This window comes from Mya arenaria, chromosome 11 (genome assembly GCF_026914265.1).
Source record: "Mya arenaria isolate MELC-2E11 chromosome 11, ASM2691426v1".
NCBI classification, from domain to species: Eukaryota; Metazoa; Mollusca; class Bivalvia; order Myida; family Myidae; genus Mya; species Mya arenaria.
In genome coordinates this window covers 60,093,741-60,165,829 of record NC_069132.1, presented here as the reverse complement: position 1 = coordinate 60,165,829, position 72,089 = coordinate 60,093,741, and the positions used below count along the sequence as shown (strand labels likewise).

Below are 72,089 nucleotides of genomic sequence, written 5' to 3'. Positions count from 1 at the left end.
AATATGAAACAATTCCTTTGATTACATTCTCAGCACGAATATTCGAATATTTAAATGAAATGATTTGAAATGAATATTTTTGTCTTTACGAACATGATTGAATCATGCAATTGTTTGAATATGACAATTTGTGAGTTTCTTCATTGGTTCAAAAAGTTCATTTTATTGTGTCTGACTTGTTCTAGCAAACATATGTTGTCTCCGTTTCCATTATCACAATTGCACTCATTGTCTTGCATAGTTCGTTGTCTGGTCCATTATCTCAGATAAGTCCTAGTCTATCGCGGTGCTGCTGTAATTAAGCCCTAGTTTATTTTCAATTGAGACCTCGGGTCAGGAAATAAGCAATAATATGTCGCAATAAAAGAACGATTCCAGACAATAACAACCTAATTGCGAAGAAAGAGTTGATGTATAGCCATTCTGTAATGTAAACGAGAGTGGGAGATGAGAGGCTTGTATGTATAGCGTTCATGTTTGTGTTATTACAATGTCAAAACCTTTTGAAATATTAATGCTAGTCTTATAGTGGTGTTTGTGTACTCCCCGTGGCCTTGTTGGGAAAATGCAAAAGTCCACCGTTATCTGTGCGTATCAGTGATGGCAAACAATTTTTGATTCAGTGAGTGTCTATATGAGGCACTCCAGGCTATATTTTAGTGCAAATAGCTCTTTTTAAGGTTGTTTCTGCTTTATACGGAAACACAACTTATATAGTTCAATGAATTACATTGAAAAAAATGAAAACATTACTTTCACAACACAACAAATGATTAATAACAAAATATTAAAAATTACTGTAGTCAGTTTTGTTCAAAATATACAATCCGTCGCTCGTAGATTCTTGATTTAAATCTGAAACTAATTCGATTCGTGTAAACGCCCTCTCTAACTAGTGACTCGAGTTCAACTCGGTGACTTGCAGCAATGAACGTCCGAAATGTATGATCAACATATTTCCATGGCCTTATCTCCGAGCTTTCCTTCTCTTTCCTTGTCAAGTGAATTGGATGTATGAAATGTTTTATTCCCTTTCAAACATATGGAATTTGCTCATGCCGGGGTATAATATCTTTAAAACATATTGCAAGTACAAAATTAAGACATTAAACTGAATATCAAAAGTTAACGTTTAACACATATGTTCGGTGAAAAATGGGGTATTTTAACTCTATGTTGACAAAAGACGACACTGGTACAAACAATAATCACGTAAACTGTGTATCACATATGAATTAGGAACAATCGGAATATATGAATTTGTTTCGTTGAAAAATACGGACTAATTTGGAAAGGTTAGTCTAAAGAAGAGTAATATCTTTTTATTTTAACATTAGACGTAGATACAAAGTCTTTCTTCTATCAATTGTATGCAAAAATCTTTCTTGTATACCTTTTGTCACCATTGTCAATCTCAAAGTGTCTTTAACAGTACGCTGTTTCATGTTTGTATATTCTACTGATGAATACAGCGACGGTAAAATACGTGAGTTCAGTATTTTCCGTCAACAAAACATATTGCAATTTTTGTATGATGTTATGATTGCCACTTAAGAAAGCTTTATAAACAATATACAAACTGTCCAATAACATTTAGTTTGCGATCTGTTCCATTTCTGTTCAATATCACTGCCTACTTGGGGACATTTCTGATAAATGACTTGCACAGAAAAACAATGTTTCTTTATCACACACATTGTAGGCATTTAACATCTCGTTCCAGGAAAGCCAGCAGACCAATTAATAGATACTGACACATTTCGGAAATGATATATTTCAGTCGGAAAGTTCTTGAATGGTAGCCTATCACAGTTTTTCAATAATCAACGTAAATAACAGCGCAATGACAAAAGAAGCAGAAAAGGCGTTCGATGCCTAGCAAGGAAATTGTAAGTCAATATTTATGCGAAAAGCTACAGAAACAAGCTCAGTAGCAAACAGTTTAAACATAAACCCGGTTTAATGACAACGGGTAAACGCCATGGAACATACAATCACAAACAAGAAACATGGAAGAACAGCACAAAACTCCACAAACAGCACAGTGCATACATTCTTTATATAAAAAACTAGGTATATTTATCAAGAATAGTTAGGTACCGCCTTGGAACGGTCAGTAAAATGTAAATTTACTGGGGGTTTAAACCAGTTTATGTGCTCAAACCTCACTCTTATCTCACCAAACCTTTATAAAGATAAAACGCAAAAGGTAAATCTTATCAAAGTATGCATTACCTTGAGGAAGCTTAAGATTAAAATAATCATAAACTTATAGGTAAGCCCCAAGAACTTCTATAATTAGAGATCCCAACTCTATCTGCAAAAGGAGGAATACAACTCAGAGCACCTAATGCAAAACCTTTCAAAGATACGATACAGTCATTGAAACTTTTGCAAGTTGTCTCTGCATTTACTATGCAATCGTAAAGTAAGACTGAAAGACTGCGGTATAATTTAATTAAAATTCTTGCAAGCGCAGCTTTCTCATTATTTGCATGAAAACATGTATCTGGTATATACACCTCATCGTTTATTTTGACAAACAGTCAAATGTGTTAAACCTATCTTAGTCGTCACATATCTATGAGCTGATTATTTAATAAACGTGGCATAGCAGACTCCGACGAACTTTCACGTCATAAGACATTGCCATCAACGACGGTAAACTAATGCACACATATTATAAATATCTGAATGATACGGACTAGTCACGTGTTATGGCAGTAAACATTCGTTTACACGTGCTTGTGAAATTCGTAACACTCCCATTATGCCACACCAAATTGAGCGAATAGCGAACAAATACATATAGTCATTTAACTCGCTTTTGCTCACATTTTGTTCACTAATTAACTAAACAATAATATTGTAAACAATACAAGGATAACATTCATTGAAAGAATGATAACACTAAAAGATAATTCTATACAAATATTAGTTTTAAGACCAAAGAAATGCTATTTGAGATCAAGCAAATGTATTTCTTTAAAATATTCAATAAATGCGATAACCCAAAACCATAGTTTTCCAGTTTTTTTAAACCTTTTTGATTTTTTTCAAAATACCCTAAGCATGGCTAAGTTAAAGCGCCAATGGTCACAGCCACCTGCCTGCCCAATTGCATATCCAAATCAATTAACTAGGTTTTCCACTTTTCCTTAGGTTAAAAATAATTCTCTATTAAAATACATTGTCATATCTCATGCCATGGAAAAGACTAGACAAGGTGACTTGAAAAATAACTCACAAAATAAATATAGGCATTTGCAATCAAATATAAACTACAGTTATCACTCTTGCAATGACTACACGATTGGCCTTGGTAGCCATCTAAGTTCTGAAAGAGAATTTACAAAAATCCCACACCGTATTGTAAACCATTTCAGCACCAAATATGTCACAGAAAATTCCAGCCAGCGCCAGCTTGATTTTAGGCTTTCTCAGAATTTAACGCCTATATTTTTTAAACTTGCAGATTTTCCTTATTTTTTTTAAAATATCTTGTTCAAATTTAGACAAGTGATAGAAATACAAAAGACACTTTTAGTTCTTTTGAACTGCAAATACTGATTTACTGTCAATGTTCTTATATAGCAAAAAAATATTTCAAGAAAATACAAGAATATGCATTATTTTTTCATAGACAAAAACCAATCAGCATAAATATTTAACACTTGAAAGATTTCCATATATAGTTTAAATATACACATGAACATTTAAAAAATTTACTAACATTTATTCGCAACACAACGTGTGATTAATACCTTTTTCCAATCACACAGTCTGACACCATTTTATAATCCTTTTTGACTAACATATACAAAATATACACAATCCGGCTTGTTTGATGTTGTTTTTTTTGGTGAATGGTAAAATTATTGGGATTGCATGAAGCATATAGGAATGTCTGTCAGGTTTAATTTTTAGAGTCATCCTACTGTCCACTAACATCGGCGACCAAGGCCTCCACCACGAGCATGCCCTCGTTGCCTAATGGGGACAGGAATTTCATGATCCGCTGCATCGGAGAAATCTGATATTTTGATAAGCAATATTATAAATGTGCATTGTAGTATAATGTAGTATTCATTTCGGACACAGTTTGATGAAAACACAATAAAGGTGGTGCTCGTTTCTTGGCAAAACTTCATTTTTCAATTACTGTACATGCATTGCATATGAATTGAATAAAAACTATACTCTGATCTGTAGCAAAATAAAAACAAACATGCATAAATCATTAAATGTATAATTTTGAAGGCAACAAATAATACAAAAAAATACATCATATTTGCTAACAACAAAGAATTTAAAATACACACCTGAAGTTTTTCCCTGGACAGGTGTAGTAGGTAACGATGACCAATTGGAAACTGTCTTTTCAGGGAAACGGTCAAACATGTCCGAACCAAATTCAAACTTTTGATAATCACTGTCATTCACGATGAAATTCAGCACTTGCTGCCCAGTATATATACGTTTACTTTAAGCGGAAGCCAAATTAAAACAAACACATTTGTCCAAAATATAATCAAACTTTAATGGTGGTAGAATTGTCATTTGTTCACGTAAATTTCAAGAATCAGGAAGTGAAATAAATGTTTTCATGTTGCCAATTTAGTCTCGATCATCTAGACGCTTGTATCCGGGTCTATATCGTACATTGACTCTAATAAGAGCGGCTGCATGATTGAGAGTAGCCGGTGCTTTGATAACTGTTACGATCAAAAACACGGTTATAAGGGAAAAAGCTACATTATACTTAAAAAATAGCGCTTGTTAAAAATTAACTATATTTAGATGGTGCGGGCGTAAGTGATAAAAAAAATAAAAATATTTTTATTACTTTTCTGAAGAAATAGGTTCGAGATATCCGATGAACACGTTATTAATTTGGTGTGGCCTTAAGGAAATTATGTGGAGTAAGAGAAAGGAAAGGTCCAGCCAAATTCATACAATTGTACTTGTTGGACAATGTCACTCAGGTTTCATCGAATTGCATCCCATATATAGAATAGAATGATACTGATATTTTATTAAAAAAATATTTTTTTATTTTGCCAAATTAAACACAAATACTTAAATACATTAATATATAACTTGATCAGATTGTTTTCGTTGTGTATGTATTCAAGTTGCCTTTGGTGGAGTGGTATCTGTTTCACAATTTCTAAATTTGAAATTGAATGCTTAGCTCAGACACTCAACGTGTTTGTTTGTTGTCGGACACGCATTTGTTTATTCATACACATACATCGTTCGAATATACTTGCAATGAAATAAACCGATGCAACAAATGTTATTTTGTGTGTATGTGGTTCATTATCTTAAAAAATACAGCATTTGACCTCATAATACTTTCCTTCTTTATCTTTTCTAGACAGTTCAAATTGTTTTGTTTGTTTACCAAAAACATCCTGATTTAAAGTTTCGTGTAATTTATTTCAGATATAATGTTTTTTGTATTACCTCATGTGTTTCTGGTGTCACATATGTCTCCTTAATAAACTACAAGGAAATATATTTAATACTGGATTAAAACGGTAAGAATACTATTTGGTGATGTATATGTAATCGTTATAACAAAGCATCGCATGTTATTTAATATAATATGGAACCATATGAGAAAACAGAAGAACAAAACCGTTATGAAATATTGCTCAGGTATTTCAATTCTCAGGTGTTGTAAAGAATGCAAATCATGTTTCTTTTGAATCCGATTATCTAAACGGCAATGCTATGTTTAAGAATGTTAAGATAGGAACGTGAGTAGTGCGTCGGGCTTATAATCTTGGAGGAGGGCCTAACTCTACACTCCGCACATCTTGTATGTACTGGTAATTTAAAATATTTTTACATTAAACTCATTTGTACTTCTACGAGCTGTAAAAATAATCGATCCATTTTGTAGACACTGGAAAGTCTGCGCGAGTCTTTCTAGATGATCTCTTTTCAATTCTGTATTTTGTATGTCAGTTATACTCCCTTTGAATAGATTTTACCAATGGTAGAATTACAATATGGCAGCAAACAAATATATTTTTAAAATACCATTTACTTAATAAACTGATCTTTATAACCGTATCTTGATTTGTCAATTGAAAGTATCAAGGAAGATAATTATGTTAATTTATATAAACAACTACATAAACAAGCTCAATCGAACTTTATCTCTCCGCGTTAATTCCCCGTTAATATTTAGATACTGTCATAGCCTTTGATGTATAGTTTTTGATTACTAATTATTTAATACAATTTACCAAATCATGATAAGGTACAGTTAAGCTTCCAGATTTGTTTTATCGCCCCTCAAAAGCGACAGTCTTGAAGAAAAAGATATCATTGTTTGTTATAATTCTTTCAAAATATTGCTTTAAAACTGTCTACTTGAGAAACAATGTCTCAACAACAGTATTTGAGAATCGAATAACGTTCCTTCATGTACCAAAGGTAAGAGCAGAACTTCGAAATAGCGTAGCCGTTTAAAAGCTAAAAGGTCTAAACCACCCTGTCATGTCTTTTCCCAGCCCTATAAACAGTCATACCACTATTCCTCGTAATTCGTATGTCCCTGTTCAACACCTCTGAGTTGAGTTGGGCATCCGCCATAAGTCACTATGTATATAAGTGTTGTACCAAGTATTGAACGGATGATTCACTACACCATGGGTACGTGCGCCATTTACTGCTTAATGGTTTTGTGTTATATAGAGACATCGCAAACATCGTCATAGACAAACTGTTGGCAGCCGCGAGATTTCACGAATGCCCGTGCGGGTTCCTTGGCCTTCAAACTGAGCATCCTCATTTGCTCGAAGCGATTGATTGCTGAACACGACTCTTGAACAAGATTAGCTCCCTTTATATTTTGAACATGTTTGAGAAATTAGGGAAAACTTTTATAAAAAAAACAAAAAACATTTGCATTATCTTTGGGTTTGTAAAAACATACGATGTATAAATGATCGAACATGTTCGCATAGTTTTTGTATTGAAACTCATTATCAACCGATGAAATGATTTTGCAACCATCCCCTTGATTTGACATTTAAAGCCACACAGCAGTATTAAAATTGTAATTCGTTCTTTGGAATGCACATTTAGAGTCTTCGATTCCATTGCATTAGACATCAAACGCGTTAATTACAAAACACGATATTTAGCAACAACACAATCACATTTATTGGCATGAAACGTGACTCCTATTGTTTATTTTTTCACCTTAGGTCATACTTCCACGTCAACTTTTTAAAACATTAACGGGTAAACACGCATTTCTGTTAATGGAGTGCGCAAACCTGATATACTTCTAACATTACCAATAGAAAATCGGCCAATCAAACAAAATCTTGAAATATTACGATGGAAACTTCCGGGACAAAGGTAATAACATTTTAACAGTTTAATTCAACAAGCCTAAGCCATATAACTTGCCGAACGAGAGACACACAAGGTACATGCAACTCAGACAACCAACACCTACATCTATATAACTTTATCATCAATGGTAAGGCTCATCGCCTTGGTACGGTTAATGGAACAGTTATTCACTAGGAGACTAAATAGGTTGCCAAATAATCAACCTCCCACTTATCCGAACATTTACCAACAAAGTATTTGCATCACGATTTCAATTTAAAGGCAAAAATACACAAAGCGATCTCACGTGCATCAAACTATATTTATTAATAAATATTCGGACAATCTTCGTGGAACAGTCAGCAGACACAGAAATTCACTTGGGATCAAATCTGGTTTATGGATATTCAATCACACACTTGTACCTACATTTATTCAAGGATAACCCTCTCATCCCGATTTTCCGGCACTGGTGTCATATTTTAACGTATTTGAGGCCATGCAATGTTGTTCAAAGCCATTATTCCGATGTAACTCATGGTAATACCAAAGTTAACACACCCGAATTGGCATATCGGTTCACTTTGCCAATGTTTGGCCGATGTTGGGCCGATTTTGTATAAAATGAAGATTATTTAGTATGCAACCATAAAGTTAGCTATGTTTGAACTGTCAGCAATGGAAACTAGATGAAATTTATTGCATATCTTTAAAAGAATGAAAAAGAACAGTTGTAACTACAACTTAATGACTTTCCAGCCATTACACCTCATTAGCAATGAAAGTTATACTCTTATGATGAAAATAATTCCGACAAAACAAGACCGTTGCAGTAAGTAAGTTGTAAAGTTGAGTATTTATTATCATTTCCTCACAGTCCTACCTAAGCTAAGAAAGAATTGATTGCCAAACATTATACATTGTAAACTACAGTGAGAAGCGCAGAAGCTAGCATGTCCAGCTTTATTGTTTGGATCAACTTTCCTGTCAAAACTTCTTTGGAGAATGTATTTATTCAATAAAATAATTTGAAATCTATCTTTTGCTGAAGTTGTTATTCGTTCTTTCTCCTTAATAAGGGAGTTCCGTGGGATTGGGTTTCCTTCTATATATAATGGAAACTGTGCATGCATCGTTTTCAACGGTAATTACACACGGTCCAGGTTCATGATTGCGGGACGCTGCATAGGAATCTTAAGAATGTAGATTAGCTTGTTTGGAAAAAAAGGATAAGCTACGACCATTGACAAATAAAATGATATCTTGATAAATCAACTATGAAGGCCTAACACATTTTAATTATTGAAGCTACTGTATTTTGTGACAACATTGAGGTTTCCCATTCATTGAAAAGTGCATTTATATCATTACCTATCAGTTGAGGCAAACTATTTATGGTGCACCGATTGTCATGATGAAACACTTCAACTTCCATCCCCTGGTAATACTTTTAAAGTCATCAAATGGCTATTGCGGCTTTATATGGGGACACATAAACTTATTTTTTTCAGTTTTTGTATTTGAATCCATAAATCGTATAAATTGCATTCCATAAAACACAAATACTACCGACACGCTTTACGACTACATTATATTGGAACGGATGTTGCATGTTGCCTCTTCTTCTACTACCGCATTCGCATTTTTTGTTGCATACTCCATTATCTTTATCTGTCACAGAGGGCATTCACATTCTAGACTGTCGCCATGCCTTTGCTGACGTTAATAAGCACATATTGTTTTCGTAATAATGTTGATGATTGCATACAAGGTATGAATTTTTTCTTGCATTTCTTTAAATATTTATTTGAAGTTCACATCGTATAACTTTTCTGAAAATAAGATGAACAAAATTAGTATTAATAAACGATTATATGACTAACCAGTATTTCCAGTCTTCTACTTTGAGCTTGGAGTGACAAGAGGCATTCTTTATATAATATGTATTGACGACTTTTTTCCCAAACAAACCTGTTTTCACTAATTGGAAATACTGATTTCCGTATATGTCTTTATAGCTTTATTTAACAGTTTATGTAATTGGAAATCAGTCATTTTGAAATGTCACGCCATATGCATTTTTATCCCAGAATACATTTTCTTCCATATGTGTACTTTAAAAGGAGAATATATATTTCTCATTTGTGTGCTAAGACACTAAGCAACGTGAACATTTCGAAAACTAGCCAATCAAGGCTTTATTTACTTTTCCAACTTTATTTTTATTCGCTAGAGTTGACCAAGTTACACTATTTTTTTTATTTGATCTCATATAAACCGTCGAACCAATTAACAACTGAAGTCGCATTCGGATGCAGCCTCACCGATGAGAAGATTTAGTAAGTAGTTAAAAATTGCATTTCCCTCATGGGTAATTGCGTTTGCAACAATGATCAGGGACTTCCACTCAATCTTAACCAATTCAATAAGCGTCTCGTAAAGTAATTGAATATCCATAAAACAAAGCTTGCAGACAAATACCACCAAATTGTATGGGAATTTGACTGATCTATATATGCATGGATATATATAGTATCTTTAAGCACCTGCCATTATGACATTCTATATCTGGTAAGATAAGTCATTTCTGACACCATCCTCTGGATCTCAGTAATTTTTAACATTTCACTTAAATCTACAGGGACAAGTTAAATTCCTACAGCGGAAACAATATTACATTTAAAGGCACACGGATCAGGACCTAGAAGGCATTACAACGTTTCAAGACATCAAACATATTACACACATTTGAAAATTGCATTATTTGGTAATATATTAGTAAAATATTAGACAATATGTATCCTCATTTTGTTTGGATGTACCTGACATACTGTACGATCGTCCCGTTACTTGTTGAAATAATAATATTTTTCAGTTTAAAAAAAAATACATTGCTTTATAGAAGACAGACAAATATACAAATTTGGTGACTGACTGTACAATTTCTCTGAATATTAATGAAGAACGCTTATAATTTGCAGTAGCATAACAAACAAACAGTCGGTATTAAATATGTTTAAAATGGTCTTACTGTCCGTAGCTGACAAGCAAAGCTCACTTATTGTATCAAATATATTCAAAAGTAGCGTGGATATACACTGTTAATCATGCTTTCATAATTTTGCCTTTTTCTTCTGATGTATCAACATTTTGTCTTATTCGCCTGGTAATGTTACATTTGGAAAAAATAACGTAAATATAATTGTATGAGTTGTCTTTGTCCTCGGCGTTTACACTGTGCCATTTAACGGGGTTTATGTTTAAACTTTCGACTACTTGTTTCTGTAGTTTTCCATATTAATGTTGTAAAGAATAGCCGTTCTAAACACATTTACTTTTTTATACTATATACTTCTTGTATGTACAGATGAACATTTTGGCTAAGTTTAAAACACGTTCGCGAAATGTATCAGAAACTTGTATTTGCAGACTCTCTGTTGTCACTGAAATCACTTCCCTGGCATATTGTTCATTTACTTCTAACCCTGTAAAATGTACTCCTACAAATGACTGTTGGAACAGTGATTGCGTTAGTGTATTGAACTTGCGTTCGTTGTACCGGTATATACAATGCATGGAAATGACATAAGTCCACGATATGAAACGTACAAAGGGCAGAGCAGAAATCGTTTATGGTGATCATTCATCACAATGAAATAACATTAACGGTGAAAATATATCTCTTGTATTAAACTGTCTGAGAACAGCAAGACAAATTCATTTTCGCTGATTGGCTGTCACTTGGCGGTGTCAGATCAAAAAAGAACGTAGTGTTTTTCAGAAAAAGGGTATTTGAATACTGTTAGTGACAGGTCCAATGTCAGTCATTTATTCGTCTCAGAAATGGCTTTACATTCGCAGCCAAAGAACATCAACTCCCGTCTAGGTCTCGCTTCTCAATAACCCGTTGACTGGCTACATTACGCAGGACAATAACACGAGTTACATTACGGATTTATTCGATGATGCCCTGCTTGGGTCTTAGTTTAGACATACTAGTATGCTTAGAATGGGGTCAAAATAAATATATCATATAAAAATTTGAGTTGTTTTTTTCCGCTTCCATTATCAAGGTCAAGAACTTGCAAACGTATGCTGTACCCGTTTGTGGTTCGAATGTATTATTGTTCTTGTGTGAACATTTTTCCTTAATCTTTAATCTCTTGTATACCCGTAAACCAAATTAAACGATTGCAATGATGAGTGTTCTGTTGTGTCTTTCTTGTTGGCAAGATCCTCATTTTTGTTTATGTGTATAATTTACTTTAAATGACTATATCAAAGAGAACAAAGCAGTCGAAAGGACGGCTATATCCTATGCTGATTTTTTTAAGTATATGTTGTACTAATAAAATTGATGAGATCCAGGAGAAATGTTTATGTTGTCACAACAAAAGTTTCCAAAAAGTAGGTTACTCAATGAGATCAAACTGTACCAATATATATGGTAATCCATCAATGCATAAGTAAGTATAAGCGAGGACACGAGCATGTGTACTCTGACCTTTAAATGTCTCGTGTGACCTTGTCCTTTGAGGTTTGGACCCGGGTCAAGGTCAATGCACATCGTCTCAATGAGGAGTATAACATTTGACTTAGTTATATGGTAATCCATCAATGCATAAGTAAGTTATAGCCCGGGCAATAACATGTGTACTCTGGACGTTAAATGTCTCATGTGACCAAAGTACCAATTAGGTAACCACTTATGAAAATATCTAAAATCCGTTAGACCCGATATGATACAGGGCAATATATGGCTTTAGATTTCGTTTCATCTCCACTAATGAGACACTAGGGCGAAGTACGATCACATCATTGCTGCTGCCATTACTTCTAGTTTACTTAAAGTCTCACGAAAGAAAATGCATACATATGGCAACTGGTATCTTGTTGCTCGTTTTTTCCCCAGAACTCAGAACTTTCACTTTTATTGAAATGAAGGTGGTAGCAATTCCTTTCCTTTTTGACGTTTGACACAATTTTCAAAAGCCATGTTGTAATGAAAAGATTAAAAGATAAACGCCCTAAGAGATATATGTGTTTCTACAATGCATTGTAATAAATAAATAATGATCTATTTTGTACTTTTCCTTTTTGTAAAATCGTTTCAAATTTATAATAAAAGACGTTCAAGAAAGTGGTGCTATATGATATTTATTATAATAACATTTCTATAAATGCAAACGTGTACATAGAAATTGGTGTATCTCAAAATGCTGATTATTTCAATCCAAGTGATTGTGTATTGTGACAACTTGTTCAAATTTTGTTGAAAAAAGTTGATGTCTGTTAAGACCAAACCCTTATTATGGCTCACGCTTATGCGCTGCTATGTTGCTATTTCTGTTCTGACTGACAAACTCAGTGCCGGTATAATAAAATAGTGTTCTTAAATTTGATATTCATTCACATCATTTGTTTTCTTTCATCAAGTTTAAGAAGATTTTCCGAGGTATTTGCAACCAACCACACGTTGTATTGCATATTTTGCTATTTTCCGCATTTTTCCTTACCGATGATTTTATCGTTTTCTTGTGTGTTTTTTTATAGCTAGTGACGTTTAAGGGAAATTTCCACGCGAAAACGAGGCTTGCAGACCTTCAACCATGCGCTTTTCAATCGTGACTTCCGAAATTCTTTTAAAGTAACATTCATGGCAAATCACCTTTTAACAAACACTTTGTGCAATAATAACTGTTTAATAGTAGCTAGATTCATTCTTTTACACTTACAAAAACGCACAAAACCTCTGCTCTACCAACAAAAACGCTAAAGAACGAACGTAGCTACTGGAACAATCTCTTTGTAAGGCATAAAAGCCCTTTTCAGGTATATTTTTTATATTTTTCAATATCAATTACTTGTAAAATTCTGAGCTTGGACACCCAAGAATGAAACACAGTAATGAAAATGTTCCTTTTTGGATACTACCAACAGTATTTCAACTAGCTTCTGTCTTCTGGTCAATAATAATGCCATAACGATGGAGTAATGAAGAACTCTTTTCCGTTCAGTGACGTTATATTTGTGTTTTGTTGTTGACAATGATGCAAAAACAACTTCAAGAATTCAAAATTAAACAATAAAAACTAAGCGGACAAGTCCAGTCGTCGAAAAAGTAACAATTAACCCTGTTCAAGAGCACAAGACAAGGGCAGTAGCTTAGTAACGAGACATTGTGTGCTAGATCCGTTTAGAAACATTACGTTAAATGCCTTACAACTAGAACCGATTTTAAAAACAAAACATCATGGAACTATAACAAATCAATACATGTGGGTAACTTTAAGCAAAACTGGATTTTAATTGGGAGGGGGAAACGTATGCATGGGCAACGTATACGCATCCCAAGAGCATAAATCCTTTTCACGAAAATTAAGTCATGAAGTTAAACACATGTGTATTATTGTAAAAACCATTGTCAACATGGATCATATTTAGACAGGGTAATCGAGTGTTGGTTCAAACAGTTTAATTAAGACAGTTCATCATGATCTAAATGTTTTCTTTCATGGCTGTTTTTGCAAAATATGTTATTTTTCTTCTAGGCGTCAAATACGGCATTTGCATCCAATCGTTGTGTCATGTATTTGTCGGTCATGTTGTACACATTAGAAGGAAACTGTCATAGAGGAAGACAGCATATTTAGTCATCTGAAAATTTCTAGACAGTCCATCATCAATTAGATGTATTTGTTTTTGGCTTCAGATTAGTTTTGCAAAATATGTCATTTTTCTTCTAGACGCCAAATACCGCAGCTGCATCCAATCGTTGTGTCATGTTTGTCGGTCATGTCGTACAGATCAGATGGAAACTGTCAAAGAATACGACAGCATCTTTAGTCATCTGAAATTTAAGCATAGCTGAATTATTTTTGAAAATTTGATAAACGAAACAAAAATATGTAAATACCAGCGTCCTAAGAGTTTAACATCACTTGCGTGAATTATAAAATGATAATTATGTTTTATTTTTTTTCTCACCTATTTGCAAGAATTTGCACGCCTAATTTCCGTATACGACATGCAGACAATGTAAAGCAGGAAAGAACACAGACCGTATTGACACATTAGGATAGCGTGATTTATTCAATGTTCAATTACTCTAACGGACATTAAAATAACACTGTTACATCAAAACTAATGACCAGCATAATCATAAAGCGTGAGATGCGTTGAATGGAAACTATTAAATACTACATTGATTTAACAATCGTATGATAAGATTTATTACTGGATTAACTAAACGTTCTGCGGAGATATTACCTTGAATGGCATATATGTCAGTCTAATGTAGGTTATTATTTGTATACGCTCTGCATTTGTGTGTGTGTAAGGATAGTTGATTATTTGTCAGATTTATATATATAGGTATATAAAGTGATTCTAAAACAATAGTTGCAGCTATATAGTTCGATAATGGAAATAGATATCCGAATAATCAAAGTACAGTTAGACCTTTTGTATCTTCCGCATGAAATATAAACCCACTTTATTTAATAGTGAACACGCATTCGTTGAAATTTCGTTATTACTTGTACGAAATTCCGACAGCAGCACTTGGTGCTAATTTGTGTGGAAGCAAATTGAATGAACTTCTTTTCGTTGCTGAATATCATGCCTTAATCCAATAAGATATTTATATAATGAATTAAAAAATAATAATCCAAGTTCAAATGCAGCCTTAAAGATGAATTCCCTTAAAGTTCGTATGGAAGCAGAGAAATAACAAAACAAATAAAAGCTTCTAAAAATATCAACTGCGGTAAACTATTTTTGATTCGCTATTGTGACATTTCTGCGTCCATCCTCTTGATGATATTTTGAAAGCCATTTAATTGCTATTGAAGCTTTATAACGTGATTTAGCTATCAATGTTCTAAATTAAGAATCCTAAAATGGCGGTAGCTGCACTTTTATACATTTTAAATATGGAAAAGCATGCTTCAAACACGGCAAAAACACCAAAATAACAATATGGAAATCTATTAACGCTTCGTCATTGTCACACATCTCCGACTATTCTCTAAAAATATTTTTAAAGCAATACAGTTGTATCATTTCTTCCTTCTTGCTTAAGAATGGGAATTATATTTAATATTTAGCCACTGGGATTTCACTGTGTACCCTCAGGAGGCGATTTTCGTACGTTTTATTGGACAGAATTCAACACATGTAACATTTTGCAACAACCCTCTATCATCCTTTCATATGATAAAGCTGATTTGAGAGTGCTAAAGCTATATCCATTAAAATTATATGAATTAATTTTTAGGCATAAAATCATACGCGTGTTTTGGAGTAGAAATGAATGGAACGATAGAAGGGGGAATTACAGGGACAGACGCAGTAGCAAACAAAATAAAAACGACCCTTTACAAAGGCACATCTCCAAGATATTAAAGACACTGACTGAGAAACAAAAACGCATACAGCCTACACATGTGTCAAACAATCAATATGTTGTTCGTTCTCCGCCTTAGTTTAGCACAACAAGAATTACTAGGGGCTTAAACTAAATGAAAATATCCAACATCCCAATCTTCCTAATATTTATCCTAATACTACAAATCTATCCCTTGACCCAGCAGTCAGGTTTACAGTCGTTTTAGTGTCAAATTCTTTTCGAGACATTGAAACTGTTAAAGAAAACAAAATGTGTAAGATTAATTAAAAAAACACATACCGCTACTGGGTCATTAAGGAAATGCTGTACAATGGTGTTTTTACATAGTTAAAGTTCTTTTCAAAAGTGATCAATGTTCAATCAAAGATTTCAATTAAATTGCAAGTGGGATGATGTGTATTTCGTCCAAAGGTCTATACGTATTATTTATGGCAAACTGTGTTTGTAATGTACCAGTCACACAAACGGTCTAGCCAATAATAGAAATATAGAAACCTATATCTAGCCGTACCTAAGCTGTATCTCAACGTATGACCGTACCAATACTTGGTCATTGCAAGTTTTTTTCTATCGTTTGAACATTCACAAACGTTATAGCGATACGTGGCAATTTTTGCGTGACTATGTCAAACTTGGTTTAAACTTAGCCATCCGTAGCTATCCAAACTTAAACGTAGTCATCCGTAACAAAACATACTTATCCGTACTGAAACACGGTTGAACTAAGGTGTTCTTTGCTTATCGTACTTAAGCGTAGTTCAACGTCGAAGATTCTACGCGGTTGGCAATTTGCCAGACGCAACAAACCCAGTTCACTATAATATGCCGTACCTATCTTCCTCGTTTTCGCACCATTTATATGCCGTTCTATGACGTACGAAGATTCACTTATCCGTGTACCCTCATCCACGGCTCAATCCCAAAGGGGCCACATCTCAACTCGCAAACATATTCGTTAGTGCGACTATACCAGTACGATGGAAAAGAAGACGCACTTCAGTTCAGATCTCACTATATTCTGATTTTTTGTTGCGTTATAGAAATTAAGATGATACCATTACTAGTTTTACGGTTACGTATGCGATTGTAATGTACTTGCACACCCCTTTTCGTCTGAGAAATAATCTATTATAACAAATAAACGTATGGCTCACCTTCTTTTTTTGAAATATTTGCAGTATGTGGTACATCGTATTCGTCTATGTTATCAATTACATCACGATTTGGTACTCATACGATGTTCAGTACATTTGTATAAGTATTGCGTTTCAATTACGGTAAACAAATGGTTCCTATCAATATAAAGATTGTGATTTGCCTGTTTTTTTACCATAGATCACTTGAGAAAGGGAACGCCCGAGTGAAAAACTGGAACAATTAGTTTACCACTTATGAACATATTTAAAATCCGTTAGTCACGAAACGATAAAGGAAAATTTGTGGCTATAGATTTCGTCGTTGTTTTCTACCTAAATATGTATGTTTCATGACTGAACGCTACTTAATTATGTAACTTGCGTGTATAGTTAAACGAAAGGAAAAGACAAACAAACGCCAACGCTTATGAATTTCATTTACATAAGACTTGTTTTAAATCATGTGACCTCACGAAAGTCATTACCATTGTTTTCCTTTTCGGTACAACCGAAGTCGGCACAAGATCTTGGCTTGTGTTTGCATATATTATATAGATATCGCCACTGATAATAACCAATCTAGACATTTTATCGCCAACATACAGTTTATTGCTGATTTCCACCACCAATGTGTCTTCAACAATATGCTGTTTCATGTGTGTGTATTATATTGTTGAATACTGAGGCGGTAAAAAACGTTTGCTCAGTATTTTTCGTTAACAAAACCATATTGCAATTTTGGTTTGATGTTTATATTACCACTTAAAAAAAATAAAAAGCAAAATTCTTCATTGCAAATATATTTTTGGGAACTGTTCCATTTTTGTTCACCACCTCTGCCAAATCTGAGACATTTTTGAAATAAAATGCACACAAAATGTGTTTTCTTATCACACACACATTGTAGACAATTAACATCTGCCTACAGGGAAAGAACCAGACCAATTATTAGATACTGACACGTTTCGGAATTGATATATTTCAGTCGAAAATTTTTTGGATAGGAAACCTAACACAGCTCAACAAAAATCAAATTAAATAATAGAGGAAGCATTCGAATGTTCTCGCACGAAAATTGTCTAATAGTAAAGTAAGACTGAAAGTTTTCGGAATTATTCCATTAAATCAATTTTGCAATTTAAAATCATTGTAAACTTTAACGTAATTATTTATTACCATGAGCAAGCTGGAATAACACTATGTGGGTAAATTGGCATTCTGGCAAATGCACTTTTCGTAATTTGTGCATGAAATCTGGCATTCAATAGCTCTTCTTTGTCGTCACATATCTATGAGCTCATTATTTTATAAATATATTAATAAACAGTGATATAAGTATACATTTGTTTGCACATGCTAGTGTAGTACGTATTACTCATAATGAGGAAATTATTTGGAGTAAGGGAAATGAAATGTCCAACCAAATCCATACAGTTGAACTTATATATCGATGCCACCCCGGTCTCATCGGATTTTATCCCAAAGATAGAGGTACACGCAGTTTTTCATATTGAATTTAACGTATGATTTCTTTTTATCGAATAAAACAAAGCGACACAAATAAATTAATATAGAAATTGCTATTGCCGTTTTCTTTGTATTAGTATTAGAACTGCCGTTTGTAAAGCGGTTTCTGTTACCAAATTTCTAAATATTAAGGAAAAACGGGTGTTAATCTCATACACTTCGTGTCTTGTTCTTTTTTATTTCAGACCCGTATAAATTTGTTTTCATTCATAAATAAACACCGTTCAAATATGCTTCCCTATGCAAATAAATGTTAAATTACGTGTAACTTGGCCTTTCACAACTGGTTCTTTATTTAAACAATCATAAATTCAGCTCACAATGCCTCCCTTTGGTATTTGTTCTAGACATGTGAACTGTTTTCCTCTTTTTCACAACAATTCCTGACTTAAAATGTCGTGTACTTTCTTGCAAATATAATAGTAGTTTTTGTTACCACATATGTTTCTGATTTTTTTGTTTTATTTTTTGTCTCCTAAATTGACTGCAAGGAAGTTAATACTATATTAAACATTTGTTTTAGCCTATAACGATAAGAATTCCATTAAATTATATACATAAATCTTATTGCATATTTATAAGACCAACAATTCAATTTTTATTCAAGAATTTGATGTTATTTACTATGTAATGGCACCTAACTAGAGAACACCAGAAACAAAATCGTAACATATTTTGTTCAGGTAATTCAATCATCAGGCGCAAACAGCACAACAAACAGGGTAAATCATGTTTCTCTTGAATCCGATTTTTTAAAAAGCAAGGTTTTGTTAAGAAATTGTAGTTTGCGATTAGATAACCAAGTCTAAAAGTGAGAAAAAAGAGTGTGTTAAGCTTATTAACTGGGGATTTGTGTTTCGATCTCTACGCTAAGCACATCTTGAATAGTCTTGTTAAATAAATTCTTTTCTCATTTAAACTCAGTTGTAGTTCTAGGAGCTATGGATCCTATTCAATGACACTGGAAAAAGCGAGGTATGTTGCTTGTTGTGAAAATATTCATATACAAACAAACTTCTTGAGGATATCTAAATAACATCTTTTTCTAGTAAGGATTTTGCAAGTATTCCGAAATGTTTTAGAACTAGATCAACTATGTCAGTTATTCTTCCTTCGGAAATATTTAAACGATGACAGAATTACACTATGCCGTCAGACACAAATGTTTCAAAATACCGTATACTCAATCATATTGATCAATAAGCGTATTTTGTTACATGAATCGCAAATAATCAAAGAAGACAAGTATGTCAGATTCTAAATTATCTCTCCGTGTTCAAAATCCGTGTTTATCTTTTTTATGACCTAGCAATTAGTGACAGTTTCGAATTATTTCATACTTTATACATATTATCAAAACAAGATGAAGAACAGAAAAGCTTCCAGATTAAATATTGTTTTGCCACAAATTTCAACATTTAATATATTGTGACAGCAAAAGTACATTTCAGTATGATTATTAGGTGAAAGTATGTTTTGCAATGTATTCTTAAAGTAAAACGGAAATTTCATAACAGAAATTAAAACCCTACGCAATTGAAAAACATATCATTGTTAGATATACTTCTGCCAATACATGTCATTTCTGTAGTAGACTCTTATTACCGTACCTGCACTCATTTGTTGTATGATGTTTGTCTGTGGAGTTGTACATTTCAGATGGAAACTGTCACGGTAAACGACCGTATATTAAGACTAAAAATATCTCTGCGATTTTCCAAAAAAATAAATGTATGTATTATAAAAAAAAAAAACCTTTAATTTTCAATTCACTAAGGTGAAGCGAACTATAAACGTAATCTATTGTTAAGTTTTATTTTATGATTTGCTGCACTTTGTACAACTAATTTCAGTGTACAAGGAAATGCAGGCAATACTATGCAAGAAATGGAACAGACAGCATTGCATTACTAACACAGTGTTATTTATTCAGTGTTAAATTACTTCAACGGTCATTAAAACAACGCTTTTATATCCGAGCTAATTAACAGCAGAATGAAAAAGAGTTCGATGCTGTGAATGGAAATGGCAAACGTCAACATTGAATTAACTATGATATCATAAAAAAAGATTTATTGTCGACTTCAGATTGATCAAAAGTTCCGCCGAGATATGTTTTGATTCTCGTTCTCTACTATCGCAATTGCACTCATTGTATTGCATGAATCGTTGCCTGGTCCATTATCTCTGACAGGAGATAAGTCCTAATTATTCGCGATGCTTATTTTATTAAGCCCTAGCTGAATATTATGTGAGACCTGGGGACAGAAAATAAGCAACCATAATGTTCCCATAAAACAGTTTGCAGAATATTACCATTTAAATGCAAAGAAGAAGTGAATGTTAAGACAATCTGTAATGTGGATTGGAGATGGGGGGACCGAGAGGCTAGTGCGTCTATCATCATTATTGCTAGTTATTACTGGGAAAGTCCACCATTATCTGTACTTTTCAATGATGCAAACTACTTTTGATACATAGACACTCCAGCCTTTATTTCAAGGTCATATGACACTTTTAAAGTCATTTAAAGGTTGTTGTTATTTTATATGTAAACACATCATATTAAGTTCATTAAATTAGCCTTTGTCGATGTATCTGAATCGATAGTCTTACACATTACACAAAACACAACAAATGTTTAAAAATTCACTATTGCAGATCCCCATATTTAATTTGGTTAAATCTATACTATTCGTCGCTCATGGTTCATGATTTGCACATACAACTTATTCGTGTAAAAGCCCTCTTTTACTCGTTACTCGAGTTCAGCCATGCTTCAAACTCAGACATGCAGCAATGAACGTCAACATACTTCCTCTGCCTAATGTCGGCGCTTTCCCTAATTTTTCTTGTGAAGCTAATTGTATATATGAACTGTTGAGTGAGACTTATTTTCTTTTAAGATATATCGAATCTGCACATACTAGGATATTTGCTATTAAAGATGCACTCTTACTCCTATATAAGATTTTTAACAATTAATTCAAATGTTTTAATATTCAACAAATGATAGTAAATGTCGTAAACAATGGTTCAAATGAAGGATACCCTGTATTGGAATGTATTTCCTTCCTTATGAGACTATAGTAGATCAAAGTAAATATTTTAGCATTCACCAATCATTCAATATATTTGCATTTTCAGCTATTGAATACACAGTTACACTCTTGTTATTAGTAATTTATATTTTCCATAAATGCATTATTTAGTATGTAGCTACAGGTTTATCAGTCATATTTTTTTTTGTTATACATGCATATATATTGATTTTGAATGAGAGTGTCACTTTAAACAAATCACTGCAAAACCAAAATAAGGCTATTTAACTGAATATTAAACGTAAACTTTATACTCATGCCTACTGTAAAACTTTGGTTTGTCCACTTTCTGTTGATAAAAGACGTCACAGATACAAACAATAAGCCCTTAAACTTTGTAATAAATATGGATAAGGAATAGATATATGTTTCATTGAAAATAACGATTTGGAAAGGCATGTTTTATGAGGAGTAATATTTGTTTCTATAATTAGACGTTGATGCATATTGTTGCTGCCTTGAATTGTATTAATTTCAGAAGTTTTTGAGAACTTTTTCATCTTTGTTCACCATACTTGAACCCAAATTCGATACATGAGATGCACAAAAAACATCAGCGTTTTCTCACCACACACATAGTAGGCAATACACATAGATTTACAGGAAAGGAACCAGACCAATAATTAGATACTGACACGTTCCGGAAGTAATATATTTAAGTCGGAAAGTTATTTGAGGGGAAATATAGCACAGCTTTTAATAATCAGACGAAATAACAGGAAGCGTAAAAAGTGTTCGATCCCTCGTAAGGAAACTGCAAGTCTAATTTCCTCTTCATTTACTATGCAATTGTAAAGTAAGACTGAAAGTCTGCGGTATTATCCCATTGAATAAAGATCATTTTAATACAAATGGTGATTATCAATTATAATTTGATCATTCATTAATCAATTTATAAGATTTCAAGACTAACACTAGCAAGCAGGAATAACCACATGTCGGTTAAAGACCAGAAGCAAGTGCACGTTTTTTTCTTCTTATTATTTGCCTGAAAACATTTATCGGGTGTTTTGAACTTGTACGGTCATACTATGGTTTATTTTGACAAGCAGTCAAATGTATTAAGCTCGTTTTAGTACTCATACGCTGATTATTTTATAGATATATTGACAAACTGTGCCGTAGCTGACTCCGACGAACTTTGACATCATAAGGGAGGTCATGGATGACGGCAAACATATACCTAAATATGTAACCTATCTAAAATATCTGGCTGATACGGGATATTTACTTATAACATTATTTTTGTTTGCACTTGCTATTATAGATAGTATCACTCAGATAGAGCAAATTATGTGGAGTAAGGGAAATGAAAGGTCCAAACAAAGTCATACAGTTGTACTTGTTAGACAATGCCACACCGGTTTCATCGGATTATATCCCATACATACAAGTTATACTTCGTCCTGATATTAAATTGTACGTATATTATCTAGTTTGCTAAATTAAACAAATATGATTAAACACATTAATATATAACTTGTTCTTGTTGTTTTCGTTTTATTGGTATAATAGTAGCCATTGTTAAAGTAGTATCTAATTTCTTTCAGATATACTAATGATTTATAAACCCATGTGTTTCCGGTGTCTTATTTGTCTCCTAAATAAACTGCAAGGAAATTTATTAAATACTAGTTCTGGACTACAACTGTAAGAATACCCTGGACTACAACTGTAAGAATACCATTGGTGATGTATATGTATCTTAACGCATTTTATAAGACAAAAACTGTTATAAAACCAAACCGTTATAAAATATTGTTCAATACTCAGGTGTTGTAAAAATCGCAACAAACTAAGTAAATCAGGTATCTTTTTAATCCGATTATTTAAATGGCAAGGCTATGTTTAAGAATAGCAGTTTGCGATAAGGTAACAAAGTCTAAAAATATAAAAGTGAGTAGTCCGTCAAGCTCATTGTCTGTGGGGTGCTTCATCCGATCTCCACCTTCAGCACATCTTGTAAAGACTGATAAAATGAACCATTATTTTATTAAAACTCATTTGTACTTATACGAACTGTTAAAAAAGATCGATCCAATTCAGAGACACTGGAAAGTGAGATGTATTGCTTTTTGTTAAAATATACATACACAAACAGGCTGCGAGAGGGTACCTTGATGATCTTTTTACAAGTTAGGACCTTTCACGTATTCTGATACTCTTTGAGAACTACATCATTTTTGTCAGTTATTCTCCCTTAGAAAACGTTTTGAGAACGAGATCTAGTCGGCTAGTAATTCTTCCTTCGAAAATATTTAAACGACAATAAAATTACAATATGGCAGCAATCAAATATATTTTAAATAAAACATACTGATTTTACAAGCATATCTTGATATGTGAATTGAAAATAATGAAGGAAACAATTATGTCAATCCTAATTTATCTTTCAGCGTTAATAAATACGAAAATATCCAATTAATGACCTAGTAATTAGTTTTGGATTACTAGTTTATTTCATACCATTTACCAACACATGATGCAGTACAGAAAAACTTAAATATATAATATTTAGTACCGCAAATTTAAGTACTCACCTTTTGCTGACAGTTATAACTGTTGCTCACCTTATAACACAAACTATCAGCCTTCAAATGCGAAAATCTTGAAGAGAAACATATCATTGTTTGTTTTATTTAATTAATACCAAAACATTACTTTACAACTGCCTACTTGAGAAACAATGTTTCAACACCTCTTCCTTAACAAAGTATTTGAGATTCGAACATCCTTCATAAATGTGTCAATGGTAAAAAAACAGAACATTCATAGCTAAGCCGCTGATAAGCTCAGATCTAATCTCCCAACTCATAACTTAGCCCAGCCCTATAAACCGTCATGTCCCAATTCCGTGTTATTCGTCTGTCCCCCAATTATTCGTAGGTCATCTGTAAACACTTCGGGCGGTTTTGACCTTACAAAAACTGCTTTAATCACTCTGTATAAATATGTTGTCACAAGTATGTATTTAACAAATGTTTCACTACAAATGGGTACGCGCACCATTTACTGCTGGTTTGTTTGTATTATCTAGAGACATCGCAAACAGCGTCAAAGACAAACTGCTGGTAGCCGCGAGATTTATCGAATGCCCGTTCGGGTGCCTTTTCTTGTAAACAGAGCACTCTGATTCGCTTAAAGCGCTTGATTGTTGAACACGACTCTGGATCAAGCTTAGCTCCCTATATCTTTTTGAAACAAGTTTGAGGAATTTAGAGAAAACAAATATTAAAGATGAACAATTTAAACTATCTTAGGGTTTTAAAAACTAAATTGAAATGAAGATATTTGCCTTCAAATATAATATGTATTAAAGGTCGAACACTTTCGCATAATGTTCATATGTAACGTCCTAAGGATCATTCAAATTAACGTTCATTCGTTCATTATCTACCGATCATATTTGCTATGAGAAATAGTTTTGTCTTTTGTATTATTACACTTTTGCAACTATCTACTTGATTTGACATACAACGCCATATAAAAGTATTAAATTGTTGTTCATTCCTTGAAATTAACATTTAGAGCCTTTGATTTCATTGCATAGGTCATCGTTTAGATTAATTACAAAACAGGTCTCACACATTATATTTATCAACAGCACTATCACCTCATCAGCAATGAACTTCATATTCTGGTGATGAAATTAATTCCGACAAAACAAAACCGTTCCAGTGAGTACAATAAAAAGTTGAGTAGTCATCATGATGTTCGCACGGGCCTACTTTAGCTGAGACATTGAACGTCAGGAAATACGCAAATATGTGTTTTCATAAAAGAAAGGTTTCAGATAATCCTCACCTTATTGCAAGGAAAGAGTTGATTGGCAAGCATCATACAATGTAAACTACAGGAAGTCCCGTAATATTGGATATCCCTCTTTATCTAATGGAAACTGTACATGCATCGTTTTCAATGGTAGATACACAAGGTCTTAGATCATAATTAGGGCACACTTCATGAGACCCTTAACGAGGTACATTAACTGGTGTGAAAACAAGAATAAGCTTTGACCATTGATAAATAAATGGGTATATTGATCATCAACTATAAGGGATTAACCTGTTTCAAGTATTGAAACAAATCAACTTGCTGAAGACATTGATGATTTCCATTAATTGAAATGTGCATTCATAACATTGTTTATCAGTCGTGGCAAACTGTTTATGGTGTATTTATTTTCATGATTAGACACTTCCGCTTCCATCCCCTGGTAATACTTTTAAAGTCATTAAATGGCGATTGCGGCTTTATATGGAGACACACTAACTGAGATTGACAGTTTCTATATCGGAATCCATAAATCTTATGAATTGCATTCAATAAATTTAACATAAATGCTACCGACGCGCATTTCGACATCATTATATCGGAATTGCTGTTGTAATTTGCCTCTTCGTCTATTATCAATTTTGCAAATATTTTATTTGCCTACTCCACTATCTTTTTTTGTCACAGCGGGCATATACATTCTAGACTGTCGCCATGCTTTCGTCATTAAGTACAGCTGGTTTTTGTAGTATGTTGATGATTGAATACGAGGTATGAGTTGGAACTTACAGGTTTCTATTTTTTATTTGAAATTCAGATCTGTTTATAAAAAGTAGATGAACAAAATGAGATTGAGAGGCATTCTTTATATCATATTTATGGGCGAACTTTTTCCAAGCAAAACTATGTTCTCTAAGCGGAAATATAAAACACGAACAACATGAACATTTTTAAAACTAACCAATCAAATCTTTAAAGTGACACTCTTATTCAACATCAATACATATACATGTAAAACAAACCTAAATTTTGGGTGATAAACCTTTACTTACTTAATAATGCATTTATGGAAAATACTAATTACTGATAACAAGATTGTAATCGTGTATTAAATAGTAGAAAGCGCAAAAAATATTAAATGATTTAGTCTCATAAGGCAGAAATATCGTGTTTTATGTTCACTTCATTCAAATTAAACTCGGTATCCTTCAGAAGGACCATTGTTTTCGACATGTATTTATCCCTTTTGGAATATTAAAACAATATTATTAATTGTGGTAAATCTTATTTGGGAGTATGAGTGCATCTTTAAAAATAACAAAAATTGAGGTCATTTCGAATCATCATGATATTGTTATGGAGCTATTTCTGATCATATCATGGTTCTGTTGTATGATCCCTAAGCAAAAGTTGTATCTAATTGCAATACATAGTTTTTTCGACTTTTTTTTTCTTTTTCATGAGTTGACTGTGCATTTAATTGACTCACATTAACTCCTATGCCTCAACACCTGAATTTCTTTTTACTATATTATTTCTGTACTTACCGGTTAAAGTAGTTATGGCTTCCATAACTTAAATGTTGATATTTTTTTTTTGATGTTTACAACTCATTAAAGTTATGGCGTAACCCCCATATAAAAGTCAACCAGAATCAACTGAGTATGATGATGCAATCGAATGACTCTGCAATCGCATGACCATGATGACGTCGCTGGATTCTGTTTATAGCATCAGATTCACATTGTTCATTTAGTTAAAACAAATTGAAGTAAGGTTGAAAATACCTTTTGATAGGTAAATACAATAAATTTATTCCAAATTTGTTATTAGTTATTTACTTATTATTCGAAATAGAAAAAATAACAGCAAAATAAACTCTACATGTGTTAGGTTAAATGTAGGTCACATGGGTATTTTCTGAAAATCTTGTTATCACGTGATTAAATTAATGCACCTAATTGGCCGTCAACGAATCTTTTGATGAATTTAGACTATGGCAGACTCGAGTTACAGGGATACACATGACATGTCAAAATCATGAAAAAGTATCCCTGAGCGCTCATTTATGTAGCTAGTGATTAAATTTAAACACAACTATGACCTAGTTAAGGAAAGCTTATAATCGGATTTATTAAAATGATAAATCAACAATCTATAAAGCATTTTTTGGTTTTGAAAATGTGCTTGTGAATTACATTCTACTCCATTTTCATGAGGATAAAGTTATTTTGTCTGTACAAGGCATACAAGTAAAATAACAGCGTGACCTATAAATGTCACGAATTCTGGTAGGGTTTGGATACGGCGTTCTCTTCAGCTAACACGTCCAAAAAGGTAATATATAACGTGTTCGTTGAAGTTCTTTAACTACGGTTAAAGTTGCGGTTTAGTTTAATACTCGTTCGCGTAATGCTTCTGAAACATGTATCTGTAGATTTGCTGTTGTCGCTGAAATCACTTTCCTGGTACAATTGTACATGTAGTTCTAACTCTGTATTCAAATTACAAAATGCTTTTGTAACAGTAAATGCATAAGTCGATTGAAATTGCGTTCGTTGTACTGCAATAAGCATGTATGGAAGTAATATAATTCAATCACACAAAACGTACGAATAGCAGAGCAGCAATCGTTTATGGAGATCACTCATTACAATGAAATAACATTAAGTGTGAATTTACATCTATTCTATTAACATGTCTGAGAACAGCCAGATTATTTTAGTTCCGCGGATTGGCTGTCACTTGGTGGAGTCTGAGTTACAAACAACATAGAATTTCTCAGAAAAAAGATATTTGATTAATGCTTGTGACAGGTCAAGTCTCGGCCATTTATTCTTTTCAGAAATGGATTTATATCCGCTGCCAAAGAACATGAACTCCCGTCTGGGTATCACTTCTCAATCACTCGGTGTCTAGCTACATTGCTCAGGACAATAACAAGGAGTTAAATTACGGGTGCATTCGTGATGCCGTGCCCGCGTCACGTTCAGACAAAGTATTAAATTTAGCATGGGGTGAAAATAACTGTTATTTATATATAGAGTTGAGTATTTTCTGCTACCATAATCAAGGTCACGGACATGTCAAACGTATGCCGTTCCTGTGTGCGTTCACAGTTTATTATTGGCTCTGTCTGACAATCATATTTTCTTTATTTTTTTATGACTTATCAGATAAACTCGTAACCAAACTGAAAGATTGCAATGGTAAATTTTGTGTCGTGTCTTTCTTGTTTGCAAGACCAGCACATTTGTTTCTTTGTATAATTGACTTTAAATCATTATTTAAAAAAGGAACAAGTATTGATCACATTAAATATATTCTCAATGTATTCACATATTTTTAGTACTGATGTTGTCATTTGAGATGTAGCTTAGGGCATATGGTGTATTTATAAGACAACAGTTACTCGTTGTCACAATACCTGTTTACTCATATTAAGATAAGGGACCTGCCAATCAATGAATTAATCGAAACAATATTTAGCTAGATCTAACTTGTTTAATGTTTTCACAATTGTTTGCCTGTTGTTGTGTATGTTCCGGTCCATTCGAATAATCTAAACTTGCACCACAAAATAGATTTAAGGCTACAAAACAACATTCATTATGCACCAAGTACCAATTAGGTCACTACTAATGGACATATTCAATATTCGTTAGACACGAAATTATACAGGGGTAATTTTGGGCTTTAGATTTCGTTATATTTTATTTAATTATGTAAGTTTCAAATCTGAACTCCCCTAAATTGTAAGTCTTGCATGCTAAGATAATGAAAAAGAAAATACAAACAGACACCCACGCTTATAAACTTTATGTTCATAAGACTTTAAAATGTACTTTTAGTTATGCAGTTTCACGGAAATCATCCCCATAATTTTCCATTTTGGAAATGCAACAGTAGGCATCAAATAGTTCAAATCTTGAACAACTGTCAAAACATGGCTGATGATTCTGAGTTCGGCGATTTCTTTCTAGGATAAATGTATGTTCCATTATTGGATTAAGACAATGACTATCTTTCTACGATAGAAGTAGGCGATATCTTCGTCTACATTTAAATACATGAAATGTTTGGAGACTGTCAAAGTTTCATGTATTTTCGCGAGTTCGAACAAACGTCCTACTAATGACAATTTTGAGAAGACTAGCACATCACAACACTTCAATATCTTTGCAAAAGTTAAAAGACAACAAAAACACACACGATATTATGACGTTATAATTACCTTGACCTGGAAGGGATCCATTAAATCACCATTACCACATTTTCTATGCCCACTCACATGGGTCATGCATATGTAAAGTGGGTGTTCAAATGTATCGAAAGTTCTTTTGTTAAAAGCAACACTCTAACAGATATACCATTTTTACAACTTTCTTATTTTTTGTCTTGGAAAGTGCAATTTTATGCGTAAATATCTTCAAACCATTCATATAAGATTACTGACAAAAAATCAGATCGTAGATTTTCATATTTCCGTTCGAACATTGATGTTTTATGGCTTAAACCGTTACTAACGGTTCAAGAAAAAACACATAAAACATCTATTTTTGGACTTATATATTAAAATCTGCGATCTAAGTTTTTGTCAGCCGTCTAATATAATTGGTTAATATTGTTTATGGCAAAAATTAGCTCGTTCCAAGACAAATAATAAAACAGTTGTCAAAACGTTCAATCTATGAGATTGCAGCTTTAAAATGAACATATTACAACAAAAAATCATTATAAACTCTACCTATTTTATAGAAACTACCAAATGATTAAACACATATTTGAATATATAGGATCCGACACGAGTTGTCATTAAATAAAATATTTTATTAAACGAGTTCATGAAAATTGTTAGTAAGCGAGCCTCTGACGGGCTTACTTACAACTTTCATGGACGAGTTTAATAAAAAAATATTGTATAAAATGACCACGAGTGTCAATTTTTTTTATCACATGCTTATAACGGTGTTTTATTACCAATTAAGTTCCACTTACTGAACCCATTGTTTGACAGCCAAAGTACTCAGAGTGGAATGTCATCGATGAGCCATATATATATATATATATATATATATATATATATATATATATATATATATATATATATATATATATATATATATATATATATCCAAATGAAAACGAAAAAAATAGCAAGCAGTTATCAGTTTGTTACTCTAATAAAGCGCTTAACAAGTCACAAATATAAATATGCGTAAATATATGTGAAATGTCCGACAACATGAATACCGAACAATTTTACCTCCCCCCAATAAGTACACAATTTGATGACGTCACATTGACAGTACATGCATTCACGCGGTTTACGTAACCTACATCGGTCTGTCAAGTTTTACTGTGTGCATGGATTTAAAAGTACTTCGCTATCGCTTTCTACGATGATTTTGCAGCGTTTTCGTAGTTTTCATGGAGTTTCACAACATGCAGATGATTACGGCGAAGCCTTTCTGTACTGCTTGGGTGTCGATGTTGAAAAAAAACAACACCAGAATGTTTCCAGCCGCATGATGTTCTAGCGGTCATGGAATGTGTACTGAGAAGCATGTGCTGCGGAATTCGTATTTGTGTTTTTGATAAAGGACAGGTGATCAAACTGACAAGCAAATGGCATTGATAGCATATTGCCTGTGTTTGTCAAGATGGAGGTGTCCTTGTCTTTTTTTGTCACTAATGTGGCTGTATTTGTCGACCTACTGGATATTTCTGTGACAAGTGGTCTGCATTAACTGGTTTGGCGGAACATTGTTATCAAAAGGTTTTGAAACAGTAAGATTCCTGGCACTATGATTCGTTAGCCATTTGTCTTCAGAAACTCCTACAGCTTCATTATTGAGGTTATTATTGGTTGGTGTCTAAACCATTTTGTTAACAAACAATGCAGAGGGATATCTAGGTCGCGTGTGATTAGTCTAGCCAATAGATTTGTCTGATATGTTATATGTGTAAGATAAAAATATTCGTAATGGGTATATTACACGGGAAACAAGGGTTAGCATGTGATAAATGTATTTCTTTCTGTAATTTACTTATAGACTATTTATTATGCGGAGGATAAAAAGAACGCCCAGCTAAAACACCAAGGGCGACAAGTTCTCTTACATTTTACATTCGCTCTACACGTTTTGTTCCCCTTTGCTAACATTAAAGACTTGTTCTCAAACACAATTAGGTAAAAAAAAAATGAACAAATAAAAAGGAAAAATGTAAATATAAGTATTGATTCTTATTTATTGTGCGTTCATGCAGTATGAAAAGTACAAAGCCTGGGTTTGTGCCTTTAGCTTTGTTTGCATTATTATGTATTTGTGTTATGTCAACTACTTAATGCATTGCTTCAAATGGCGAGTGCAAAACCATAGTCGCTGTATATTTCTAAAACATAAGGGAAAACTATTTGTATTACAATTATGTGACATACTTCTGAGACAATAAATTGAAATGAATGTTTCGTTTAATAGTTTTGATCTGATATTAATTATTTCAACGTCAACTGCCAGACATTGTATCAGCATCACAAGAGCCGCTTTATTATTTCCACATAAATTCACTATAATATAAATATAAATACACCAGTTAATTTTATTCTTGACTGCCACTTACTTTATATTTAACTTTAAAATTGATACTGAGATACAAGTATTATGCTCTTTAAAGTTGCCAAACCTTTGAATAAACGCGCTCTTCAAGCTACCTTATAGATACGTATTCAATACCTTTGGTATGCATCAAACATGCATACTTGTTACTGGCGTCATCATCACTGATACTCCACTGATGCTTGTTCGTTGATTGTGCTCTTAAAATGAAATTTGTAGATTTTCGTATATATTGTAGCTTTATAGATATAAACTCTACCATCCGGGTGAAAAAATGGGAATTAAATAGAAGTAAAAATCCCATAACGAAACCTTTAAAACTTGCTTCTCTGGTTTAAACTGCTAACCTAAACTAACAGTTTGTTAATAAATATATCTGCTTTGAAAGAAATCTGCACTTAAATTTCAAACAAAATATGTAGGTTATATGCAAAAATTGCTGAACACCTATATAATATTTTTCAAGAAATAAAAAAAGTTCAATAACTCCTAGTTCATACTGTTCAAGAATAGATTAAAGGTAGGTTACAAGTAAAAATATCGTAAAACCAAATAATTGTAAAAAGTCTATACATGAACTGCTTCTGGAAACAATACAGCTATCAACACTACGTCTTAGAAATATTTATATAGCTTCGGACTTATGTCTGGGAGTGTCTTATAACAACATAAAAAATTGTGGTAAGTGAAGGGATATTTATCAGGTTAACTTACGTTATGAACCGTCTGTCTAAAGCAACAATACAATTTTCTATCAATGGCATCGACATCACAAGGAACCAACACTTTGCAGACAAAAAAATAATGACATTGATTAATTTTCAGACACTTGGAAAATATTTCATGTTTCTGGAATGAAACACTGTTATGAATTGTTCCATTTTGACAGGCTTTTGCAACAAATGGTTGCGTTTCTATCTTCAATGCATTGAGGATGCCATAAACTTACAATAATTATTAACTCTTTGTCGTGCAGTCACATACAATTCACACTTTCTATTTGTGTTTCGTTTCTGACAATGATGCAACGAAAACGTCAAGAACAAGCCCAGTAGCCGAACAATTATCGCTAACCCAATTAAAAAACACCAGGTTCAATGATAAACACACACACGAGATTAATACAACATCACAAAGAAAACTCAAATACTTAATTGTGGATTCTTTCGACACCAAAACAGGGGTTCAATAGGGGAGGGTTGAGCGGATAGACTTAATGAGTTACTTGGATTTTATTTAAACCGTGTTGAGGATGAATAACTGAAACAAAATATAGGGCTGAATATAGAATCCTTTCATAACTAAGCTTTCAGTCCTTTGATTTTATGAATATTTTGCAAATTCATGTTATTTTTAAAACTGTATTTGGCGAACACGTTTTTGACTGACTCATAGTGTTTTGACATGTGACTTCATTTTCTTCAAATATTTTACATTTTCAAATCATCATGGAAGGAGATGTTAGCTAATACACGTCGCTTTTATTTTTAATAATGCTTTCCTTATTTGTTCCTAGTTTTAGTACAATGATGCTTTTTATTATGAAACTCTATGATCACATAGTTTTAAACCTTTTATTTTATAAGGCAGACTGTGTGTGATGTTTATAGTTTCAAACAATGACTGCATCGTATCTTTAAAAAGTGTTTGCATTAGGTGCTCTGAATTATATTCCTCCTTCTGCAGAGTTGGAATCTCTAATCAAAGAAGTACTTGGGATTTACATATACGTTTATTAATATTGTCTTATTGATAAGTTTCCTCAAGTCAATGTATACTTTGATAAGATTTACCTTTTGCTTGTATCTTTATTAATGATTGTTGGGATAAGAGTGAGGTTTGTGCACATCAACTGGTTTAAACTCCCAGTATATTTACATTTTACTGACCGTTCTAAGGCGGTACCTAACAATTCTTGATAAACATACCTAGTATGTATGCACTGTGCTGATTGTGGAGTTTTGTGTTGTTCTTCTCTGTTTCTTGTTTGATATCTTATGTTCTATATGGTTGGCGTTTACCCAGTGACATTAAACCGGGTTTAGGTTTAATCTGTTTGCTACTGAGCTTGTTTCTGTAGTTTTTTTTGCATAAATATTGAATTACTGTATGGGTAACATAAAGGCATAATCGGAGCTTAAATCAACTTAACGATGATAACATAGTGTGATAATGCTTGTATCCTTGCATAAACCATTACCAACAACATTATTTGATCGTGTCCCTTTAAGAAGTAGATTTAGATAGAATAATAGATGTATGGTTAAAAAAAATGAACTGAGACAATTTTTCATCAACTAGGTGTATTGTGTTGCGGGTAACAATCGTTTTAGGCCAACAAATGGCATATGTCCTGTAGGCCCAAATATCCGCGCCTGCATTTGTTGAATTGTAAATATAAATGTCGTGTGTTTTAAATCAGATGAAAACTGTCACGATACACGATAGCTGGTAGAGTCATCCGCAAAATTAGCGTAACGAGTTTAAGAGAAGGTGATAAACAAAACAAACTAAAAATACCACATTGTTTAGATTTACATTTTATTTTCGTGAACTATATAATGTGAACTATGTTTCATTTATACTACTTATTTGCACATCATCTGCCACACAAATGCAGTCAATGTATTGCAGGAATAGACACATATCGTATTGATTAAATTAGGATAGATTTATTTATTAATGTTTAATTATTTCAACGAAGAGCAAAACTATACTTTTATGTCCTAACAAATTGACAGCAGTAGCATAAAAACGTTCGATGTGTTGATCGGAGATTGTAAAAGTCTTTTTTGTCTCCACATTGAATAAACAAGCGTAAGAGAATATTGACGACTAGATTTTATCAAACGCTTTAAGGCGATTTTATCTTGAATTGAATAAAAGACAGCTTGATTAAAATCATATATCGTGTACGTTCTATTTTGCGCGAGTAAGGATGGTCGAGTACTTGTCAGATTTGAATTTGTTTGTATCTAGAGCGATTCTAAAGGAATGGATGAAGCAAGATGTTTTGATAACGGTCAGAAACATCCAAATGGCCAAGAGACATTTAGCCCTTTTGACCAAGCAAATGGTCACGTTCCCTTGACAACAGATGAAACGGGGTGACTTGGGGCCTTTGGTGGTAGTTAAATGTTACAAGACCTACCGTGATGCTATTGAAAAGACTGCTATTTAAAGCTCAAGATACATGTCGACATATTGTTATAATGTCTATTATTTTAATTTTGGTTCTATGCAGAGATTTGCCATCCTATTGTTTTATCAAAACAGTTGAAACAATGTGCAGAATTTATTCTGCGCCCATTAATTTGAAGTAAATGACAAATAAACAATGTTCCTCAAATAAATATTCGTTAATAAAACCTTGGAAATACTAATCAGTCTGAATATGTACATCTACTTTAGTTCTGTACTACACCAAAAACGTTATTAACCAAACATTTTTAAGAATATAGAAGTTATGCATTTAATTATATGTCTTCTGTGGTGCAGTTTAGAAACTACAGGCACAAAACTACCAAGTGAACTTATACAATGCCCGTTTTTCATGGTCGGGAAAAATTCCCGAAGCAGTTCAAAGTAACTTAAGATATTGTTGTTCAGATATTTTATCATGGATTGACGCAGAATTTCACCGACCACATCGCATGTCAGTAAACTAAGCGTGCTAGAAAACACCTCATTCAAATGTCCGTATTAGAAGCGAGCAAACAAAGATTCCCCTTAATGTACGAGTTGATATGGAAGAGGTATCCTGAATCTTGGGAATGCATTTAAAAATAAACTATTTATCATGAAGTTCATATGGAACCAGTGAAAGTACAACACTTATTACAGTAAAACTGCGATCGTTCAAGCAGGCGATCATTGAAAGACTGGCATTTGGTCCCTTCTTGTTCATATAAACTAATCTGACGATGGAACAAAATCAATTATTTTTGCTTGCTTTATGATGGATATTTAGCGACTGTGATTTCACTGTGAATCCCCAAACGGCGATATTTACTTATGTTTTAATCGGATACCATTCTACAAACGTGGCAGTCAACAACAACCTCATCACTTCCATTCATATGATGCATTTAAGTGTAGAGTGCGAATCTTTTGTACATAATGGTGTTTAAATAACAATGTTCAGTTTTTTTTTATAAATTAATATTAAAGCATTCTTTCAACCATATTTTGGGCGTTGGAAAATAATAGAACAATAAAAAGGAAACTAAACCGGAAAGCCCATTAGACAACACAATAACAACACCCCTATATAAAGGCACAATGCTAATGCCTAGCAGACACTGAACGAGAAAACAAACCGCTCTAACAACAAATACGCACTACACATGTTCGACTATCAATCTATGTTTGCGTCATCGCATTGGAGCTATTAGCGCAACAGGAATTCACCCTGGGTTTATACACGATGATGGATACCCAGTCTCAAATTTGTCTTAGCATTTATCCTTATACTGTCATTAGACCTTACCAGCAGTGAAGGGCAATCTGGAAGCTGGAAGTAACGGTGTAAAACTTAAATTCTTCCACAATACTGGAACTGGATAACTATTGCAGGAAATGCACCATGATTGTGATTGAAAATAAATGAATAATACAGAACATTACCAACTAATTTAAAGAAAACAGTTGACATAATACTCTTAATACTGCACGGACAAGCACAGCATGTCTACCACTATTGTTCATTTTAAGTGTGTTTTACCCTGTCAAAAACTGTTTCCAAGAAGGAACATTTTCATTTTAATAGTTCAATTAGTTGAAAGGTGGGAGTATGGGTATACAGCTTCCAAATGTCCATTGTATGTACGTGTAAGTCATGACAAACTGTTACAACGACGGTCAAGATGAGGCACATTTGCCATTTTTGTTCTGGCATTTCCACTTTTTTTACAAATTGAACTATTAGCTACTTTTAGTTATTTTATAATATTTCAGACAAGGATTTTCGTAATTCGCAACGGCTTATTTGAGTGTTTTCTTGATTTCTCACTTCCTTGTTATTCATTCTCATCATGAAATGTTTCATAGTAAGATATTTATCTAATTATATTACAGTGTTTGCATGACAATTTGTTTTGATAATTGGTCAATAATCAATTTTATTTTTTATTCCTATTTTGGTTGTGAATTAACGTTCTTTTAGGTGTTCTTGTTTTACAAACAAATAGTTTAATTGGTTCTGTTATTGAACTTGTATGTATTGTATTGCATATTTCGGCGCCTGTTCCAAAACCTAAAAGTAGAGACGTTCTTGTCTGTCGCGATGCTTACGTCATGAATACCTGTATATTTTAATTTGATACATCCCTCGGGACAGGAAATAAGCAGTAACTTTGTCTTCATAAATAAAGGTTGCAGACAATTACTGCTAAGAAAGGATTGATGTATAGATATCCTGTAATGTAAACTAGAGGAAAAACCCGAGAGCCTAGAAATTATATCGTTATTGTTCGTGTTATTTCCATATCAAAACTCATTAAATATATGAATATTTCACTAAATAGTTCCGTTATGTTCAATATATAATTTTAGTTTTCATCGTGAATTTGTAAATTTATATATCAGCCACACCGTGATGTTGTTACATGGCCAAGTGATTACTCACTGAGCAAAACGCGTGTTTTACCCAATGCATACAGAATTCGGCCAACACCTGTCTAATCCCATACCGCTAGACATTCCGGAAATTTAAACTTTTCTTATTTAACAAAGTGCGTAAACAACCAATCCCGTTAAAATGTGCGCTCTATAATGAATTACAAAAATGACATTATTAGGATTGTATTGACGATGACAGTTCGTTCAAAACCACAGTGGAACAAAACAATATAATCCTTTTAATATTCTCTGAAGAAAAGCCATTGTGGAAAACTGTGTTTGCTTTAGCATTGTAACACGTGTGCGACCATTCACTTTAAAATAATTTTTAATAAATAAATAAATAACTACAGGGTTAGACCATACAGTTTTTTATTTAAAAATAAACGAGGTATTTTTGAGCATGGTTAGTTCCCCAATGACGGTTAGTTCCCCAATGACAAAGAAGGAAGGGCACAACGCGTATTGACACTAATTATGATCGTGTTCGATTGGCAACTTAAAACAACAACAAAACTATCGGAATATTGCGAAATCTATGAAATAAAAAGATACTAAATAACTACCTGGATTTAAATTCAATACAACATATTGTTAACATGGTCTAAAAGGAACGACCTCCAATTTGTGTTTGCAAATCCTAGATTTCGCAAACTCAAGTACCCTTTAAATACGGTGTAATCGAATACTGGCCGATACTTTAGTTAGAAGGCTTCATTAAGGTATGATTTTGGTGTTTTTTGTTTGCGAAATGTTTTTGGAAGTTTGTCTAATTGACCCGCCAACTTCGGGCCCCAGCGGGGTTTTCGCAGAAAAACACGGGGTTTTTCACTATCCCGCGGGATTTTTCTCCCGTTTTTCAAAAGCTGGGGAAAAATCCCGCGGGGTTTCAATAATACAAGATTCAAGTTATTTCAGCTCAAAACAACATCTTATATCAAAAGGAGCATTATGCTTCGACACCGGAAGTGAAATAACGCGAAACAAAAAAAAACCCGCTTTTCAGTACGGGGTTTTTCTCCTGCGGGATAAAACTCCAAGATTTTACCGATAATGCAAAATCCGTAAAAACCCCACTTCTAAGCTATTATATTATTGTTATGATGTTAATCATCACTTGTTTAAGGATTTTGAAATACTTGCTTTTTATTTAAAGAACAACAGAATTTTTATGAATGTTTTTTACGGGAGAAAAACCCAGCAAAACCTGTTTTGACTATTTATGATTTAAAACGCGATTATTGCACTTCATTTAAAGCAAAAACAAATGTTACTACATATGTATCTTATATGTTTAATATAACAACCATGTTAGTTATGTAAATGATATTATTAAAGGTAATTTAACTAATTTCGAAACTTATGAAATAGTGTAATGTAACCTTTTTAAAAAAAATAATCCATTCGGAGCTCCTCGGCCATTATTTTCAAAAACAACCTCGGATGTATATGGACGGTTTACATACTTAAAAAGTGGTACGTTTAAGTCCGCTGCAAATAGATCGCGTAGTAATCTTATTTAGTAGTTAAAATTTATGACTTAACTCTTGGGAATCGTAATCATGTTTGCAATAATACACTTCACTGGCAATCAATTTAAACTGAGAGCAATGAATACAACTCTTAAACACTACATTTAATTAATGCTTTTATTCAAAAAAATACGGACTACTTCAACAGATGTACCGGCATACATCCGAGGTTGTTTTTGAAAAAATGGTCGAGGAGTTCCGAATGAAAATAATCTTCCTTTTTTAACCGTCTTTAAAAATACTGCAGGAATGAAAATTATACGTGACGTTAAAGAGTTTTTACGTTAAAAAGATGATATTGCTTAAAATTGTTTAATTATTGGTACTTAAAATTGTTTAATTATTGGTACTTGAATCTGACTTTAAACCGGTTTAACACAAACATACAATTACAATAATCAATACCAGGGTACATGTATCATGCTGGAAAATTACGAATGTGTCAGACGAATTATTTTGTTTTTCATAGAAGATAAACAAAATCATCGAGCTTTGTAGAACGATGAATCAGAATGACTGAATGACACTAAGTTTTGCAAAATGGATATATCCCTAACTTCCATGGTAAGTCATATATATTTTATTCTATTGCATTTTTGTGTGGCTTGTTGAATATGTATCAGCTAAGAACACAGGTAGATCTACTTGACACAAACAATTTTAATAAGAATATCTTAATACACTTATCCCATATATAAGGCGATTATTGATTATGTGACTTGCACCTGTGGCTAAGAAGTAGGACAACTCTTGGTTATGCACCAGTCAGTTATAACCGCCCCCCCCCCCCCCCCCCGGTCCAGAGAATGGCAGGGACTTTGACTTTCCGTCCAGCTGAGCCCGGGCAAAGGCTCATTTTCCCCAGCTATCCTCGGTATACACCCAGTCTCGGGTAATCACGGCCTTCCCAGTTCCGGAGAATAGAGGGGACTTTGACTTTCTGTCCAGCCAAGCCCGGGTAAAATCCTTGTCCTGCAGGGAGGAACTGCCGGTAAAACCCCTGCCAAATGATCCCGTACCCCAAGGACCCTAGGTAAGGCCTCCGGTAATCACAGCCTTCCCAGGTCCGGAGAAAAGCGGGGACTTTAGCTTTCTGTCAAGCCAAGCCCGGGTAAAATCCTTGTCCTGCGGGGACAAACTGCCGGTAAAATCCCTGCCAAATGATCCCGTACCCCAAGTAGTCCAAATAATTGTACGTTTAGATTTTTTTATGATTTTTGATATGGCAAATCCTTAATGTAATCTGTTTCAAAGATGTGATTACTTTCAATGTACCTGTCCTCAGAATTATTCATTTGTAAGTTGTATACATCAATGTAATGTCTGTTCGTGAATAACTGTTCCCATGGGATGTATCTCTTCATTGTACTAAATGTCCTTATAACTCTTACTATAGTATATGTCAGTGTAATGTTCGTCCTTGAATAACTGACCCCATGGCACGTGTCTTTGTAATGTACCATACATTTTAGAATGACTATTATGATTATTACTATATATTGAAAGTCAAATGTAATGTCCGTCCCTGAATAAATGTCACTATAGTGTCATTTTTTGTTATAAAGTACATTTTAGAATAACTATTTATACTATATTGTATGTAATTGTAATGCTTGTCCCTGAATAACTGTCCCCATGGTGAGATTCTTTGTAGGTACATTTGAGAATACCAATTTCTGGAGTGTGTGTCAATGTTATGTCCGTCCCTTAATAACTGTCACCATTGGGTGTGTCATCACAATGTACATGTCAGAATTACTATTACTATAGTATAATGTCATTTAGTCAATGTATGTTTGTCCCTGAATAACTGTCCCAATGGTTCAATTCTATGTAAAGTAAATGTCAGGATAATTATTAGTGTATGGTTATTGTCAAGTGTGATGTCTGTCCATAAATAAGTCTCCTCATGGTGTGTGTCTTTGCAATGTTCATGTAAGAATAACTATAACAATATACTGTATGTCAATTAAGTCAGATCTAGTCAATGTAACATCCGTCCCTGAATAACTCAGTCCTCATGGCGCTTGTCTTAAAATGTTAATATGTCAAAATAACTAGTACTTATAAAAGTGTATACATCAATGTAATGTCCGTCCCTGAATAACTGTCCCCATGGCATTTGTTGTTACAATGATAATGGCAGAATAACTATTCCTATAATGTATGTCAATGAAATGTCTATCCCTGAAATCCCCATGGTGTGTTTCTTTACAATTTTCATATCAGAATAACTATTTTTATAGTGTATATCAATGTAATGTCCGTCCCATATTAACTGTCCCCATGGCGTATGTCTTTGCAATGTTCATAAATTTCAGAATAACTATTTCTATATAGTGTATGTCAATTTAGTGTGACAGGCCCTGATAAACTTTCCCCATAGTGTGTGTCTTTGCAATGTTCATTTCAGAATTACTATTTCTATAGTGGTGTTAATGTAATGTCCGTCCCTGATTAACTGTCCCCATGTAGGGATTCTATGTAAAGTGCACATCAGGATAATTAATTACTGTAATATCAGTGTTATGTCTGTCCCTAATTAAGTCACCCTAAGGGTGTCTGGTGTGTGTCTTTGCAATGTTCATGTCAGAAATACTATTAGTATAGTGTATGTAAATGTAATGTCCGTCCCAGAGTAACTGTCACCATGTAGCGATTCTGTGTAAAGTACATGTCAGGATAGCTAATTACTATATAATTGTATGCCAATGTTATTTCCCTAAATAAGTCTCCCCATGGATTCACCAGTCAATTGTATCCACGCTCCCCCCCCCCCACCCAGGTCCGGGGGTATACCGGGGATAGCCGGAGAAAAGGGCTGTGTTTTTACTTTCGAGGTGGTCCCGCAGGGCCGGGTGACCGCGGTGGTTTTGTCATAGGGCCAAATTAAGCCAAGATTGGGCCTTATATAGAGTCTCTGGGGTGCGGGGGCATTTGGCCGGGGTTTAACCATTAGTTTGTCCCCGCAGGGCGGGGATTTTACCCGGGGTCGGCTGAACCGAAACTCAAAGTCCCGGCTATTCCCCGGACCTGGAGGGGCTGTGGTTACAATTGACTAGTGAATTATAATGTCAGTCCCTAAATAAGTCTTCCCATTGGTGTGACTGTCATGGTAATGTACATGTACCGGTAATTATTACTTTAGTATATTATTTGAAAACTAACAGTAGGATGTCAAAATGACTTAATTAATTACACCATGATAAATGATAATATATTATGAGTGGATGGTACTCTGAAATTCTGAAATTGCAGACACTAATATTATTTTTTTTAGTTGAAAGATTTTACTATTGTTAAAGTGACTGGAATAAACAGAATTTATGATGAAATGGGTTTCATTTTCCTACATGCCTTGGCGAAACAAAATAATCCGCTGAGTTCTCTCCATTCCTTGAAGCTGTCAAATAAGTTCACATTTGGATTATATATATATCTTAAATATATATGTCTAATGCTACACTCATGCACAATATTTTGCTAAGAATTGGGCGCAAGTCCGCTAACGCGTTCACAGGAGGTACTTTGAATGACTGGGGAATAGCACGGTAGCGCCCCTAGTGTGCCTTCTTGTTTTCAGTTCCTACTGAAAGATTACTGTTGGTCAGCCTTAGAGTATTTGAGGTTGGCTGATGTAGTTTTTTCAACAGTCAGAGACTTCTGTTGAGGATTTCCACTCCTTTATTCTAAGAATAGTGTTCCTTTTAAATCAGCGATAACAAATAACACAATTGCAATTGCAAATCCAGTATGATTTAAGTCTATTTCATGTATAGTTATATGAATTTTTCATATGTGGCAGGTCTATTTTAGAAGTCTTTTGTTTATAATTGTCTCTGTGGCTGCATTTATGCCACTCTGATCCTGTTGTTGTTGAGATAATGAAGATAAAATTCTCTATTAACAAAAAGTCCACAATTAGAAAATAGTAGGAGAGAACATAATTAAACTTTTCCAATAAAAAAAAATCTTAATCAAGATATGGAAAGGGCCCTTATAATAACCCAATTAAACTTAAAATTAAAAACAAAAAGTAAGACTTGTTAATTGCTGTAAAATCTAGGTGTTAGATGACATTAAAGCTGCACTCTCACAGATATACCATTTTGACAACTTTTTTTTGTTTGTCTTGGAAAGAGCAAATTTCTGCCTAGATATCTGCAAATCAATTTATGATTGCTGACAAAATCAGATCGTAGATTTTCACATTTTTCTGTTTGAAAAATTGATGTTTTTTAAGGAAAATGCATATTATATACTTTTTTGGATTTTTTGTTAGTAGTTTTATTTATATAACTGGTTCCATGGATTTTTGCAAAATTGGCTGGTTCCAAGGCAAACAATAAAAAGTTGTCAAAACGTTCAATCTGTGAGAGTGCAGCTTTAAGTGCACTGTACAAAGAAAGCTGGTAAAAATATTGAATAAACACTTAAAGCAAAATTATGTTTAAACTGGGACCAATAATATGTTATCTTACTCCCAGGTTTAAACAATTGCAAATAATAACAATAATTATAGTTTTGTCTGGCTTTTCTTACACAAATAGAAACTAATTTTTTAATCAAACAAAAGACATTAAAACTGCATATCCAGAATATCCTTGAAATAATATCAAAATGCCAAGATAAAATGTACAAAAAAAACCCAAAAAACATCTGAATTAAATAACAATTAGCCACTTTAGCAAAATGGAGAATTATACATTTAAGATATTCACATAAAATTCACCTCAATTTTTCCTTTCCATATGATTATATATATAATTTTTTTTCCTCTTTGCTATTAGCCTATAAATCAACATGACCATAAGCAATTATTTATATTTTAAGCATAATTAAGGAAAATGTATTTTGATCAATTAAAGTGCATAACTGCAGATTATGTTTATTATCTTAAATAAATTATAAGCCTATTCATAATCATATTTATAGCACCATTTTCAGAATAATGATTGTCACATTAACCAGGCATTCCCTGTATAAAACTGTCATTCATAAAGAAACATTAAAAGGCAATTTTAACTCAGCCAATCAGATGTCAAAAACAGTGAAAGGGGCAATGTCAAGTCCAGTGAAAGGGGCGGAGCTAAGATAAATACTGACATGAAATGTAGATGGATCTTACCAACTGAGGAACTATTTTGATTTGCCTCATTTGCTTGTAATAAAAATTAAACTTTTACATTGATACAAATTTATCAATATATTATTGAATATAAAATTGAATTATAAAAGCAAAATAATGACACCAAACATGACACATCTTGCATAAAGATTAGCATTTTGATAAACTTCCTGGAATTGTTATAATCAAAATACCTTGCACCAATATATCAAATCCTACTCCCACACAATGCAATGTAATAAAGTAAAAATATATTATAGTATGCAGCAAAACTGTCTTCAAATTAAATCCTTGATTAGGCGAAACAAATATTCTTAGTTTCTACTAACATCCCCCCAAAAAAGGGTAGATAGGCAGGCATTACTTTTTTTTGGACGACCATAATTCTTTAGCAAACTGACCTGTATCAGGGTATTATTTTAGGTCTCTGAAAAAACGGATTTTGATCAAAACGCAAAAAAAAAAAATAGGAAGAATAAAATAAATTCAGATGGGTGTAAACAAAGATTTGTATAGGCCTTATTATGACCATGTTATCATATCAGTGATCAAAATAATCACAAGCCCACAAGCCCTGCAAATGTAAAGTTCTTTCTTGGCTGTCAGGGGCCCAACTCTTGATTTATGGTAGGTTCTGTTGAAAGTGTTTGAAGCAAAATACTAGTTTAAAAATATTGGCTTTAAAGGTCTCCATAGTAACACTTCTAAACCTAACAAATGGAGTGAATTAGGGGGTTAATTGGGGGTAATAAAACACATCTTGATAGTGACAATTTAAGTTTTAATCTTTCAAGTGGTGGTTCAACTAAGGAGGGATATATATATATATATATATTCTGTGACATTCTAAATTTTAGCATAAAATGTTAACTTAAATTTAATAAGAAAAAATATAATTAAAATGTGAAACTTTTTTGTCATTTAAAAAAACTTGTCACAGCTTCACATTCTCTTATTTTTAAGGCCTTCGACATATTTGAGTGGGATCCTGAAACAACCCCTGACACAACAACTTAATTTACAAGAACAACCCTGCGTATAAGAACTTCAATACTTCTGACAAAAACAAACAAAAGCAACTCCAGATTTATGAACAACTCTGATTACTAGAACATGAACACCAACCCCATCTTCAAGAACAACAACTTCAACCCCAGAACATCAACACTTCCTGCAGGGACAACTACAAAAACATCGGCTTCAAGAACAAATTCATCCTAAACAAAACATCAGCAACAACAGCTACCCGAAAAAAACTACTCGAACTACAAGAACACCAGCAACACACTCTTTAAGAACACCAGCATCATCATCTTCTTCTAGACTTGCAAATGCAACAAACACCAAAGACAAAGTTGAATGGTATGTATATATGAATGCAAAGTTTTGACATACACATGTTTAAGATATAGTTATTTGTCTTATTTCATAAATATGACCTACTCATTAGAACGTCATTGATTAAATAATGTAATTGAATAAAACTAAACAATCAATTTGCTATCAGGGGCGGATCCAGGATTTTGGGTTAGGGGGGGGGCGTAACTTTTAATCACTCTAAAGGTTGCACTAGCAGATCCAGGGGCATACCTATAGTTCTAATATCATAACGAGGTTTCTATTAGGACGACTAAGTGGCTTATATAATTTGTATATTTTCGTTAAGCGGGAAAAACGAGGGAAGATACATGTATCATTGTGAACCCATGTTCAGATACTTTTACTATTCAACATATTCTAGGTGCCATATTCTTTGTACCCAAAGGAAATTAATTGACTGATGTGTTTGTTTGTATGGGTTTTACGGCGCATCAACATGATCATGTTATATAGTGCCGAATTATTACAGTAAGGGAAGGCGGGAACGTTTAAATTGCGTGCACTCTGTGTTGTGTACGAGTACATCTCAAAAGGCAATGTTGTATAAAGATACGCGAGCGAAGCGAGCGAAGAAAAAATAGGAAAATATAGTATATTTTATTGTTTCCATACCAAAGAACATATGTAAGCTCCGGGAATTTTAGGGGGGGCGTGGGCCGGGTGCGCCCCCCCCCCCTGGGTGCGCCCCCCCCTGGATCCGCTAGTGGCTATCATGGATTCTTTAAGTCAATGAGCATATGACTTTTTTTATTGTCTTTTTATTTTGTTATTAACAACCCGATTTTTCGAGTCAACAACCAATGAGTGCATTAGTTTCGGTTTGATAAATACTCTCCAAGAAGGAGATTACGGACTACTTTTTTTACCAGAAAAGTCGCCACTATGACGAGTTTTTTTGTTACTGCCCGATCGGGCAGGTAGATTCTAAAAACTACTGCCCGCCTGCAAAAATTACTTGCCCCGGGCAATCGGGCAGTGGTTAATGTCGGGCTTAACTTAATGTCTCAAAAAAGAATGACTACCTCAAGTTGGCTGATTTCCATTAGATTTGAAACATTATTGAAGTATTCAACAATATATTTTGAATAGGCTTTTTTTATTGAAGATTATGTTCATGCAACATACCTACTTTATTTGTGTGCAATGTAGCCATAAACTTAAAGGGACTAGACACCAGGTTGGCAAGTACAGTATTTCTTCAAAATAAGCCTAGAACTGTCGATGTGATCATTTAGAAGGCTGATAATACAAAAGGGTTGTTAGTACTGCGTTTTGATCCGGGAGGTTGTATTAAACTTGAGTGGATTTTTGCAGATTCGGATTTCACAAGGCACAAGCCTCCCGGATCAAAACGCCATACTGATAACCCTTTTATTATATATACATTACTAATTTACTTGTAACATCACTTAAAAGCCACATGTTTTCATAATAAATGTCATTTTAAAGGGTCTGTCTCACAGATGATGAAATAGCGAAAAAAACAAATTGTCGAAAAATGACATAAACTTGGCATCGATGTGTACAATGCATTGAAACGTACTAATTAAAGTACCACATAGTTTACAATTTATTTAAGTTTAGCAGTTACTTAGTATTTTTCCATTAAAAAAGATTACTGGGTATGTGTTCAAGGTAGAATTCATTCAATCATGCGTGATTGGCTAGAAGGTGTTATCACGTGAAGTTGGACTTCAATTTTTGCGACGCGGGGTCTCCGACACAATCTTTTTTTACAATTATGACATCAAAGCGTAACACATTCTATTAGATAATTGTCCTGAGATTCGTTATAGAAAAAACTTTTTTTGGTGCAAATCTCTGACACAGTCCCTTTAAGGACACATTATTTTGTTTTATGACATCATTTTAACATCACGCAATGACACTTGTAAAGTTGTTATGACGTGACGTCACAAGAGTTGAAAACGGCTGTAGTGCACTAGAGTGGAATACAGCCTACCATATTTTGCGATAGGTATTACGTGTGGATAAATGATGGGTATATATATATAATAAATAATTTTACATGATTAAAATAAACAGAGCAATCATTTGACTATCTCATTTGGGTTTCATTGTGTAAAAATAGTGAATTAAGTTTTCCAAGTTTATATTATATCCATTTATGAAAACAGATAAATATACTGATGCTTTTTTAAACTTACTGGGATATTATATTATGTGGTAAACACACCCCAGAAAGTTTCATATCGACAATATGTGCAAAAGCTGTGAAATTATGTGTCTTTAGCAATGTTATATAGCTATTAAAGTAAGATTAAAAGTTATACACTAGTATATCAATTGTATGTAAGTTTTTGACAGTTATCTATATTTTTGCAATTGTATCATCTGGTGTCTAGTCCCTTTAATAAACACTGTTAAATTCATACATTATTGAAAAAAATGACAAGCAGCAATTGATTGTTATCCTTGCCTTGGGGTTAAGTTTTGCGTTCAGGTCAGTTAAATGGAAACTATCAAAGTTGTCACTTTGAAACTTGGGGAGATTGTACATCTTATACCCTTCTTCACATTATACCCTAAAGATATTGAGTCTCACCTGTTTTTAGGGTAAAAAACGTGAATTTTGGTTGATTTTGAGAAATGGACACTAAGCTTCTTCATAGAAAATGAAAGGATTATGCCTTCAATATATCAAACTCATTTGGAAGGGAATGGGGAGGATGGGGGATATTTTAGTATTTGTGGACTATAGTCTAATTTTTTTAAGTTTAATAAAATAATGTGCTTAGAAGGCGGCTTACAAGCAAACTATCAGAGCTATCACTTTTAAACATTAGAATATTCACTTTCAAATGTACAATATGAAATAAATTTACAATAAAAGGATATAATCAGACGAGGGTTCAGAACCCGCAGGTGGTGCTCTTGTCATATGCCAAATGTGCTGGTATAAACAAGTGCCATTTTTGTGTGAAATTTAAATTTTCCTTTCTTAAATTGCAGGCTAACTTCAATGGAGAGGACAGAGTAATGGCAAAAAGAGGATCATTTTAAAGAGAGGAGGAAGAGGGATATGTAAAGAGTGTTCTGAGGCCAGGATATCAGCAGTGCGTTCAGTCAGGCGAGCGTTTACAAAACGCTCGCAAACGTTTTGTTTTGTATCTCTGTTGCAACGCAGCGCATATACGTTAAGCGGGAAACCAAACAGCAAACGTTCGCCGCAAACATCTTTACTGAACGCGTTGCAGATTCATGATGGGGGAGGGAGGGGGGGGGGGGGCGGTGGAACAATTTTCGAGAATTATTGACATACATGTGTATAAATATATATATATATCATGGTAGGAACTGTTTGCCTTGTCAACTGTGACTTAAATATTTAGTTCTTGTGTCAGCCTGTGCTTATCTCAAATATTTAATGACATTTTTTTGGTTTGTTTGATAGACATGATAATTATATAACTATTAAATATAAATGGCAACAATTATAGATAAAACATTGTAACTTAGGTTAACTTTATAATAGATAATTAATTGTTTATATGCAATATATATTTAAGGATGCATATTTCTTTTATTCTTGAATCTATTTTTTGTGTGTTTTTTTTTCATATATCGAAAATATTTTTTCATGAATGTGGGTTTTTAATTCTTTGTCAGTCTCAGAAGAATTAAACAACTTGTGTTGAATTTATTTGCTAGACTGAAACTAGGCTGTTAATATTGGTCAGACTAATTGAATCAGAGAATAATATGTACAGCTATTCGGATTACTGACCAATAGAGTGAATTTAGTCAATGATGTATGACCCTAAGATTAAGATTGACTTAAAGCTGCACTCTCACAGATTGAAGTGAACTTCTTTATTTTTTGGCTTGGAAAGAGCCAATTTATGCGGAAATGCATGAAAAATAGTGTCATAAGACTGCATACTTTCTTATTTAAGTTCAAGAAGTGATGTTGAATGCCATTACACATTAATTTTCGAACAGAAATCTATAAATCTGCGATCTGATCTTTTGTCAGCAGTCTGATTTGAAAAAAAAAATGTAGAAATTTGCTCATTTAAGACAAAAAAATAGAACAGCTGTCAAAACCGTAAATCTGTGCGTGTGCAGCTTATTTGCATATTTTGAACTTATGTTTCTTCATTCGTTTTTTTCATTTTTAAAGTTATTATCAATTTAGATCTTAGAATATTGTTTTTATATTGATTTATAAATATGTAATAGTATTATACGAATATCAAAGTAAATTTGTACTGTTCAATTTTAAATGGACAGTTAAAGCTGTACACTCACAGATATACAATTTTTACAACTCTTATATTCTTTGTCTTGGAAAGAGCACATTTTTGCGTAAATATCTGTAAACCAGTGATAAAAGATTGCTGCCAAAATATCAAATTGCGGACTTTCATATTTATGTTTGAAAATTAATGTTTTATTGCATAAGACATCAATTTTTGAACTGAAATATAAAGATCTACAATCTAATTTTTCAGCAGTCTTATTTAACTGTTTTCTATGGAATTTCGAAAACTATAATGGCTCCAAGACAAAAAATGTCAAACGTTCAATCTGTGAGAGTGCAGCTTTAATAAATGGTTAAATGTTGTTGTTTTTTAATTCTGATTTTTATAATAAGTTGATGATCGCCATGTATCATTGATAAAACATGTAAAATAAAATAAAAATTGTTTATTTTCCAACACTGTTTTGCATTTAAATTTGCTGACATAATGCTCTCCAAAAACTTCTGATATGTGGTTTTAAAATGTGTGTTCATCCTTTATTCAGCTAGTGGATGGAATTCATTAAACTACTGTATTCAGTACACCATGCAGCTCTTCCAATTGTTTGAAAGCAATTATTTCACAGAATCTGATAATAGAGGGACCGGACTCAAGATTCTACATTGCAAGAAAAAGTGAAAATTGTCAAAATTTATCATCAAATTGTTATGTTTCAACAGTGTACAGTGCACTGAATCTTACTTATGTAATCATATAAGTTGAAATAAACTCACTTTGTCTACCATGTAAATCGAAGTAAATTTAGAAATAGCAATCATGTATTTATCTGTATTTATCTGTATATATGTTTATGTGACCTTTACATGCTTAATGTAGATATGATAATACTAATAAACAGGAAAATCATTATGTGCTATTTTTTAAAGATTACTTGTCTCAGAGAGAGAGACAGTGATGAAATCTTTTAAACACATTAAATGATGTAATATCAGTCTCATAATAATTGGTATTGATTCGGCTAGGCTTGTTTTGAGGTAATATTGAATATCTTGTTTTTGGATCATCTGGTGTCCCTTTAATGTATGTCTGGGTGGGAATCAGCCGACGGGATCAGCCACCGGGGCTGAGTAGGAGACAATGCTAGTGCATTGTCTATCATGGGTTTAATCCCCATATTGAACACCCTTATCCATACTGTTTTACCAACCCTTTAACATTCAGTATAAAACATTGTGGATACAGGGTATAGATTACAAAAGTATTACATTAGTATGAAATGGGTCGTGTCACTTGTGTGTGTGTCTATGGGGGAAGATTTTTGTTAAGCAAAAAAAAAATGTAGTCATTAATGGTATTTTTCCTAGACAATAAAATAATTAGAGATAATTATTAAAGCTGCACTCTCACACATTGAACGTTTTGACAACTTCTTTAATTTTTGTCATGGAACCTGAAAGTGCATTCAAACCATTCATATAAGACTGCTGACAAAAAAATAGTCACAGATTTTTTCTTTATAAGTTAAAATTTTATGTTTCATGCATTTTTCTTGAACCGTAAGAAACGGTTTATAGAGATAAAAGATAAGTTTTCTGACTGAAATTTAAAAATCTGCTATCATATATTTTGACAGCAGTCTTTAACTACTGGTTTCAAGATACCAATAATGGGTAATTCGAAGACAAAAAATAAAAAAAATCTGTTAAAACAGCAAAACTGTGAGAGTGCAGCTTTAAAATGTTAAGTGGCAGTGAAGGGGAGTGGGGTTGGGGGTTAGTTATCCATTATTTAAACGAAATTATATATTACTTGTTATTTCTTAAATGAAATTTTAAAGCCTTGAATGAAAGTGATCATGTAGACAATAAATAAACTGGAAGATCACTGATGGCTATAACGGCTGTATATCGACTATGCCGACGGTTACAAACAACTAATTATTAAAATCTGACTTTTTTTTATTAAAAACACATGTTAACTTAATATTATTGACTCAATATAAATATGTAAAACAACTTCACTTCCTTAACAACATCCAACCGCTGGAAATTGAAATGGCTTTTGTCGGTGGTTTTTTTTCCGTTGAATAGCATTCCTGATTTTTGCTGGGTTTTTCTCCCGTAAAATATGCATTAAATTAATAGATTTCTCAAATGAAAGAAATGACTCTAGAATAGTCATTCAAATTAGTATTTACATTAAAGTAATGTAAATAATCTCAAAAACATAACGCTTGAATTGATTTTTTTTCTTTTGATAAAATGTAGGAATTTTATCCCGCAGGAGAAAAACCCCGTACTGAAAAGCGGGTTTTTTTTGTTTCGCGTTATTTCACTTCCGGTGTCGAAGCATAATGTCTCTTTTGATATAAGATGTTGTTTTGAGCTAAAATAGGGAGTGTGAAAAACCCCGTGTTTTTCTGCAAAAACCCCGCTGGGGCCCGAAGTTGGTGGGTCAATTAGACAAACTTCCAAAAACATTTCGCAAACAAAAAACACCAAAATCACACCTTAATGAAGCCTTCTAACTAAATTATACGTCAGTATTCGATTACAGCGTATTTAAAGGGTACTTGAGTTTGCGAAATCTAGGATTTGCAAACACAAATTGGAGGTCGTTAGGTGTGAACTACCCGTGTAACCAAAATGTTTATATCAAAGATCAATTAGAAACACTCCAGAAAGCAATTGTATGCAGTCATTTAGTTTTTATTTATTGATAGATCGCAGGATATTCTAAAGCCAAGGCGAAATCATTTCTGTCTATTGTTTTGGTATGTTTTTGTGATTTACTTACACACTGTCTCGTTTTTATTGTCTGATGCAACAAAAAAAGAATGATATCATGCAAATTTATGTAAGTATTCGCGTTCATGCCTACAACAATTGCATTTTTGGCGCATCGTAATTGTCTTGGTAATCAATAACATCGTCGTATACTCCAACGATTCTCGATGCTATTGTATACGTAATATGTTTTCATTACCTTAAATAAATGGTATTTATGTGTCATAGATCACCTGTATAGATGAACATTCAAATGCTGAAAATGAACCAGTGGTTTACATGTTGAACAATTATTCTTGACCGCTGTCGTCGCTCTTGTAATAATTAAGTGGCGTTATAATCCTATAATATCATAAGCAATAAAGGCAAGTGTGATGATGGTCACCTTCCTAACGATAATAAGAACTATCGCAGTAAATACAATATCAAATTAAATTTTCATCTTTATCGGTGTAGTTCCAAACACATCTAACTAAGTTATTTACCTGTCAGAAAATACGTAATAATTACGTTTCCATGAAAGAAAAGTAACATACAATTTCCGAGTAATTACTAAAAGAACTTTATTAATTTGCATTATACAATGAAAATTGCGGAAAAAAGTCAAAAATTTAGCATATCATCGAAATTATATTTATAAGCAAAAATATTGGTGATTTAAGTATGCTTGTTGCAATATGTTGAGCCAATAATTATTCGTATTCAGAAATTAGTATCGCAATCTCAGATCAATAAATGTATCAAAATCGGACATGTTGATCGATACCTTGAAGTGGATTACAGGCAGTGATTCCGCTCAACTTTCTCAATCCGGGAAAACACAGACGTTGTTCTTAACCAGCTGGAGTTACCTTGAGAGGAAAGGCTGTTATACAATGATATTTTATGATATCCTTTCACTTTTACTAAGTGAGATGGCATTGTGCTATAATATCTTTGTCATGATCAATAGGTAACAAACTTATATATTCAATAGAGCAAACTAAACGTTTCCATGTTATCCAATGATATATCGAGGGTTCAAAGGTAAAAGGTGCCAACTTGCAATTTCAACATTTGGAGTAAAACGGAAAAAAAGAATACTTTCTTTTGCCATTAAGTCTATGATCTCATTTTGCCTAGTCTAACTAGAATGGCAAATGCTTGTCATGTTGTGAACGTAAGAAAACAATGTATACAGTATAAAACATTATATTTGCACTTTTGTAAGGAGACAAATGCCATTGGATGAAAATGTGTTAAGGTAAAAGGTGCTAAATGCAATTGGCACTCTTCTGTTTAAATTAATTTCTGCAAGAAGAATTTCTGCAAATAGGACCTTTTTACTGCTATAATATTATCCGCAAGATTGAGCAGTTTTAGAAGCAAAAGGGGCCAAATGCAGTTCAACCATTTAACCACTTCAAAGAAAACCTGATTACTATAATACTTATCAAAATTATTATAATATCTTTAGATAAAATAACAACCAATATATTCATGCGGTCCCTTTATTTAGATGATTAATGCATTTTGTAACACAATATGAAATGAAGTATACTTGAACACGTGAAGTATTTTACATTTCTCTTTGTACGTAAAATTTGAAGTTCTACATTATACGTAGATCAACTTCAATATTGAAAAATTGATGACTTAATATCAGATAGTAAGCAATTATGGTTATGTATTGGTAATCAAAATATTACCTGTGTCTCTTATCGTTTGTTAGAAAATGAAAAGTGTGTATCATACAGTAATAATGATGTACACACATTGATGTTGGCACCTTTTACCTTTGAACCCTCGATCAGCCTAATATTCAATATTTATGGACATTTCAATGAAGTTATCTCGGTAAAAATCATAAATATCCGTTGATCATTGACTTTGTGTCCAACTCCAAGATCACGGTCGAGGTTGAGAAAATTGAATAGAAAGTAATAAGCAATGTGGTGATAAACCCGGTGAGCCCATTAGTAACATAGGTCACATTCGTATGGGGTTATTTAGTTATTAATGGAACGTTGAGTATCTTTCATGCACACAGACTTATCATGGAATTACCACTTACTCCTTAGCAGCCCAAAACTGTTAAGCGTTTCGAAAAGAAATTGCATATCCATCAAATTGCTGATTGATTGTTTAGATTATGTAATGATGTTTTTTTCTGTCTGAAATTAATTCAAGAATGAGACCTTTCACTTTGTGTCGGTTTGAGAGACAGCATGAAAGCATCGTTTTCCTGTGGCCTTATTGCAGAATTAACAAACAAATCAAGAGAAAAATATCTTTAGTAGTAATTTTCATTTTTTGTTTTTAATCAAAGGCTCTATTTTAAATTATTTTCAAAGATAAACTATTCTTAACATATTTTAAATCATTTTCAAAAATAATATTATTTCTGAAGTTGAATCAAATAACATGCATCGAGCTTCTTTAAGGTTTTCATTCCTTTCGTTAATATTAAACAGTAAAGAAATCCGTATTTGTTTAAAGTCTTATAATGGTTGTTTGCGACCTTTTATTGAAAAACCACTTTTCATGCAAGAAATGTTTAGCTATTTTGGTATTTTATTTCTCATGTTTATAACATTTAATTTGAGAAACTACAAATGTTCCTCACACTGTATTAAACAGCAACGATTTTATAACTGTTGGTAATAGGAAACGTGACTGTTTTTTTTCATTCTTTCCGCAACTGTCATTAATTTGTTTAAATGAGCTTTTTTCATCTACTACAGTCCTACTCGTTTTTCATACGGTTCCGTGACAAACTGAAGATCAATTCCTCAAATGGAAAGTGTTGAGTGGTCCTCTTTCACGACGTAATGGAGAAATATAAACTTATTTGAGACATCTGATTGAGAAGATTCTTTTGACTGGTAAGAAATAAAACAGTCCTCTCAAGTAACTAGTATATAAAAAGGTAATCAAACGTTAAAACTGCCTTTGTGGAAATCAAGCTCTGTAACGTTTAAATATCCGCTAAAGGCATGTCAATGAAAAATTGTATTCGAATGCCTTTTCTTTCATTCTTTTCTTGCAAGCATATGTCATGTCTTATTTGGTTTCAACATTTGCATCAATTGTGCTGTTTCCCGTACTGTCTGCCCTAACGTTTATTCAATTTATTATGTTAAAGAGGGTTGTTTTCGGTTGATGTGTGTTATTTACATAGAACAGTGTATCTTGTGGGAAAAGCCGGAGTACCAGGAAAAATACACTTGATGACCACAAACCAAACTCATTGGCGCCGCACTGAAGTGCGCGCCTATTATTGGATGGAATTATTTTTATTTAGTGGAAGGAGTGGTTTTTAATTCGACTGACAGTTGGGTTTTATTGTTATTGTATTGTGATTTAAAAATTGTAAATGGATGGGCATTGCATGGGGGTTAATAATGCTATTTATGGGTTGAAATATTGTCTTCTTTTTCAGAAAAACGACAAATAAATTTAATAACTGTTCCCGATTCGTTTACGTTTTTTCGTTTGGTAACCTGTAATCATGTCCCAGAAATGAAAAATGTGTGGACCGGTAATTATGTGATTGCGAATAATTATGTTTGATTTCGTTTGGTTATGTTTACTGCATTGATAAATAATAAGCTAAGCTGTTTTCTTTAATTTTATCGATATCGGAATTAAAGAGACACCTGTATTTGTTATTGTGTTAAAGGTGAAATGTCATAATGATTGCCCCGAGTTGTGTTAATTTTAGAACACTACACAGTGCGCACAAAATGATTGTTCGAGACAGTCATGTGGTGAGATGTTTTCGCGGGAACTTCATAAATCTTACAATTTTTTGATTGGTTCAGGTGATGTTCACACTTGCTTGGGACGCCTGTAATGAAATATATGCTTTAGCCTATGACGTGAAAGGACTACAAACATTTTGAAAGTTGTATGAAAGCGGTTGGAATCCAGGTAGATGCATAAAATATTTCTCCTTTTTTTCTCAGTAGCTAACATTGTTTTACAGATTTAATATTGTTTATTCATTAAACAGTAATTAATTTATTATTAATGCTTTAGACTATGCTGTTAAGCACGGGACTACAAATGCTCCATGATTAAAACTACTGATGTGACTGAAATTTTTTTTCAGTACATAGATAGATGGCAATGAGAGTAAGTGCAATGCACAAACACATACTCGTATCATGTATATTAAGGTAGCACACATCTAATGAAAATCTCTCTATGTTGTTAAGCACAGAACTACACAATCAAGGCAGTGGTTTGATTCCTCTCAGAAGCACAATTAAGTTCTTCCTGTTTCCAGTAGCTTCCATTTTTTACAGAAGTTTATATTGTATTTTCATTAAACAGTAACTATCGCCTTTCGTTTCTTTTTCTTGTTCGCAGCGTCACTTCTAAATTATTATAATGATGGTTTTAATTAAACATCATACTTTGGACTATCATTATGAGTGGAAGTGCAGTGTACAATAACCTTGAAGTAATGGCCTTTCCTCTAAGAAATATTTGTCCATTCTTGTTTCCAGGCGGCATTCTGGAGTATTCACCACTCTTGTGAGCGGCATCTCTACTTTTTATCAATAAACACGTGTTCATTGTTTCAAACCAAAACAAGAACTGCATAACACAGGTTACTACTAACTACATTCAAATTATCATAATTACAAGCCAAAGGTCATACAACTATATCTTAATTCCACACCATAACTGTTCAATTGCTAGAAGACCTTTGTTATGAGTCGACACAAATGACCATTGTCAGTCGATATCAAGACAATAAATTACAATCAGCCTGTATTTAGGTCCAGTACGCAATTGCATTTGAAAGCTTATAAACACTTCTTAATGCAGTAAAATGTTTTGTTTAGAGATTAACATATTGGGTAGTACATTTTACACCCTGAAAGGACATTTTCCCCTTAGTTTAGTCTTTATTGCATGCGTATTTGAGCAGGCTTTGGAGTATTTCTCTAGTGTACGATACCGGTCATAGGATTCTTGATGGAATTTGTTCAAGGCCTATATGGTCATATTGATGACTTGTCTATTGCCATACGAGATATAATCCAGTATATAGTGTGAGTAAACAAACATCATACTAAAAATGAGTGCAAATGTAGTGAGGTTAGACGATATGGCATATGTTTGTTTGAAAAGGTTTCTTACTCTCATTGGAAAAACTCAATCTGTTTTAACAATATATCCTGTTTACTATTTAATGAAGACCATTTTCATCTGATAATAATGTAAAGAATGAGAGAAAAAAGTGAATGTTGGTATATGAGTTGCCGTTTTTGATGAGTATGACAAACTTTGTCTATATTACAAAAATGTGCTGATATTACAACAATTTTGTACATGCTAAATAATTACCAACAGTCGTTAACAAGGGGGGGGGGGGGCATGGTTGTAAAGGCGTAATGATGACGCGCTCGATTATTTTATTATTGCTATTTTAAATAGTATGGCTTAGTTGTGTGTTCATATTTTACCAAATATAATATATGAATGAAATAAAAATGATATTCAGTGATGAACAATTCTGCTTAAGCAGTTCTATTCATTTCGCGAATATTACACAGAAGGTTTTATTTCACGAATCAAGATTGTCCTGGTGTTAGCTGCTATAGATGGTAAAGTTGATCCAATAAAAAAAAATTAATAAGTTTAATCATGTGTACGCAATATGAATGTTTCTTACATCGGGTTTTTAGGTTATAGACTACTAAAAAATCTCTCTATATATATTCTTTGGTGAATTAACAGATTTGTGCGCGCACTAACACTGATGTAAAGTTGATAACGGTCCCAGTAGTCTTATATGTAATGAAAGCTCCACTTGTTCATTTAACATAAAACAACATACAGTTGCGTAATACCGCGTGGCAGAACATCGAATAAGGTTAAAAAGGATATCAATGAACAGTATGTTATGGAAATCCAGCATGTTAAGCAAGTATAAATCCAGCATGTTAAGCAGGTAAAATGTTTGGAACAATAAACCTTTGAATTTGAAAAGGTACGTCTTTTTCATTCGAGTTTGAAACCTAAATTTTAGTGTATGTTATTGTGTCCACTCTATCGAGATATAGAACAAAATCATGATGTTTCCATTAATTAAATATAATGTTAATCCAATGTCAGGTATAATTCATCAAACTTATAGACATTTTGCAAAGTTATCAACAAGAAAACCTTAAAAATTGTATCTTATTCTCAGTTATCTCTTTATTCTTATTTTAGTGTTCTGTATTATATTACGTGTGACAACGTCGGGTTTATTAGACGTTATGTTTAGAACAGTAAAGATAAGGTAATAGGTTAAAGTGGACATTTTTACCTTAGAAAGTAAATAAAATAAGAACATGTTTTTTACTGGTAAAGTTGTATGGGGGAGCTTGGTTGATGGTGTTCGCTCACTGGGGAATACGCAATACTTTCAGAAGCCCTCTTTATATATAATTGAAAAAATATTAAACAAAATTATCCCAGAGTAAGTGAAAATTAAAAAAAATAGAAATGGAAAAAAAAGTAGTTTGAGATCTTTTTTGATAAGTGACAAAAACAGAAAAAAGAAGCTGCATCGAATATAATATTTCTTGGAATCTTCCGGTATTATCTAAGACTGTCTGCAAAACACGCCGATCCTATACCCACAAGGGAACCTTAGGATAATGTAAAACGGTTAACAACCTTACGATCGCCTTTGAAAAAAAGTGTAAATTTCCGGTGGGGAAACATGTCACACTATTTAAGGTGATTAAAGAAGTTGTATGGCGGCATAAGAAGTGACTGCTTTTATCTTTATGTGTTCTTTTTGACAAAGGAGGCAGGATTAAATTACTTTCCGGTGAAAATGTAACGAACGAAGTTGACCAGAGCATGTTTGTTTCAAGTTTAATTTGTTGAAATTGATTACGTTGTCTGATTGCAATTGAAATCAAAAACAAACGTACTGCACAAATTTGAGGCAACATCGTACAACTTTTCAAATAAGCAAAATTATGTATGTCAATATACTCACTTAATTTGATAAAAAAAAAATATAATACGATATTTAAGGGCCTCAACAATGCAAAAGTGAATGGGTAAGGCCAACAAATTCAACAGTTTGAAAAGTTCATGTTAATCGTGTTTAAAGAACAATCATTTCAGGAGTAGAATATACATCACTTTTTTGAACATATTTTGAGGTCATAAAGGGTTGGGCAAATATAATATTTATAGGAATTTGGATAAAAAAACATTTGTTACAATATGTTTTGTGTCAAAATGCTAAAGACTTCTCATACAATAATGGCTTGTGTGTTCTTGATGTTGTCATTTCAAAAAGAAAGATATAAAAAAAGCAAAATAGTGGATTAATTTTTTCCTGGTTGCAAAAAAGCGGGTAATTCTCATAAAATATATGCAACAACCACTAGGCCGCAATGAATTGTTGATCGGATAGTCTAGATTATTTAACAACAGCAATTTTAATTTAATATTAGAAAATATCCTTAAAAAAGTCAATGCTTTTTTGTTGAAAATCAGATAAAATCGAATCTCGTTAAAGTTGCTTAACTCATTATTACGCCTTCACATATTGGAATGCGTGTTTAAATTGCTTGATGAATAATGAACCATAAAACTAAATAAAAATGATTATTTATTTTTACATTCGTGTTTCGGTTCTACAAATTAACTTCTACACTGTGAAAGCCCCTACAATGAAAGAAATATTTACCTTTATAAATGACGTATGACGTCACGTGTTTTTACAATCATGCCGATTTGAATTCAATTTGACAAAGTTCTGTTTATATTGCTCATGAAAATCTTTGCTAATAAATGATTAATCCGAAACAATATTATTTAAACATCATAGCCAATTATTGTTGTAGCACATCTTTATATGTACTCATGTCTGGAGTTGGGAAAAATGAATGTTAAAATACAGATAAACATCACTAGAACATGTTTTGATCTAATATCTGTTTACATTTACTGCTGTAAATTTTGGCAAAACTAATTTTCAATTCAAATAAATATCATTGATAAACATGTACGCCGATTGTTGTTCTAATATTTGTTTATATTACCTCCTATATATTTTGGCGAAACTAATGACAAATTCAATCGTTCAAAATGTTATCCGATTGTTAAAGATTCACTCTTACTCCCAAATAAGATTTCATATATTTAATAAAATTGTTTTAATTTACCAAAAGGGATGATAAATGTCGAAAACAATGGTTCTTTTGAAGGATACCTCGTTTAATTTGATTTTTCTTTGTAGAAAATAAGGTATTTCTACCTTATGAGAGGATAGTGGATCACAGTAAATATTTTAGCATTCACAAATCATTTAATAGTTTGCGTTTTCAGCTATTAATTCACAGTTTTTAATATTGTTAATAGTAATAAATATATTCCATATATGCATTATTTAGGAAGTAGTTTAAGGTTTATCACTCAAAATTTATGTTTGTTATACATGTGTACGTAATGATTTTGAATAAGAGTGTCACTTTTAAGTCAACCTGGTCTGACATAACTTTTGTTGTTATTCTATCAAGTATTCACCTTATGCTTGCAATAGTAATATATGTGTTATCAATATCACGTGAACATACTGCTTAAGATAAACATTATTATGTTTGTAAAGGGACAAATACTGTCTTTAAAGTGTTAAAATATTATAATATTTCTTTCAATTCATATTATTTCGTTAAATTTTCTTTTACTTTTGAAGACAATTATGTAACATGTAAGAAAGGTATCATATGTTAATAATGATTCTTGACATTTAAAATTGAGATATGTCAAAGAACAATTTAGCAATCTGCAGCATTGGACTATTTGAAGAAAGCACATTTGCCTATACCTAATTACAAAATTTACCATTTCTTGGAAATGTGTCTCCATGATGGCACTGACATTATGAGAAAAAGAGAATTACCAATAATAATCTTGTTTATAGGCTTATATTTGTACATAAATTCACAATGTTTTAAAGTATTTTAATGAAATTATATTTCAGGAAGATATTCTGAAAATTTCATGATGATATCACTTAAATTGCGTAATATACGTGCTTACAAGTAAGACCATGTATTGCACATCTTGAATACTAAATTTGACGTCATTCAAATGGCGTCGTAACGAAAGCACATTATTCAAAAGACGTGCAAAATTAACGTATCAATATCACATTTAGCTTATAATTTAAATTCTTTTCTTATCATAGAATCTTTTATGACCATAAATTAAGATAAAAATAATGAATCAGTTTTGTATTTTTAATACATTTGCCATTGGCAGTTTTAAACACAGACTATTAATGCAGGCAAAATATGTCGGGACGAAATCTATAGTTGCTATGGAAACATGAGTAAACCAATGGTCATAAATTGTCGAGAAAATGACGCACCAATGACAAACCTTAAAAAGAAAGAAGTTTGGAAGGAATTGATTAACATAGAAAAATCATTATTTTTGGCATTTTTTATTAATGATTATTTTATTTGTAATATTTATGTCCGAAGGTCCAAAATCGCGCGATGCGGCTCATATTATTTTAAGGATTGAAACTGGTGCACAAATGTATACATTAAAGTGACCAAAAATGTTTGGTTAGCGTCATCAATATTTTCAATCTGATGTTCATGTATGAAAACGAAATGGTGCACCCTTAGTCTTAGACCACATTTATTTGTAAAATGTGTATACATATATTTCTTTCGGATTGCTTTCTAAAGAAGAGCGCATATCGAACGGTGGTATTGACAATACAAATTGTTCAAATAAACTTTTTGTAACAAGGTCAATGCTTCTTGGCTTCTTTACAACGAATGAAGTATTCCATTTTAATAATGATCCATAAGGACAAGGAATGGAGCTTTACGAGTTATTTCGTACAGGGATGTCTTTATCCTGGGCAAATCACTCTATATGAAAAGCAATGTTGTTGTCAAAGTGTTGTATAGGGTTATATTAAGAACACATTGTGAAATAGAAAATTGTAACGGTGATATGTAACCTACATGACGACGTTAATGGCTACTCCACTCATTGCACACATTGCAAAATACTGAGATAACTATACAAATAAATTCTTCTTTAAGATAAATAGTTTCAAAGAAAGTGTTAACTTTGTACAAAAACACGCATTACTGTTTGTTGAAGCCCTTCAATTTGTAGATGTTTATATAACAGTGGGTTAAAGATAAACTTGAAATAGCAATGTATGAACTAAAACGTCATATATCACTTGAATTGAAGGTTTGGTTTCACATTTAACGCACAAATAAAATCAAAATGGAACGGTATTCAATGATCGAATTTAATCTCAAAAAGCAAAGGGATTATATAGGCAGGAAAAGTATTGAAATGGCAAAACTTAGACTACATAGAGATTTTCTAGACAATATGTACTTTTCTGTACATCAGTCGTTAAGAGCTATAAAGTGTAGTATAGAACCCATGTGATTCAATCATAGCGTCAATAGTAAAAAAATATACTCAATTTAATTAAATGATTGCGATGGAATTCGGGTATGTTGAGCATACTAAGTCCGATTAAACAATTGGTGTTTACGGTGCCAAGGCGAGTACGTCAACTTTTACTATTAGCGTTTTTTTTATTATTTTTGTTGCACGTGGTTGTTTTCTTGACAAGTTGTTTTTATCTTGATTTTCGTTTGTATGGCTTTGATCATTGAGCTTTGAAACAGGTTTAATTTACAGTATACTGGACAAGTCCCTGATGTTTCATTGTTTTTACTAATATGGGTTAAATATATATTTATACTAAACATTGCATAATAAAGGCCTTTTTGAAAAACAGAAAAACGCAAGTTTCTCTTAAATAAAAGAACTAGTATATGTTATCGATGAAGGGCCACATTTACGACATCGGCGGAACGTTGTAAATGATCAAAATAATATAAAGATTTAAAAATGATAATAAAAGAATAGCACATGTTAATTTTTAATACGGGCTCTAAACAGAACGAAGCTCGGTAGAGCCCTATTACGGCTACAGGTTAGCGCATATACACTTAGCACTACTTTCTGTCTAAAGTGCAACCACTATGAGCCTGAAAAAAAAGACGTCAATGTGATGGAACCAGTATGTCTGTGCATATAACTTATTGAGCGCGTGCATGCCGGATTCCTAAATTTCATCAGAGCGTGACGATACTGCTTTCGGTAGTTTACGTCATTGCCAAACTCGGCCATTTCCGTGAGTATGTTAATAGAAACTACGAGATGCCAAATAGCGCCTCGGTAGTTATCAAAATAGTTCGAGGTATGCTTATAAACAATTACTGTGAATACTTTTGGTACTCACAAAATGACAAATAAAATACATTTCTACAGATTGTCGGAAATATATCAAAAAAATCACTTGTTCATTAAAGATATTTATACGCATTGTTTACCATTCTAAACGAAGGTCACTACTCTGACAGTTCATTCTCCAGTAGTTGTCATTATGGATTTTACAATACTATTTAATTGTTTGACAACTGTTGATCGGATAGAAATCGCCATGAATATTTCTCCTGTTGGATAACCGATTCAATTATTACCATGGAATACAGTCACCGGTACACGAAGCAGAGCTTGTCAGGTACATGTATGATTATTTTGTAAAAACACTATTCAGTAAATCATAAAAGGAAAGTATGAATTTCATAAACTTATGACATGCAGTCGACCAGTTTAGAAAACGCTGTGGCTGAGTTAGACATTGTCACTTAAAAGATGGATGGGGTTTCTGATAGCCACAGCCATGGCTGAGAGAGAGGTTTTGACTGAGATCAAAGGATGGAAACACCTTTTAATTATCAAAACCCTGGTCGAGATGTTGAAACAAAAAGGATGTACAGGAATTGTGTGACAGGTGAACTCTTGTGCCATTCAGCACCACTTTTGTGTGACAGATTGTTATTAAATAAAAAACGTTGGATAGGGAGGGTGCAAAGATAAATGGACGGTTGCAGTCCGACACCATGACGCATGGGAACACCTATTTTGTAATGGTCAACACGCTAGTTCAGAGATTGAAACTAAAAGATATACAGGAATTGTGTGACAGATGATCTTATGTGCCATGCAACACCACTTTTGTGTGACAGATGTTATTAATTTGAGAAGTTGGAAGGGGAGGGTGCGTGAGGGGTATCCCTCCTGCAAAGCGAGACCATGGCGGAGCGCAAGATTATGACTGAACAGATAAATGGATGGTTGCGGTCCGACACATATTTTCATACTTTCCGCATACATTGTTATATTTAATGGTGGAATGGTGCTTACAGCGTTAACTACAGGGAATGTATATTCATTTCAAACTGCTGAGGGTGTCAAACCATTTTTCCGGGTTATTTGCAGAAATTGAAAAATCTAAAATATACACAATGCTGTTTTACATATAAGAATAGTTAAGTACAGATTATGTGTCAGATAAATGTGATAAATAATTTTAAATAAACTCAATCTCCTTTATTTACCTTGTTATGTTTAAAGTATGAATCATTATATTGTACTGTAACGGCTTGTATGATATTCAGTATAAGGTAAGTTAGTATATGTATTATGTTTGTAATTATGAGTTTTCTCAAACATTGTGATATTAAATTTGCTTTGCATTGACTTAACCTATCTTGTGATGCACCTAAATGATCTAACTGGTCGTAGTCATAGTCAAAGTATGTCATATAAAATCAATTTTGCCTTTGTCACCTGTTTACCTAAGAAAAAGACGTACTGCATTAGCAGTTTCTGTAGTTAATAACATACCTAGAGTCCGTCTCAGGCAATGCCTCATTTCATATTAAGGCTTTGCATTACGAATATTTAAGAAAATTCAAATTCACAATGGGTGAAACGATTTTGGCTTGATATCATGTTTTTCTTAGAGTATAATGTTAAGAACACCTCGTTTCTGTGCGACCGGTTGTCTTACTTGATAAGAACTTATTTGTGTTTTGCTCATCTTAAATGTAGGATAAGGTAAATGTAAACAAAGTGTATGGACGTGTGTGAAGCTTGTAGACTGGCACTGCCAAATTGGTCTACATTTATGTTAACGGAAGTTGTACTGTCGGTCGTAAATGTTAAAATGTTGTCTTTCAGTTAAATTGAACAAAAAAATACTCCAGTTCAAACACCCAACTGTGTCAATAAGTCGGTTATTTGTGCTTTGATATGTTGAGGTCTTGCCTAATGCATGAATAAATGTAAACCGAACAGCCAAAGTGTCGTTTGCTACAGTGGACAACACACTGTTATATGTTAATAACACACATCAAACCAGAAACATCTGCCGTTTTAATGTAAATAAATTTAATAAATATTAGGGCAGACAATATGGGAAATATCACATGTGATGCAAATGTGAACACAAAATAAGACATGACATATGCTAGCAAGAAAAGAATTAAAGAAAAAGCAAACGATTACAGCTTTTCATTGACCTGCCTTAAGCGATTACCAAATTAAAAAAAAATACAGAGCTTGATTTCCACAAAAGTAGTTTTGACGTTTTATTACCTTTTATTACCTTTCCCATATACTTTCCATAAAAGATTATTTTGTTTCTTTCCAGTGAAAAGAACATTCTCATTCAGATGTCTCAAATGAGTTTATATTTCTCCATTCTGCACATAAAGAGGGTCATTCAACACTTTCCATTTGAAGAATCGATCGTATATTTGTAACTGAACTGTGCAAAAAAAACCCGAGTAAGGTTGGAGAAGATGAAAAAAGGCGTTTAAACAAATTTATGGCAGTTGCGGAAAGAATGAAAACAAAATTAGTCACGTTATCGTATTACCAACAGTCATAATTCGGTGCTGTATATTGTGAAAACCATCTGTAGTTTCTCGAATTAAATGTTATAAACGTGAGAAATCATAAACCAAGATAGCTCAATGTTTCTTGGCAAAAGAAATGCTTGAAATGTTGTTTTTCAATAAAAGTTTGCAAACCACAATTTTAAAACCATAATAGAACACAAATTCCTTTACTGTTTATATATACGAAAGAAATGAAAAACTCGATGCATGTTATTCAATTCAACTTCAGAAAATGCATGTTATCTTTAAAAATGATAGTTACTCAGATTTAAAAACAAAAACTATTAAAATATACTACTTAATATTTTTTTTTCTTGATTTGTTTGTTGATTATGAAATACGGGCACGGGAAAACACAATGCATTCATGCTGTCACTCAAACCGACACGTAGTTCTATTCTGGAATCAATTTCAGACAGAAAAAACATCGTAACATAATCAAGACAATCAATTAGCAATTTTGTGGTAAATTATTTCAAGATGACGGATATGTAATTTCTTTTCGCAATAGCTATAGCTCGCTCTATCGAATATATTGCATATAAATTTAGACAATTTAAAATAAACATACACTAACAACGAGTGTGTAAGTACCCTGCAAAACATATACCAAAAGACAGAAATTATATCGCCTTAATATCAACACAGAATACGACAAAAACATCAAAATATCTTGAGATATATCAATAAATAAATACTAAATGAATGCATACGATTGCTTTCTGGAGTGTTTCTAATTGATTTTTGATATAAAGATAAACACGGGTCGATATCACTTTTTAGACCATGTTTACAATTTGTTGTATTGAATTAGATTACAGGTAGTTATTTGGTTTCTATTTTAGTTAATAGATCTCGCGATATTCAGATAATGTTGTCCTTCCTTTAGGGTGCCAATCGAACATGGTCACAATGTCAGTAAGTGTCAGTACGTGTTGTGCTCCTCCTTCACGGACATTGGGAAAAACACATTGTTCTTATATACGTCGTTAATATTAAAACTGGAAAGTACATGGCCTATCCCTTTTTATATTTTATTATTTATTAAAGCTTTTTAAGAGAATTTTCACACACGTCTCACAATGCTAAAGCAAATACAGTAAGACCTTTCTTCAGAGAATAATAAAAGGAATATCTTGTTTTGTCCCACTGTTTTATTTTTAACCACCGGGGTTCATTGCGGAAAATGGTTAAATATACGGGAAAGAAAGATCCAGTAAATTCTGAACATACAAGAGTCTTCGGACCCGCACACCCAACGGGTGGACCATTCCGCATTCCAAATAAGGCGCCGGAGAATAAAAATACCACTATCGGTCTTGCGAAATTATTTAGTGAAAGTGTCGTTCTAATATTGAAATAACACGACTAGGCTCTCGGTTTTTTCCTATTGTTTACATTACAGGATGTCCATACATCAGTCATTTCTTAGTGGTTATTGTCTGCAAGCTTTTATTTATGGAGACATACTAACTGCTTATTTCCTGTCACGAGGGATGTATCGAATTAAAATCAGCTAGGGATTTATGACGTAAGCAAAACGACCGACAAGAACGTATCTGCAAAATTGCAATTGGTTTGCAAACATTTAAAGTTATATTTAAGGATGACGGCGGAAGTGCCTCATATTGACTTTAATTTAAACAGACACAGTTTGTCATGACTTATACGTACATACATTTGGCCTTTGCACGAAATGATATACTCATACTCCCACTAAAGTTCTAATTGAACTTTTGAAAAGGAAAATGGTGAATCCTGACCAAGGTGAAAACACACTCAATATAAATGTTACAGCTAGACACGCGGGACATGTCCTTGAAGTGTTTATTGTATTACCTCTACAAGTCAAATGTTTTTTATTGATATAAATTGATATGGACTGTTATATTCCTTTATTTGGAATCAGAATCATGATGTTTTTCCTGCTTTAATGAGCTATTGTATGTGAAAGTATTTATATATTTGTTAGACCGTTTCATTCTGTTTCTGAAACAACTTTAATTGTGGCCTATACTGCTAATGAGGCTAAATGACAGTATAAGGACGAATGTTAGGAGAAATGTGGGCTGGGTATCCATCAACATGTATTAACCCCGGATGCGCTTATTGTCCCAATGCGATGACGCCAACTTGTATCGATAGTCGCGCAGGTATAGTCTCTCTGTCATGTTGGGACATTTATGTTTCTAGTTCAGTGTCTGCTTTGCATTAGCATTGTGCCTTAATAAAGGGTCGCTGTAATTGTGTTAGCTAATGGACTTGTCGGTGTACTTTTTTTCTATTGTTCCATTTTATTTCCAACCCAAATTTATTGTTGAAATTATGGTAATTATGGTTGCTTTAATATTAATCTATAAAAAAGCATCGCCCTCACAGCTTAAATTCATTATATTTATGAATGAAAGGGATCGGGCTGTTTTAACTGTCACGTTTGTAGAATGATATCCGATTAAAACATTCAGAGGCAAAATATCTTATTTCTAGTGTTTAAGGCGTTCTATTCCATCAAAACGTAAAATGTGATCTTCAATGATTACCCACCTGCTCGAACGATTGCATTTTAATAACAGTCATTTCAATAGCACCATGGCCAACTCTTTGGTATATTTATTGTTACAATTAAGTTCCTACTAAGACCTAAAGCTCCCCGCTGTAATATGTTGTCTAGGGAACGTGACTGTTTGGTTGGTATGCAATATGTGATATGCATACAACTCACAAGACAAATGCACTTTACACCTACATTAAAATATTAAGATTAGCAAGTGTGTAGGTGACCTTCTTCGAACCATGCAACTCGTAGTTAGGTTCATATATAAATAGTCAGGATAGAAAGGACCATTCGGATATTTCTGACCGTTATCAAGAACCAAGCTTTATCTACTCTTTTTAAATGAACCAAGATACCTAAAAAATAAATTAAAACAAGAACTCGACCATCCTTACTCGCGCGAGAATAGAACGTTCAAAGATAATGATTAAATTCAAGCTTACATATATTCAATTCAAAATAATATCTCCGTAGATAGTTTGATAAATCTGGAAACGACAGCATATTACTTCTTAAATACAACCAATCGCACTCAACCAAATAACATCTTGGACATACTGCACACTTGTTTATTTTGCGAAGAAACATTCCTCCGTATGTTTGAATTACTTTTAAAACTATGTTTTATTTTCCGAACTTTATAGATGTTATACACATTACGTTTAATACCATTGGTATTCCTTAAATTTCGATCTGTATTAAAGCTCTGATTGGTTATTTGGTAAAATCATTAATGTTGTTTAGTGTTTTAACAGATAACAATCAAATTCCTATTTTACTTCAATGTACACAAAGTCATATGGAACAAATGTTCTGGGATAAAAATTGCATATGACAGACTATATTTCAAAATGACTGATTTCCAATTACTGAAACTGTTAAATAAAGCTATAAAGATATATCTGAAAATAAATGTTTCTTAGTGAAAATAGCTTTGTTTGGAAATAATTCGTCCATTGATATTATAAAAAGAAATGCGTCTTGTCACTCCTAGCTGAATTAGCGGATAGGATATAAATGAAAGACTGGTAAGTCATATAATCGATTATTTATACTATTTGTGTTCATCTTATTTTCATATACGACTATGTGCGATGTGTATTTCAGTTAGTAAAATTCGAGTATATATTCATAACTGGTATGCAATCATCAACATTACTGCAAAAACCATCTGTACTCACTAACATTAGCATGGCGACAGTTTGCGACAAATTAAGCTAATAGAATGATCTGCTATTTATGGATTCCGATATAGAAATTGTGGAATTGCAGTTATTGTGTCTCCATTTAATGACTGTGAAAGAAGTGCCAGGGGATGGAAGCGGATTTTTGTTCATTAGGACATTCAGTGCACCAAAAACAGTCTGGCAAAACTGAGAGGTAATTATATAAATGCACTTTTCAATGAATTCGAATTATTGATATTGTTACAAAGTTGAGTAGCTTCAATCATTTAATAGTTAAGGCCTTCATATTTGATTATTCCAGATATCCTTTTATTTATCATTGGTCAAAGCTTATTCTTTTTTTTTCAAACTAGTTGATCAAAAATGCTAAGGTACTCATGAAGTGCGCCTCAATTATGATCCTGGACCATGTGTATCTACCATTGAAAACGATTCATGAACAGTTTCCAATAGATATAGAAGAAAGCCGAATCGCATGGGATTTTCTTTTAAGGAGAATAAATGTACATTACAAATGAAAGAATGTCCATTCTCCAAAAGAGTTTTGACAGAGAAATAGACAAAGAAAGCTCGACATGCTTCTGGGCTAATCATTGGAGTTTACAATGTATTTTGTTTGTTTATCAACTCTTTTCTTGCAATGAGGTAATGATTGTCTGAAATGCTTTTATGAAAACACAATAATTGCATATTTCCTTACGCTAAAATGTCTGAGCTTCGGAAGGCCTGTGTGAAAATAATGATGATTAATGATTAATCAACTTTTTTTTACTTTTTTTGTCTGCAACGGTTTCGTTTTGCCGGAATTATTTCCATCATCACAATAAAAAATCATTGCTGATGAGGTGAAATGAACTTCAATGAACAAATGAATGAATGTTGGTGTAATATATTACCTCACTTAAATGGACATACTAGTTAAAGATAAGCACAACATTGGCCACTGTACAGATAAACCCGAGAGGAAGGAATTTAACAATTCAAATTCTTTAAAACACAATGAAAACAAAACAAATCGGGGAGATAATTGTAGTTTAACATGCGACATTCAACCTAAGTGGCGGAACGCAAAAGCGGTTCAGAAGTAGTCTCACATATCGGCATAACATCCTAACCGTCGAATAGAAATAGTAGTAACACTTGTTCTTTTTCATTCTATCCAAGACAAGTAATAGACGATAGTAAAAAACTGCCCAACATTACGATTTGCCTGTCATTCCACTACATGTTGAAGCCTTTTCGCATGATACCGATGTTAATAATTTATTTATTGGCTTGCATTTATCATAATTGCCTTTAAACATGAGTTATGTCAAGTTTAATTTTCCATGTTTGTGTGATTTCAGTTTTAGACAGTACCACTTTATTAATAATAAAGAACGCTATAGTTATCAAGGCACCTAAATCGTATTTATAGATTAAGAGGGGAGCAATATAATTGTCAATTTGATATATGCACAAATGAATCGTATTGAATATTACGCATTGTTGATATTTAATTCAGTTGACCTCAGTGATTAAAACAAAAGCATTTGATTTGATATGATACACAAATCGTATGTTTTTTCGAACAAACATATTAATGTATTTACGTTAAAACTATACTGGCCTCCTAAAAACATTGTCTTAATTTCCACCTATTGTTTTCATGAAGATCAAATATGTCTATGTTTGCCGTAAATAAAATATGTGAAACGGAATTTAGATAATAAATATGTTGGCCTAGGAATGTAAATGAGAATGCAATCAATTATTTAACTGCCAAAAAGACATTCAAATTTAATTTATATAGTCCTTTTCCTGATTATTTTCCAAGATATTGCTATTAAAGTCATCATTAAAGAAAATAATTATCTCAAACTAATTGCATTTAGCAAAGAAATTAGGACAATAATACAATACAAACTACAGAGGGGAAAGTTTTCTTTTCTAAACAAAA

At 32.9% G+C, this 72,089-nt stretch overlaps 1 long non-coding RNA gene across 1 annotated transcript; it reads left to right on the top strand.

Annotated features, from left to right (window-relative positions):
* Positions 1-39,429: 39,429 nt before the first annotated feature.
* On the top strand, positions 39,430-48,811 carry LOC128209535 (uncharacterized). Its single transcript, XR_008257014.1, has 3 exons — positions 39,430-39,642; positions 45,170-45,568; positions 48,560-48,811. It is a non-coding gene; the product is annotated as an uncharacterized LOC128209535 (long non-coding RNA).
* The last annotated feature ends 23,278 nt before the right edge of the window (positions 48,812-72,089 follow it).